The sequence below is a fragment of the Triticum aestivum genome, chromosome 7B, assembly GCF_018294505.1.
Source record: "Triticum aestivum cultivar Chinese Spring chromosome 7B, IWGSC CS RefSeq v2.1, whole genome shotgun sequence".
Taxonomy (NCBI): Eukaryota; Viridiplantae; Streptophyta; class Magnoliopsida; order Poales; family Poaceae; genus Triticum; species Triticum aestivum.
This window is the reverse complement of record NC_057813.1, coordinates 73,839,040-73,911,128: the sequence shown is the minus strand read 5'-3', so window position 1 is coordinate 73,911,128 and position 72,089 is coordinate 73,839,040. Positions and strand designations below refer to the sequence as shown.

Below are 72,089 nucleotides of genomic sequence, written 5' to 3'. Positions count from 1 at the left end.
GCTATTTCTACAAAAAAAAACTACCGGTTTTCTTAATTTTTCAAAATGCTACCATAGTTTTGGTTCGCTGTTTCAAGAAACCCTAGTGACAAAGTGCTTAAGTTTTAATCATGATTCAGCCATAGCGTCGCTCGTCTTGTCCAGCCATAGCGCCAAACTTCTCGGGGGTGGTTAGGCGCTGGCTAGTTCTCCATCTTTGAATCGCGGCGGAAGGAAGCCTCAGAAAGATCAGTTGCGATTTGGACGTCGTCGAGGCATCATCGAAGTTTGGACGATGTCAAGGTGATTTTGGACGATCTCAACACATGGGTAGCATCGCCTTGATTTCAGCTTAATAGTGATAGCAATATAAATTGCGGCAGTAAAATAAAGACCGTTGTAATAATTTAGGATGAATATTCATTGGACGGCTAAAGTTAAATTATCCAATTTTAAGGAAATCCCAGCTTTTTACCTGTATGCTGCTATTTCTTTTTTTACATTAATTAACTCATTCAACATCTTTCATATGGATTACCCCATTTACCATAAAATTAACCAGTCTTCACCCACCATTTATACAGATGTATAGAATATCTATATTTGCTCCCATGGAGTGAGCCCAAAAAATCCAAACCGAATCTTGAGGTGTGAAGACAGGACATCTTCAAGCTCCTCATTGCTGAATAGTAATCGGGGCGTTGGTTTACCGGTTGCCGCATGCTGGCCTGCGTGCCATGGCGTGGAAAGTAGCTTAGTCCAGTGTGCGTACACACGCCGCCTGCTTGGCAAATCCCGCACGTGTGCTCAGCTCAGGTGCCGCGCCAACCACTCACGTACCAGCTGCCGCAAAAATATACTCCTGCTACTCTCTACGTAGTGGATACACTATTTTATGTGGCAAGTTGGCTGTCGCGCGAACCAACGCCGTAGCAACGGCCAGTGCGTGCGTGACGTTGACCGCTCGCCATGTTTGACTCACCATCTCGCCACTGCCTGCGACTTCTTCACTTCTTCTCATGTCCTCATCACCACGCCGCTTTCCCCAACCCACTTCCGATCACTATATATGCCAGCCCGGCTGGCGCCATCCTCATCCTCAGCCAAGTCCAATCCAAACCAACGAGCCCTTCCTTCTTCTACCCACCTGCGTGATCAGCAGTCAACAATCATCCAGCTTCCAGCGCTCGATCGATCAGCAGCACCGCAGCAGCTAGCCATGGTTGCCGCCGCCATGCAAGCCCTCTTTGACCAGACCGACCTCTCCCTCTCCCTGTCCCTGGCTCCCACCGCCGCGCCGGCGCTCAACAAGGACGACTACCTCGCCATCTGCCTTGCCGCGCTCGCCGCCACCGGCAAGGGTGGGCAGCAGCAGCAGGATCAGGCGAGCGCGTGGCGCCCGGCCCCCGCGCCGGCGCAGGAGCTGCGCTTCAGCTGCGCGGTCTGCGGGAAGGCGTTCGCGTCGTACCAGGCGCTCGGCGGGCACAAGTCCAGCCACCGCAAGCCGCCGCCCACCGGAGAGCGGTGCGTCGTGGTGGCGCAGGCGTCCGCGGGCGCTGGGTCGGAGGCGAGCGCGGCGGCGTCCTCGGGCGGGAGCAGCGGCGGCCCGCACCAGTGCACCGTCTGCGGGCGGGGCTTCGCTACCGGGCAGGCGCTCGGAGGGCACAAGCGCTGCCACTACTGGGACGGCACCTCCGTGTCTATGTCCATGTCCGTGTCCGTGTCGGCGTCGTCCTCCATGCTGAGGAACTTCGACCTGAACCTGCTGCCGATGCCGGAGAACGCCGGGTTGAAGAGGTGGGCCGAGGAGGAGGAGGTGCAGAGCCCTCTGCCCGCCAAGAAGCTGAGGCTTCTGCTGTAAATAAAAGGAGAGATGGCCAATGCTCAACCGTCCCTTGATTGATTCGTTCATTTGTTGAATTCGATTAGGTATCACCATGATTTGTTGATTTGCTGTACTGTATTTATAAGGACACAAAGAAATGGAAACTATGGGCTTAATTAGTTCCTCTCCACGTTAACCTAGCATCAGACATTCACATTACTCGACCTAGCTATGGTAGCTTGAATTAGACAATTAATTAGCTAGCGCAGCCTGAATCGAACACCCTTCCCCCAGTCTGTAGATGTTGGGTTCGGATCGGAACTTCGGATTAGAGGTTCTTCTTCGTTGCTAATTTTGGAACGGAGGGAGTAGGTGCCGATTTTTAAGGCCTTTTTTCACAATCGCATCCGAAGTTCCGAACCGACTTGAAATCGACCTTCCTCGTCGATTACGACTTAGACTGGATGTTCCCCTCTATAAATCCATCTCCGCCACCAGACCAACGTCACTTCAGAATCCAATCTTCCTATTGAGCCGATCAGGATCAGCTTTGGGCGGCAGGTTCGGGTAGGGGTGACGAGGATATAGACCTGGGGAGGGTCATATGCCCGGCCTATACGTCCTACCCAAAGTCACTACCCCAGAAGATAAAAAGACCAAGAGTCAACAGAAGAACACCAGTCGTGTATGTCGAGTGCAATCTACTCGACGATCACATCACTCGACGGTCACCCCCTACCGTCACTCAACCATATGGGAAGTCACTTGACTATATCAAAGATCAGGAGTCGGAAGAGCACGCAACAGCCGGACATTCACTTCTTAGTCTTTATGAGCATTAAGAGTACTTAAGACTGGCGTTACCAGTAACGCCCATTACTTTATGTACATTAAGCCCCTTGTAATTGAGGCGGGTTGGGGTCTTGGCGCACTCTATATAAGCCGCCCCCCTCCTCTGGGACAAGGGTTCGCACCCCCTGTAATTCAACACACACAATCCAATCGACCGCCTCTGGGCACCGAGACGTAGGGCTATTACTTCCTCCGAGAAGGGCCTGAACTCGTAAACCTCGTGTGTACATCTTCATCATAGCTAAGATCTTGCCTCTCCATACCTACCCCCTTTTTACTGTCAGTCTTAGGACCACGACAGTTGGCGCCCACCGTGGGGCAGGTGTCTTAGCGACTTGTTGGTGAAGTTGCAAGTTTTACCGATCATCGTCATCATGGTTTCCGGCGGCGGATTGGCTGAGGGCCGCGAGATCCATCTCGGCGCGCTCGTTTTCGTCGCCGACGACTCCGCGAAGCTTCAAGAAACTCCCCTGGACACTGAGGGGCTCCCCGTCCGAGGGGCGACGCACTTCCGCGCGTGCGTTCGTGGCGTCCTTCTCTGGCAGCCGTCGACTCAGTATCAGTCGGCTCCGATGGTGTTTTCCCTCCCCGCAGTTTGCCGCCGCAAGCGATCCGGTCGATCGCGGCTTCAGCGGTGGGTGAAACACGTGGTGGCTCGACGTTCGACCACCCATCAAGTCGCGACAATTGAGCCCGACGAAACTCTCCACGGCCTGTTCGATCTGTCAACTGGCTCCGCGGAGACCGCATCCGAGTGCGATAGCAGCGATCCTGTGGCCGAAGTCTTGATGGTCGATGGGCCTCACAGCCCACCCGGTTTCCGCCGCGAGGGCGGCGGAGACGGAGGCGGCGATCCGTCGCACATCCATGAGGAATACCGACCCGAACCCCTCTCTTCGCAACAGAGGGAAGAACTTCGTTGCCGCAACATGGATGCTCTCCACACGCCCATTTTTGGAGAAACTCCCGAGGCTCGGGCCTTGGAGGAGGTGCACTTGGCTAATCTGGCTGAGCGCACTCGACTGGATAACCTTCAGTGGGCTCTCGACGAGCGCGCTCAGGAGCGGATCCATGAGTCCAGTCGATGACAGCTTTTTCTGCCTCCACCTAAGGTATACCGCACTCCGATTCATAATCTCACGGCTGCAGCCCGAATAGCAGAGTCGATCCAACCTTCCCAGTCGGAAGCTGGCAGAGGGTTGATGCAGATCCGGGCCTTGCTCAGGGCAGCAGGAGAGCAGAATACAACAGTATCCCAGTCGCGGAATAGGATTCACAACAGATCCGTTGCGGCAGACACGGTTCAGTCGGCTCACAGCCCAAGATCGCCTCCACGGCGTGAAGGCCGTGGGCAGTATGATCATCCACTCGACCGTGACAATCGCCGTTGAGGGCCCATGCCTCGCCAGAGGAGTGCGTCGTATGTGCCTCGGCGGAACGATGACAGGCGCCGTCATAGTGGTGAGCGCAGAGCTTCAGTCGACCCAAGGGAACCGGGCTTTGACGCGAGGTCTATCCTCGTTCAAGGCCTGGTCGACCGGAACAGGGCACACAGAGAAGACCCAGGCAGAGATTGTCCAAGTGGCAGCCAAGTGCATGTTTCTGGTCCCGAGTGTTTTAGCAGAGCCATCAGGGCAGCAGTGATTCCTCCCAACTTTAGGTTGGCGTCCGGAGTTAGTAAGTTCACCGGCGAATCTAAGCTGGAAACTTGGCTTGAAGATTACCGAGTGGCTGTACAGATTGGCGGTGGAAACGACGAGGTTGCGTTGAAACATCTCCCTCTGATGTTGGAAGGGTCGGCCCGAGCGTGGTTGACTCAGTTGGCTCCAAGCAGTATATACAGTTGGGATGAGCTGGCTCGAGTGTTCGTCAGAACTTTCGAAGGCACGTGCAAACGACCAGTGGGGTTGACCGAGTTGCAACATTGTGTTCAAAAGCCGGGTGAGACCTTGAGGGATTTTATCCAGAGGTGGTCCATGTTGCATCACACCGTCGAGAATGTTTCGGAGCATCAGGCAGTGTGCGCTTTCAAGGAAGGCGTCAAATACAGTGAGTTGGTCTTGAAATTCGGTCGGACTGGAGATATGACCCTGACTCGGACGATGGAGATAGCCACCCGGTACGCTAACGGAGAAGAGGAAGATCGACTCCGTAACGGGAAGAGCAAACCAGTCGGCCAAGAGGCCGGTGGAGGAAATTCCAGTCGGAAACCGAAGCGTAAGGCCGAACGAGCGGCACCTGGAGAGATTGCGGCAGTGAATCAAGGAAATTTCAAGGGAAAACCTAAGGGGCCCTGGCCCCCTAAGAAGGTGAAGGATCAAGCAAGGAATGACGTGCTGGATTTGTCGTGTCACATCCACACGAAGAAAGATGAAGAAGGTAATCTGATTTACCCGAAACATACAACTCGACAGTATCGACTCCTGATCCAGCAGTTCCGAGAGAAATAACCAAATGAGAAGGAGAAAGGGTCAGACAAAGATGAAGACGAAGAGGAAGACGATGGTTATCCCAAAGTCAATTCCACTCTGATGATTTTTGCTGACGTTGAAAGCAAGAGTCGATTGAAGGTCATTAACAGAGAAGTGAATATGGTCGCTCCTGCGGCGACGACCACTTACCTGAGGTGGTCTCAGACAGCCATCACGTTCGACTAGTCTGACCATCCTGCTCGTGTGGCCACCCCCGGGAGGCAAGCACTGGTGGTCGACCTCGTAGTTGGGGGCACTCGACTGACCAAGGTGCTGATGGACGATGGCAGTGGTCTGAACATCCTTTATGCTGAAACCTTGAAGGGAATGGGCATTCCGATGTCCAAGCTTAGCGAGAGCAACATGAGTTTTCACGGTGTTATCCCAGGAAAGAAAGCCAAATCACTCGGCCAGATCGCTCTCGACGTGGTTTTCGGTGATTCCAAGCATTACGTAAGGGGAAGTTGACATTTGAGGTCGTGGATTTTCAGAGTGCCTATCATGTCATCTTGGGTGGGCCAGCCTACGCCCGTTTTATGGTTCGACCATGTTATGTGTATCTCAAATTGAAAATGCCTGGCCCCAAAGGTGTGATCACAATTACAGGCAATCGGCAGAAGGCAGAGGAATACTTCCAGAAAGGTTCCAAAATCGCCGATGCTTAGATGGCAGCGGTTGAATTGCAAGGAGTTAATTGCGCAGAAGTACCACAATTGGAGCATTGGAAGCAGATTGGTACCAAGATTGGTAATTTTTACGTGTCAGTACCAAGATACGGGCGAGCCGTTGCAAATCAGACTAAAAGTGCGTTTTATACGTATTGACGGTGTATCTGACCGGCAGGGTCCACCCGTCAGGTGTCGACGTGGCATGTTTTTTGCAGAAAACCCCCTTACGTTGTATGTAATCACAAAAATGCCCAATTTTTTTGCGGGAAAAAGGCTCATTGAGAGGCATTTTTTTTGTTCGCAATTTTCCACCATCGAATCTGGACAGATTTGAAATTTTCCGCCACTCGAACAAATAAATAAAACCCCCTTACGTTGTATGTAATCACAAAAATGCCCAATTTTTTTGCGGGAAAAAGGCTCCATGAGAGGCATTTTTTTTTTGTTCTCAATTTTCCACCACCGAATCTGGACAGATTTGAAATTTTCCGCCACTCGAACAAATAAATAAAAGAAACAAAAAATCAGGTGATGCAGGAATCGAACCTGCGACCTGCAGTGCACGGACGCCACGCGCTAACCACCACGCCACAGGGCAGCTCGAGTTTGAACACAGGCGTTTCCTTTCTTATACCATGTCTGAAGCGCTGGGCCGGCCCACCGAGGCCTGCATTTTTTTTTCGATTCGCACTTCACTGCCGCTTGTGTTGGGCTCGTTCGCTGCCCCTATTCGTTTCATTTCTCTTATGCTTTTAGAATGCGCGGTGAACATTTTTTTAATATATGCTGAACACTTTTTTTGGTTATAGTGAACATTTTTCAATGCACGACGAACCTTTCTTTAGAAACGGTGAACATTTTCTTAATATAATAAACTTTGGTAATATCCGTTGAACATATTTGAAATGCAAATTGAACATTTTTGTACTATAGGTTGTTCAATTTTCTTACAATAAGGAACATTTTACTTAATTTGTGGTAACCTTTTTTGTAATTTATGGTGACATTTTATTAATACACGGTGAGTTTCAAGATTGTTATGGCGAATATTTCCTTAATACATGGTGAAATTTTTGTATTTCACAAAATGTTCAGTATGTATTAAAACTTATTGTGTAAAGTCAATTTGCATTTCCAGAATCACTTGATTATTTTAATAAAAGTTGAAAAGTTTTAATACATTTCTAAAATTTATTATGATTACACAATTATTTTTAATACATGTTCTGCGCCATGTTTCTAAAATTTAATGCATTTAAAATTATATGTTCAACTTTTAACGCATTGATTGCAAGAATGATTAAGAAACCGGGGCAAAAAGTTCTTGAAACTCATCGTGTATCAAGAAAATGTTCACCATAAATTACAAAAAGTTCACCGCGCATTATGTAAAATGTTCATCATATCTTAAGAAAAACTTCAAGATATATTACAAAAATCTTCGATTTGCATTTAAAATATGTTCAACATTTATTATAATGGAGAAAATGTTAATCATTTGTAAAGAAAAAGTTGACAACCTGTATTAAAAAAATTGTGTAATCTAATAAATTTTAGAAATGCATTAAAACTGTTCAACTTTTATAAGAAATGCATTAAAACTTTTATAACAAATTTAGAAAATGTTCACCATAAATTACAAAAAGTTCACCGCGCATTTTAAAAGCATAAGAGAAATGAAACGAATAGTAACCGGGGTAACGAACGAGCCCAACACAAGCGGCAGTGAAGTGCGAATCGAAAAAAAAAATGCAGGCCTCGGTGGGCCGGCCCAGCGCTTCAAACATGGTATAAGAAAGTGAAAGCCTGTGCATAAACGCGAGCTGTGCTGTGGCGTGGTGGTTAGCGCGTGGCGCCCGTGCACTGCAGGTTACAGGTTCGATTCCTGCCTCGCCTGATTTTCTATTTATTTTATTTATTTGTTCAAGTGGCGGAAAATTTCAAATCAGTCCAGATTCAGTGGTGGAAAATTGCGAACAAAAAAGAATGTCTCATGGAGCCTTTTTCCCCGCAAAAAAATTAGGCATTTTTGTGATTACATACAACGTAAGGGGGTTTTCTGCAAAAAATATGCCACGTCGGCACCTGACGGGCAGGCCCTGCCGGTCAGATACACCGTCAATACGTATAAAACGCACTTTTAGTCTGATTTGCAACGGCTCGCCCCTATGTTGGTACTGACACGTAAAAATTACCAATCTTGGTACCAATCTGCTTTCAATGCCCCAATTGTGGTACTTCTGTGCAATTAACTCAATTGCAAGAGTATCAGAAGAGTGCAGATCCGAGCGATTTGCTGCGAGCCAAGAAGCCCGCTACAGATTCTGCATTTCAGTCGACTAGCAAAACGAAGCCGATCCACATTCACCCGACCGATCCCAATGCCGCACCGACTCATATTTCAACAACACTCGACAGCAAATAGGAAGAAGCGCTCATCCAGTTCCTCCATGAGAACTAGGACATCTTTGCATGGAAACCATCTGATATGCCAGGTGTATCAAGGGGACTGGTTGAGCACCGTTTGCGTGTCGACCCCAAGATAAAACCCATCAAAGAGCACCTTCGGTGGTCCGCCGTGCAGAAGAGAAAAGCAATTGGTGAAGAAGTCCATCCTCAGTCGAATGGGCAGGCTGAGCGAGCGAATGAATTGATTCTCAAAGGACTGAAGCCCCGATTAATGCGTGACCTCAAGCACGCGGCAGGAGCTTGGGGCGACGAGCTCCCATCAGTGCTTTGGGGGCTGAGGACAACCCCCAATCGGTCGACTAGACAAACTCCATTCTTTTTAGTCTACGGAGCCAAAGCTGTTTTACCGAGTGATTTGCTCCACAACGCTCCCCGAGTTGAACTCTTCTCAGAAGAGGAAGCAGAGCAAGCTCGACAAGATGCAGTCGACCTCCTGGAGGAAGAAAGAGAGATGGGCTTGATCGAGTCGACCATTTATCAGCAAGAATTGCGTCGATTCCATGCCAGGAACGTAAGAGGTCGTGCATTCCAGGAAGGGGACTTGGTCCTCTGAGTGGATCAGCAGAAGCCACACAAGCTCGCCCCCGCTTGGGAGGGCCCTTTCGTCGTCACCAAGGTACTCCACAACGGAGCGTACCGTCTCTTCAACGTCGAGCACAACAAAGATGAACCACACGCCTGGAATGCGGAATTGCTCTGCCTTTTTACTCTTAAGTATTTAGCCTGATGAGATGTAATAAGAAGTACCTCTTAGTTTGATTATCAAAAGACATAATTTTACAGTCTTCCGAGTGATTGTTGTTTATTTCTTTTGTATTTGTTGCCTTAGTTGCGAATCTATCTCGCCTAGGATTGAAGTTATAAAAATCCTACCGAGTGGTGAGTCTGCCTCTCACTCGGGGACTTAGCTGTAGCCCAGTGCTCGCCTAAGTTTGAGAAATCCTACCGAGTGGTGAGTCTGCCTCTCACTCGAGGGCTTAGCTGCAGCCCAGTGCTCGCCTAAGTTTGAGAAATCCTACCGAGTGGTGAGTCTGCCTCTCACTCGGGGGCTTAGCTGCAGCCTAGTGCTCGCCTAAGTTTGAAAATCCTACCGAGTGGTGAGTCTGCCTCTCACTCGGGGGCTTAGCTACAGCCCAGTGCTCGCCTAAGTTTGAGAAATCCTACCGAGTGGTGAGTCTGCCTCTCACTCGGGGGCTTAGCTGCGGCCCAGTGCTCGCCTAAGTTTGAGAAATCCTACCGAGTGGTGAGTCTGCCTCTCACTCGGGGCTTAGCTGCAGCCCAGTGCTCGCCTAAGTTTGAAAAATCCTACCGAGTGGTGAGTCTGCCTCTCACTCGGGGGCTTAGCTGCAGTCCAGTACTCGCCTAAGTAATAAAAAGTCCTCCCTAACGGCATCCCCCCGGAGGTTGCGCCGTCAAGAAGAAGGACGAGATTATGGTGAGCAGCACTCACCTAAGTTCGAAAAATCCTACCGAATGGTGAGTGACCCTCCCACTCGGGGGCTTAGCCGCAGCCCAGTGCTCGCCTAAGTTTGAAAAATCCTACCGAGTGGTGAGCAACCCTCCCACTCGGGGGCTTAGTTGCAGCCCAGCGCTCGCCTAAGTATTGAAAAATCCTATCGAGTGGTGAGCGACCCTCCCACTCGGATGCTTAGCTGCAGCCCAGCGCTCGCCTAAGTTCGAAAAATCTTACCGAGTGGTGGGTGAGGCTGCGGGTTGCCCACGCCCCTCCCCCCGGGGGTTGCACCGTCAAGAAGAAGGACGAGATTGTGTGCACCCAACGATTGGCCCCTCGCTGATGACAGGAACGTCAAGACCATTGCTGAGTACCTCGCTGATGAGCTGATCAATACTACCAAGGGCTCATCAACAGGTCGACTGCTGACCCTTCTTCAGCACCTGCATTAAACGATGAGAAACCGACCCAAGTGAAGAACAGACTTCACTCGAAGGCAAACCCAACATATTCAAAGATAAACCCAGAGTTTCCTGACCGCAGATTAAAAGTACTCGGGCATCGGGCCCGAAGGAGTTTTAATGGTTACAAAATTACTCGGCATCCCGAAGCAAATAAAGGTGAAGCATAAAGTTTTGTCAATCACTCGGCGGGAGAAGGACTGGCCGGGTCACAGAAGCTGTCAGGTCAATGCTGTCGGCAATGCGAGTGGCTGCCTCGAGGAAGGTGTCCATGAAGTCCTGGAAAGAATGCTTCTTAGTATTCGCCACCTTGAGGGCCACCAGCTTCTCGTCTTTAGCCTCCTTGCAGTGCACGCGAATAAGGGCGAGGCGACGTCGGTGCCACAACAGGCAGAAGACTTCTTCCACTCTTGCACTCAGTCAGGAATTTGGTTGAGTCGAGTCATTAGCGACTCGAGACTTTGAGGGAGTTCTGCCTGAGGCCAGAGTTCGGCGTCCACTCGGGCCATCGCGACCTTCAGCCAAGCCAGATAGTCGACTGCACTGTCCAAGCGTGATTCCAGTCGAAGCAAGTTCATCGCAACTTCGTCTGTCATGGGACAGTTGATGGGGTCGAGACCTGTCTCGACCCGTCCAGTTTCAGCTTCAAAGTCCTGACAGAGTTCTGTTCCATCACAACAAACAATAAGTCGACAGTATTGCAAATCTCAGTCGACGATAGTTATCTAACTGAGCAGTCATACCTTCAAGCTTCAAGACAAGCTTTGCCGCGAGTTGTTCCAAATGGGACTCTAGTTTGCCCGTCTTGGCCCTGAGACTGTCGACTTCAGTGGTCAGGTTCTCCTTGTCCTTTCTCAGTTGCTTGACCTCCCGATTGGCGTCCGAGATGGCAGTCTTCAGCTTCGCGTTCTCCTTCTCTAATTTGCCGACTGAAGCCAGCTTCTGGTCTGCAAGCTTCGTCTTCTCGCGTGCTTCCTTCTGAGTGGCTGCCAGATCTAGGTCCTTCTGCTCCAAAGCCTCCTTCATCCTCTCTAAAGAAACAACACTCTTCAGACAAGACTGAACTTGGCGGTTTTCACTACGCACATCTTCTTATGTGAAGTCACTCGACTCTAAGAGATTGAATGAAAAACAGTGGAAAGTCTACTAAGCAGATGGTCGAATGGTTACCTCCCATGATAGCCGTCTCTTCCTGGGCAGTCTTCAGATTCTTCTTGGTAAGTTCAAGGTCGAGTTCGACACTGATATGCTTCTTCCTTAACTCCGAAAGATGAGCTCCAAGAACAAGACCTCTACAGTCAGCAAAAGTGACATGTCAGTCGACACAAATAAACCGCACCGACGGGGAAAGGCTACTCTAAGACTACTGTCTAATCAAATATCCAACAAGTAATCTCGGGGACTACACCTAGTGGGTGCATTTAGCGTGCCCCCACTGGTTCGGATCAATACTCAGCAGGGTCTGCCCAGCGTGAGTTCAAAAAAAAGAGATACATTCTAAGACCTCAGTCGACTGCCAGCAGTCGACCGTGGTCTCGGGGACTACACCAAGTGGTGCACTTAGCGCGCCCCCACTGGTTCGGATCAATACTCAGCAGGGTCTGCCCAGCGTGAGTTCAGACAGTCTACTAAGATTCTACTCAAGTTGAGTAGAATGGAAATTTTCAAAGCTATAAGCAAAGAAACACCCCAGTGGGTGATCAGATACAAGATAACATTCGAAAGTTCAGTCGGAGTCTTGCTGACCTGAACATTGGCCTGAAGGGCAGTACTGGCGTTGTAAGCCACTTGGCTGGCCTCATGCACCACCTTCACATGCTCCATGACAAGGTTCACTTGGCGCAGAGCTTCCCTAGCGGCACTCGGCGAATCATCCGGAGTCTGATACGCAGCAAAAAGTGATGGCTGCAAAGCATCCGAGGTAGTCGCTGGGTCGGAGGCGTGGAGCTGCACTGGAGCAGTAGGAGTCGGTGCGGTCGAGCCCGCCAGACGATCAGTCATCAGCGGGCTGGTGAATGTGACGCTGGTCCGAATAGGCTCTCTAGAGCGTTCGACCACCGCCTCGAGCGTCGGCATCGACTGAGGAATCTGAACCTCAAGCCTCCTCTTGCCAGCACTCCCACTCCTCCTCTTCCTCTCCTATAGAGGCACTTCTTCTTCGTCATCAGGGAGCACAACAACTTCTTGCGGAACTGCAGAAAAGGATAAAATGTTAGAAACTCTATCTATTGACAGTCTACACGACTCAACGAAGCTTGGCTGATCAGACTTACCGACTCGTGAGGTGGCTTCTTCGTCTCCTGGTGCCTTGTCGATGTCGAGGTCAATAGCAGCGAAGGTGGGGCTGGAATGACACATGAGTTAGTGGGTCAGCACAAGAAACAGGGACGTCCATCTTGATCCGTGGCAGTGTCTTCCGAGCCTTGGGGGGAGCGACCTTAGGCTGCTTGGCCACCTTCTCCGTTGGCTCCGGAGTCGACGTCCGAGTGCGCTTCTGAGTAGTGGCACTCGGAGCCACACTTTTCCCACGCCCGCTAGACAGATCATGCTACTGCTTGGATCGACGTTCAGGACGGGGCGGTGAGTCGACCTCTTCCTCATCGTCTGACTCCTTGCTCTCCTCCTCTTCTTCCGGGGACTCCCACTCACCACTCTCCTCGGCACTAGCCTCTCCCTCCTGGTCCTGTGCCAAAGCCTGTTCGCTGTTGGGCATTGAATGCATCTCAGTAAATACCTGCAGAATAAATCAGTCGAGTCAGAGTCAGTCGACATCAAGTACAGTCAGAGCGTGACCAGGAAGCAGTCGGAAAAAAATATACCTTGTTAGGTGGGTTCCCGTCGCTGAAGGGGACGACTCGCCTGGATCCTCTGGGGTTGTCCTGGTTGCCTGTGATACTCCTCAGCCACAAGGCTACAGTTTCAGACAGCACTTCTTCTAGATGGACCCGAGCGGTGTCGTCCGGTCCGGAATACAGCCACATCGGGTGATCACGGGCCTGGAGAGGCTGAATGCGTCGACTGAGGAACACCTCCAGTAGATCCAGACCCGTAACGCCCTCATTGATGAGCTGAACCACCCTATCCACCAACATCCTCGTCTCCATGGTCTCATCAGCGATCACTTTAAGTGGAGTAGGGGTCTGAACACGGTCAAACGAGAAGTGGGGAAGACCAGTCGACTGACCTGGAGCTGCGACGTCCTGGCAATAGAACCAGGTCGACTGCCAGCCTCTAACGGAGTCAGGGAGAGTCATGGCAGGAAAGGCACTCCTATTCCTCTTTTGGGTACCTAAGCACCCACACATCTGGATGACATGGGTTTTCGAGTCACTCGACTTTGCCTTTTTTACGGACTGCGAACGAATGGTGAAGATGTGTTTGAAGAGACCCCAGTGCGGTCGACATCCTAAGAAGTTCTCGCACATCGATACAAACGCAGCTAAATACGTGATGGTGTTGGGAGAGAAATGGTGGAGTTGAGCACCGAAAAAGTTCAGGAACCCCCGGAAGAAAGGATGCGGAGGAAGCGAAAAGCCGCGGTCGACGTGGGTGGCTAGCAGAACGCACTCACCCGGTTGAGGCTGGGGACTCATCTCCCCCTCCGGCAGCCTTGCTGCTCCCTTGGCGATTAACCCAGACTCCGCCAGCTCGTCCAGATCTGCATGCCGAATCGAAGACCGGATCCAATCGCCCTGGATCTAGCCCGGCGGTAGCCTCGCGCGCGACGATGACCCGCGTTGCTGCTTCTTGCCCTTCGCCGCCCCCGTTGCCTTCTTAGCGCGCTCCAACGCCTCCGTTTTGTCCTTCACCATGGCGTGGGAGCAGTAGCTGTCGGTGTCAAAACCGGCGGATCTCGGGTAGGGGGTCCCAAGCAGTGTGTCTTAGGATCAATGGTAACATGAACACGGGATTTTACCCAGCTTCGGGCTCTCTTGATGAGATAATACCCTACATGCTGCTTGATTGACTATAATGAATATAGATGTTACAAGAGTTGATCTACCTCGAGATCATATGTTGTGGTCTAAACCCTAGAGGTATGATGAGTAATGTCATAATAATGATCCTCTATCGACTAGCCTAGCCTCGGTTTATATAATGTACCAGAGGCCTAGGATAACAAGAGTCCTAGCCGAATACGCCATTAGGGGAGGAGTCCTTGTCTTGATCACCAAGTCTTGTGAAATCTTCCTTGTATGCGGCAACTGTCCGAACTGGCCCATGAGTATATGGCCATGGGGGTCCTCGGTCCAATCTAACTGATCGGGGGACGACGTGGTGAGTACCCCCTAGTCCAGGACACCGTCAGTAGCCCCCTGAACCAGTCTTCAAGTTGGGGACGCTCCTTGATTCTTCCAAACTGTTCTTCATCTTCGGTCGTCGGTCTTGAAAACTGGTTCAACAAATCTTCTCATCTTCGATCTTGAGGATCGCAAAGTAAATCCGAAGAGTTTATATGTCGGGTATCCGAGGAGCCCCTTTAAGTTTCCGGCCTTTATCAATGCCTTATTATCATTATGCCGCACTTCAGGTTTGAAGTTATTCCCGGGCAGCAGCGTCCTCTTGCGTCCGAGCTCCAACGCCGGATTGCATTCGAGGTATCTTTTGCAGCCAAGCACCAACGCCGAACTGCTTCCGAGCTCCAACGCCAGAATATATCCAAGCTCTAATGCCGGACTGTGTCCAAGCTCCAACGCCGGACTGTATCCGAGCTCCAACACCGGACTATATCCGAGATGTCATAGATCATCTGGGTTCAAAAAGTTGAAGGAGTTTAGCGGAGCTTAATGCCGGAAATGCCCTCTATGGAGCCAGCCACTGGAGCCCGAGCTTAATGTCGGACTGCTTCCGAGGTGGTGCACCACCCCTGACTGCGGGCTGATTTTTTGATTGGTGCAATTTATTCTCTGCTGAGATATATAGCCAGTAGCCCTCAAGGTATGTGTGTCGGTCTAAAACCCGAGATGCACCTGAAGGAAAACATGAAACCGCTGATCCTAGTTGCCCCTGAGACTCAGGTCGATGTGCGAAATCAGCCTGAGGATCAATTCCTAGCTCGGCATCATACATAGGAATAGAAACGTGGTGTGCAAAGTCTTCGAGACTCAGGTTGGGTGCGGCCGACCATCCTGAGGATAATAATCTCCTCGAAAACTATACTGCACTTTAAATTTTCTGCATTGGATTGTCAATGCAGTAGCCCCCGAGACACTGGTCGGGTGGCGACACTAGATCAGGGGATCGATGTACCCCTTTAATATTTGTAAATAATAAGCACGAAGCCCAGTAGCCCCCGAGCCTTAATGTGGGCACGGGTGGCCGAATTAAGGATTGATATCCAAAGTAAAATCACAAATTATGTGTAATGATTCTATGTATCCAAGTACTCTACATCACTAATGCTCGGATCAGCATTGTACAGAACTTTGTTGACCGGCCATCGGCTTCAACCTCCTCGGCCAGTAGCCGGGGAGTATTTGTCCCACTTTATGAAGCCTTTATGAGGGCAAAGATTTGTGGCAAACAAGGCAATCCGGCCATGCGGTTTTATAAACAAAGGTACGCAGAGAGACATGTTATATTATTGTTTAACATAAGAAACATCGTCCAAAGAAAATAGTCCCACTATCGGTTCCTTTCTTTGGGTTGTCATGCTAAGCATGATCATGAAACCTCAGCTCCGATCAATGTGGGAGGAAAATACTGAGGATTTTAGTTCAGGAAAAGCTTCCAAACTCTGTGGTCTAGATGAACCCAAATTTTCACTTCCGTTGTGACCGTTCATAATATGAAAGTGGCCCATCGTCGGCTTCTACCCCCTTGTAGATGCTACGCAAGGTGTTTCCGAAATAACAAAACAACCCTTAGCCGACGTCTCGGTGCCCGAAGGCGGTTGTGTTGGTGGAAACAAGGCAATCAGATATGCGGGCTTTACGACTTTCACTTAGTCATAGGAGCTTAAAGTTGGGAGGCCAGCAAGTAGCCCCCCGCTTAGTGTTCAGCGACAACCTAGGTCAAGCCGTAAACACTTCGGCCAATGCTATGAACGGCCCGTCATTTAATATAGCCATCGGATCACTGACCGGTTTATGCTTAATTATGACAGTCAGTTTTCGGCTTTTTCCACCAAGGTGCTTAACCATGCGAGCTGGAAGCACAATCGCAGTGGTTCTCCTTTTGCACACCTAACCGAACAAAGCGGAATGTAGGAGGCAAGCACAGGAGCCGGGCAACCAAACTATCCACCGAAGACACAATTTGAAACCGATGCATATATAGCAATATCCGAGATTTTTTGCCGAATCTCTAAAGGTGTCCGGCGTTGCACTGCGAGACTTATGCGGAAAACACACAAATAGTTGAAAAGTGCCATAGGATTGGAAAACTAACACAAAAACGTCAGTAAAAACTCGACGTCCAAACTAGATTAATTGTTCGGTGCCAATCAGAAAATTGGTCTTAGAGAAAAAAATGTGCTTTTGTCGTGCTTTAACATGACACATCCTATCTCAAGACTTCAAGTGGGTCAGCCTACGACTTCAACCTCCTATCCCTAAGGTGGATGAGAGGGAAATCGGGCTATTGACCACACACTTGCATCGAAAAAAGGAGTGATAGAAAAAAACTTTGCAACGACTAGGAAGAAGAACACTTATTATAAAACAGCTCATAAATTTAAGAGCCCCAAAGTGACATGGGTAAAAAGAATTTTATGTATAATGATTGTATGTACCGAAGTACTTATATCATATATGTGTTCACCCGAACTTTATACGTGTGTTAACCGACCATCGGCTTCTCCCTCTTCGGTCGAGGACCGAAAAGTGTTATGTACTCCACCTATCAAGAGTATCGACGGTGTTTCCGATAACTAGGCAATCAGGCCATAAGGCTGTAACAGACAAAGCGCGCTCAGGGAACTAATGCTATATTACTAACAAAGTGTAAGAAGCATCTTCGAAGGAAATAGTATCCCCACCGATACCTTTCTTCGGTGCTCATTGTCATTATGAGACTTGTGCCATAGATTTTTTGTACTCATGAGTTCCGATGTGTGCCGACCATTGTTGAAAACAGTAAGAGCGCTAGCTTTCGGCTTCACCCAGTCTGAGGTCCGGCTCGGATGAACCGATCGTGACAATCGCAGAGGTGCTCCCTTTACTCCCTAGCCGAACAATCGGGAACGTAGGGGTAAGCACAGGAGCCAGGCAACCCAGCTTGCAAGTCGCTTAAGTCAACATGGTGCATATTGTGGCGTAATACACGAACAAGGAACGAAGCCATACAAGTATAATCATATGCAAGAGGAAAAGCTCCATCAAGGGAGCCCCCAAGTAAACGGGGTATTTGAATATGTGTGTCACAAACAAAGTTTGGACAGGGAAGTTTTTCACAAGCAACTTTTTGCCAAAAAAGTATAATGCTTGTTCAAACCGAACAAAATTTAATACTGAAAGTTTTTGGGCATGAAAGCAACTTAGCTGGTTGATATGTTCGGCATTGATGACGTGGTCCGAGCTTGATGTGGGACAGGGTTCCAGCCCCCAGGTTGTTCCCAAGGCGGCCGAGCAGAGAGTCCAGCACTCCGAGAAGATGAAGCCCCTAGTCCAGCCGCGGTAATGGAGCTCGGCGCGCCAAGGCGACAACACGGCTCAGTTTGAGTCAATTGGCTGCACAGATAAAATAGTGCAAACCAAAAGAAATGACAAATAAAGATAATAATGTGAAAAAAATTCTTCTACTTGTTTAATACAAGTGAAGTAAATAATGAAAGAGATATGACCTGAGCGTCGAGGTCAGTGTTGATGCAGGGCGTCGGCGTGACGCAATGAAGGCATGACAAAGCCCGAATTCACAGGTCGGTCCGAGTTCCGGATACGGCGTTCGCCGAACTAGCACCGAAACTGATTGAACCACCTCGCAACCGTCATTAATGCGGCCACCATTTGATAAACCTGTGTATAGATGATGGAACAAAGCAGAGTAATAATTCTTTGGGAAAAATAAACCCGAACAAGCAAAAATCGCTAGGATTAATAGCACCTGGTTTATTTGTTGTAGTGGTTCGAAGAAAGGTTACTCCCAAAATTGGGACTCGATCCTCACACCCATTACCTGATGGGTGATGAAGCGATGGCACGACGATCCTGGCAAAGGTTGGCTCGCCCCGGCGAAGCCCGTGGTCCAGCTAATGTGATGAAGCTGGTCGGCTGGTGACGCCGAAGTCTCTGAAGTAAGTTGATGAAGAGATGGCGAAGTACTCGGTCTAGCCGAGGTGATGGAGCAAGTCGATAAGGAGACGTTGCAGATGCCGTGTCAGCCGGGGTGTTGAAGTAGTTCGGCGTGATGGACATCGGCTTGAAGAAGCAACAGTGCGGCTATGCCGAGGCAGGTCGTAACTTGTGATGCGGTCAATGTTGGCTTGATGAAGTGACCGTGCGACGATGCCGATGTGCCCGCTCCGTGTAATCTGTGGGGCGGAGATGTTGGTGACGATTTATCCTCCGCGATGCCGAACTATTGTTCGGCTGGCCGAGATGATGACCCGAAGAAGTTGAGCTCGGCTCAACAAAGCGACAACATGTCTAACGCAGGTCGGCCGCCGTGAAGTGATGTTGTTGAGCTGGTTTAACACCGGCGCGATGGTGAAGTTCGTATTGTAAGAATACTTTTAATACTAGTGGGATGTGTTTGAGAATAAAACACAATACCCCATATGAAAAACGTCCTTAAAACAGGATGTCCGAAATCCCATTCGCAAAGAAGAAGAACTTGGGTCGGATTCTTTCTTGCGCAGAAAACAGATCCGAAAAGTGATGCACTAATCGGAAGGTTCCCGGAGTTTGGACGGTCGGATCGAGCTGAATTTTTGGCAGGTGGTAGATATGGGAACTCCACAGCCGATCAACGGTTGGGTCTTCCAAAGGACGTCCGAGCTAGATGCTGGACACCCCGCTCCAAACTCGTCCGGATTCTCGTCCAGATTCAACAGGGCTCCGGTATATCGGAGATTGCCGGAGATTCCTCCATCGGAACTCGATGAAATTTTTGCAGGGTTGTTCTAGACTTAATTCCGCATAATTCCGCCGAAACAATCGTTTAGGCAACACTCGAGGAGGCGGTGGCGGCGGATACAAGTTTGCTGTCCAGAAAAACATCACAGTCGCCTGAGGGCAATGTTGAAGTTGAGCCCCCGAGCTCCATGGATGACTCCTCCATGATCTTGATAGAGATCGGAGTTGATGTTGATGGAGGCCCTCATCCGAACATGACGATCGGAGGTAGGGAGCAGTCCTCGGTCAAGCCCAGGTGACCAGTCGAGCTGGTGACGAAGAAGCCGACGTCGCAGTTGACCTGCAGTCGAGCCATTGATCCTGTTGCCGATCACACAGCGGAACTCTCAATGAAAGCACCAATGTCGGTGTCAAAACCGGCGGATCTCGGGTAGGGGGTCCCAAGCAGTGTGTCTTAGGATCAATGGTAACATGAACATTGGATTTTACCCAGCTTCGGGCTCTCTTGATGAGATAATACCCTACATGCTGCTTGATTGACTATAATGAATATAGGGGTTACAAGAGTTGGTCTACCTTGAGATCATATGTTGTGGTCTAAACCATAGAGGTATGATGAGTAATGTCATAATAATGATCCTCTATCGACTAGCCTAGCCTCGGTTTATATAATGTACCAGAGGCCTAGGATAACAAGAGTCCTAGCCGAATACGCCGGTGGGGGAGGAGTCCTTGTCTTGATCACCAAGTCTTGTGAAATCTTCCTTGTATGTGGCAACTGTCTAAACTGGCCCATGAGTATACGGCCATGGGGGTCCTCGGCCCAATCTAACTGATCAGGGGACGGCGTGGTGAGTACCCCCTAGTCTAGGACACCATCAGTGGCGTCGAGAGCGGAGGCGCTGGGAGCGGTGGAGGAATAAAGGAGAAACAAGGAGGAACAGGCATGCACAGTGCAAGCGCCTCGGTCCCGTCACCTTATAAAGGGCCACTTCTGAGTGACTGACACGTGCACCCAGGCAATCCCATCAAATCCTCCAACAGTTGCGCGCAGCGTACGTGGCGAAAAGGTAGCACAGTAATCGAGGCATTGCTACTTATCCGAGCCGCCTGTTTTGGCACTCTTCGGCCTGCGCGCTTATCCGAAAATTCGTATCCCGCGAAATCTGGGATGCGCCGCAGACAATCATGCCCAAGATCTCGCGGCCTAACACAACACTCGACGCTTGATGTCACCAGTTCTGTCGACGGCTTATTGAATGGATCAAGGCGACTGAGTCAACACCAAAATACCGACGCAGGCGTTTAGATTTGCAGAAAGCACTCGTGAATGCCCGAAGCTTGGAGCAGGTTCAACTTCAATCTACTTTCCACTCGCACCTTAATCCATTCGGGGGCTACTGACGATGATATAGACCTGGGGTAGGGTCATATGCCCGACCTATACGTCCTACCCAAGTACACTACCCCAGAAGATAAAAAGACCAAGAGTCAACAGAAGAACACCAGTCGAGTACGTCGAGTGCAATCCACTCGACAATAAAATCACTCGACGGTCACCCCCTACCGTCACTCAACGATATGGGGAGTCACTCGACTATAGAAAAGATCAGGAGTCGGAAGAGCATGCAATGGCCGGACATTCACTCCTAAGTCTTTATGAGCATTAAGAGTACTTAAGACTGGCGTTACCAGTAACGCCCCTTACTTTATGTACATTAAGCCCCTTGTAATGGAGGCGGGCTAGGGTCTTGGCGCACTCTATATAAGCCGCCACCCTCCTCTAGGACAAGGGTTCGCACCCCCTGTAATTCAACACACACAATCCAATCGACCGCCTCCGGGCACCGAGACGTAGGGCTATTACTTCCTCCGAGAAGGGCCTGAACTCGTAAACCTCGTGTGTACACCTTCATCATAGCTAAGATCTTGCCTCTCCATACCTACCCCCCTTTCTACTGTTAGTCTTAGGACCACGACAAGGGGTCCTCCTCCATGTTGTCAAAACTGCGGCCGCGGGATTGGGACTGCGATTGCGATTGCGCAACACGTAGCAGGCCACAGCGGAAGCAACACCTTTATTTTGGTGCTGGATGACTCGACGAGCGGCTACAACATGTACAAGCTTGACGCCGATGACATCTCGGACGACTCAGGAAGAGGAGGAGAGCGTGAGCTTCCCGAGCCCGCTGCCGTCCAGATGAACTCGCCGGTGTGCGCCCCATGGACTTCGCCGCTCTGGGCGCCGGCATCTTCGCCACACCTGATCCATGTTATTACCACTCCGGCGACCGCAATTATGCTCCCCCAACCATCGTCTACAACACGAGGACCGCTGCCATGGCTGCAGTCCGGCCCCTTCCATATGGGGTCCCTGCCTTGAGGACCACCATGGCTGCCTGTGGAAAGCTATACGCCTTAACAAATCAGGTGCTCAGCTTGCAGGCCCTGTTGTGGGCTCCCATCGACGGTAGATGGAACGATCAAGAGAGGGATTGGATATGGAACACCGTGCCATCACCGCCCCTGTGCACCGGGATGGATGTCGTCGCCTACGCTTTGCACCTGGACGGACGCACCATCTTCATGTCCACCGCCTCCGTTACCCATTGCTTGTGTTAGACTTAGAGATATATTTGTTTGTAATCTCAACTACTTATCTCTTCCTCTCCCTTGTAACCTACTATCTCTTATCCGACCGAATCCAAGCGATTGGTAGAAGACTTGTAAACCACGGCAGGGGTGATTCCTGCCCTCGATCAATAAAACCCCGTGGCTCCTCTACAGAGGAGTAGGAAGGCTTCCACAAAATACATCTTACATGGTATACAGAGCCACGCGTCTTCCTATCGTCTAGCGAACCAGAAACCCTAACACCCTTCCATCGCCATGGCTATGAGCTCAAGCGCCGTCGGCCTCAACCTAGGTGCTCCACCAACAGAGAAGCTCGCAAGGGGGAACTACCTCCTATGGAAGGCGCAGGTCATGCCGGCACTGCGAGGCACGCAAGTGACCGGCCTCCTAGACGGCAGCGACGCCGCACCGCCAAAGACCACAGAAGTCACCAAGGCGGACAAAACCATGGCCATAGAGCCCAATCCTCTGTATGGTCCGTGGTTGTCGAAGGATCAGCAGGTTCTGAGCTACCTGCTGAACTCTCTCACTCAGGAAATCCTGGCGCAAGTCATCGGTAAGGACAATATCTTTGATCTCTGGACTCTCTTACCACTTTATTCGCCGTGCAGTCACAATCCCGCATAACCAATCTACGGATGGCCATCTCCAACACCAAGAAAGGAAACATGTCAAGCAACGCTTTCATCGCCAAGATGAAAAGCCTCGAGGACGAGCTAGCTGCGGTTGGGCGTCCTGTAACCGATCTGGAGATGATGGACTACATTCTTGCTGGCCTTGATCGGGACTATGATCCCATCATGGCAGCAGTCGGCGCCATCAAGAACTCCATCATCGTCGACAACCTCTTCGCATAGATCGCTGTGTTTGATCAGCTGATGGAGATGTTGGGCGATGGTCCAGCAGGATTCCGCTCCTCTGCCAACACCGTCTACAGAGAGCGCGGGCAGTCCCGCGGCAGGGGAGGCCGTGGCCGAAGCAATATAGGAGGACGTGGTCGAGGAAACCGCTCCTCTCCTTCCCCGAGTCGTGGGGGTGGCGGTGGCCGTCATCAGCAACGGTATCGCCCTCAACCACAACAATAGCAACAGCAAGAAGGCGACTACCCTGAATGCCAAATCTGCTACAAGTTCCATGCTGGTGGAGATAGAGCCTGTTGGCATCGGTATGATGATGATCATGAAGAGAAGAAAGCAGCCAACCTCGTCACCAACAATTATGGCATCGACACCAACTGGTATGCTGACTCCGGCGCCACTGAGCATATCACGGGGGAGCTCGACAAGCTGACGATGCGGGAAAGGTACCACGGCGGTGATCAGATACACACGGCAAGTGGAACTGGTATGGACATTACTCATGTTGGAAATTCAATTGTCAAAACCCCCGTTAAAGATCTACATCTTAACAATGTCTTACATGTTCCACATGCCTCCAAAAATCTTGTTTCTGTTCATCGTTTTGCCCTTGACAACAATGTTCTCATAATATTTTATCCTCACTCTTTTGTGATCAAGGACTTGGCAACGAGGAGGGTCATCCTTAGAGGAAAGTGTGAGGGAGGCCTATATCCACTCATATCATCTTCATCTCCATCATGGTCAAATAAACAAGCATGGAGTGTCACCAAACCTTCCTCGGCAAGGTGGCATAGTCGTCTGGGTCATCCCTCTTCAGTTATAGTTCAACATGTCCTTAGCAAGAATAATCTCCCTTATGAGTCTAGCGTTGAGTCGATTTGTGATGCTTGCCAGCAAGCGAAGAGTCACCAATTACCTTATCCTATATCAACAAGTGTTTCTACAGCTCCTTTGCAGCTTATTCTCTCAGATGTATGGGGACCAGCTCCCACATCAGTTGGTAGATTCTCATACTATGTTAGCTTCATTGATGATTATATCAAGTTCACCTGGATCTATTTGTTAAAGAAACGATCTGATGTTTTCCAAATTTTTACCAACTTCCAAAATCTTGTTGAACGCCAACTAGACTCAAAAATTCTTGCCATGCAAACCGACTGGGGTGGTGAGTATGAGAAGCTAAATTCTTTTTTTTCAAAAAATTGGAATCTCTCACCATGTCTCTTGTCCCCATGCTCATCAGCAAAACGGGTCGACTAAACGTAAACATCATCATGTTGTTGAGGTAGGATTAGCACTCCTAGCCAATGCTTCCATGCCCCTAAAATTCTAGGATGAAGCTTTCCTCACCGCCACATATCTCATAAATATTCGACCCAGTAAAGTCATCAAATTCGAAAGTCCCATCACACGTTTGTTTGGAACCAAACCAGACTTCAAATCTCTATGAGTCTTTGGTTGTGCATGTTGGCCGAACCTAAGACCGTACAACACACGCAAACTTGCGTTTCGTTCAAAAAAAGTGTGTTTTGGGGCGATAGCCCTATGCACAAAGGAGTCAAGTGCCTAGATGTTCCCACAGGCCGAGTTTATATATCTCGAGACGTAGTGTTTGATGAATCAGTTATCCCTTTTGAATCTCTCCATCCCAATGTCGACGCTCTTCTTCGTCAAGAGATTCTACTTCTTCCATCTACACTTCGAGCTTTTGATCACGGGGGAAACAATTGCACAAACCAACATGATGATAATATTCCTGCTGGAACCAGTTCGTGTCTTCCGTGTGTGCATGTACCTGAAGAAAACAGAGTTCAAAATGATCAGAATGCTCAAAATCTCATCCAAAATGAGGCCATATTTCATGTAGAAGAAGAAGATGAAGCTGGCGTAGCGTTCGAGGATGATCTGGCGGCGCCTGCCACCCCTGCTCGTCAATCTCCCTCGGATTACGCGCGAATATCCTCGTCGGATCACGAACCGGTCGGCCTGGAGAGCCAGGCGTGAGCGAGCCATCCCGCAGCCGCCACGTCCTCACGCGGAGGACCCCCCTCAAGCGGCCCGCGCATGCAGCCAATCACTGCGAGGCGTGGCGAGCACATGCAGCCGGAAGGCCCACCCGGCGCAGTTGGCGCGGGATCAACTGCGGCAATAGGTGGTGCAGCTGTGGAAGAACAGACCACACCTGTCACCGCTGGATCTGGTGCGGCAACGCCTGCCTCTTCTCCAGGATCCCCTGCAACTAGCGAATTTGTGCGCCCGCGTGTACAACAGCAACCAACCACATCCAGAGTCACAACTCGACTACAAAAAGGTATCAAAAATCCAAAAATAAGAACTGATGGCACTATATCGTATTGTATGTTGTGCATTTTAGGAGAGCCAACAAAACTAGATGATGCATTTGGAGATCAAAAGTGGAAAAAGGCTATGGATGAGGAGTATATGTCCCTGATGAAAAACAAGACATGGCATTTGGTACCATATCAGAAAGGTAAAAACATCATTGATTGTAAATGGGTGTATAGGATCAAGAAAAAGGCAGATGGCTCCATTGATAGGTATAAAGCACGTCTTGTTGCTAAAGGCTTTAAGCAGCGTTATGGTATTGATTATGAGGATACATTTAGTCCTGTGGTAAAAGCTGCAACCATAAGACTTGTGCTAGCTATTGCTGTGTCTAGGGGATGGAGCTTGAGACAGCTAGACGTAAAGAACGTGTTTTTGCATGGTGTTCTGGAAGAGGAGGTCTACATGAGGCAACCACCAGGTTATGAAAGCAAGCAAAAACCACATTATGTATGCAAGCTTGATAAATCTCTATATGGCTTGAAACAAGCACCTAGAGCATGGTATTCCAGGTTAAGTATGCAGTTGAAACACCTTGGCTTTATTGCATCAAAAGCTAACACATTTCTCTTCATATGCAATAAGGCAAATACTATCATCTTTGTGCTCATATATGTTGATGATATTATAGTTGCAAGCTCTTCTCAGAATGCTATTGATGCTCTCTTACATGATCTAAGCTCAGAATTTGCTTTAAAGGATCTTGGTGATTTGAGTTTCTTTCTAGGCATTGAAGTTAAGAAAGCTCAGGATGGTATAGTGTTGAAACAGGAAAAATATGCCACTGAACTCTTGGCTCGGATGGGAATGAAGGATTGCAAGCCTTCACCCACACCATTATCTTCATCAGAACAATTGTCATCTTATGAAGGGGAACCACTTAATGAAAAGGAAAGTACTAGATACAGGAGTGTTGTTGGAGCCTTGCAATACTTAACCTTGAGATGACCATATATCTCATTTTCTGTTAACAAAGTATGTCAATACCTACATGCTCCTACTTCTGCTCATTGGACAGCTGTCAAAAGGATCATACGGTATATTAAGCATACTGTAGGTTTGGGGATATATTTCAAACGTTCCAATTCTACACTTGTTAGTGCTTTTTCTAATGCAGATTGGGCAGGCTGCAGTGATGATAGAAAATCCACAGGAGGGTTTGTTGTTTTCTTTGGTTCTAACCTCATTTCATGGAGTGCCAGGAAACAAGCAACAGTGTCAAGGTCAAGTACTGAAGCCGAGTATAAATCATTGGCAAATGCTACTGCAGAGATTATTTTTGTTGAGTCTTTGCTTGAAGAATTGGGTGTAAAGCGACATCATGCTTCATGTCTATGGTGTGATAACTTGGGTGCTACTTATTTAAGTGTCAATCCTGTTTTTCATGCCAGAACCAAGCACATCGAAATAGACTTTCACTTTGTACGAGAAAGAGTTGCAGAGAAGAAGTTGGAGATACATTTTATTCCTTCCAAAGATCAAGTAGCTGATGGGTTCACCAAAGCTCTACCGTACAAGCCGTTTGAAGCATTCAAGAACAATCTTAATCTAGGATAGGTAGTTCAGATTAAGGGAGGGTGTTAGACTTGGAGATATATTTGATTGTAATCTCAACTACTTATCTCTTCCTCTCCCTTGTAACCTCCTATCTCTTATCCTACCGAATCCAAGTGATCGGTAGAAGACTTGTAAACCACGGCAGGGGTGATTCCTGCCCTCGATCAATAAAACCCCGCGGCTCCTCTACGGAGGAGTAGGAACACTTCCAGAAAATACATCTTACAGCTTGGACACCAGCAATGGCTCGTGGAAGGAGCTCGGGGATTGGGTTCTGCCTTTCAAAGGCCAGACATACTTCGACGCCTACTTGGATGTGTGGGTTGGGAACTTGGGATCTATCACAAGGAGGAAGGATACGTCTGCTGCTGCCCAGTCGCCTCTCGCAGCACTACCGCCGTCCGGCCGCCGGATTGCAGGATGCTCAAGGAGAAGTTGTTCCACCACAATAATGAGGAGATGTGGTGACCGGCGGTCGGTACCTGAAGACCACCCTTAGAGCATCTCCACTGGCCTCCCAAAGAGGCCTCCCAGGGCGCCTTTTTTTAGCACCGGCGGCAAAAAATCGGCCCAGTCGCCCCCCCCCCCCCCGGGTCCTTGTTTACCGTTGGTTTGGGCGAAATAATAGCCGGCGAACTCGAGCCGAACCCAGTTCCCTGGGGGGGCACCTGGGGGCGCCGACCAAAGTGAAAAGGTATGTGGGCCCGCTCTGTCGGCGATAGATAGGCCTTTTCCCGCCGTTTCCCGCTTCCCTCCATTTCCTCATTGCTTCCCCCTTCTGCCCCGCCACTCCCATCATTCTTCTCCCACTACCCGCCATCCGGCCGGCATTGCCGCCGAAGAAGTATTCGGCCACTCGCTCCGCCGCAACTGCCGATTCCACCCAGCCGAAACAGAGGAAGCCGAGGGCGCCGCAGGCAAAACCACCGGGCATGTCCAACACCGAGTGGAGGGCGGAGGTTCAGCGCCGGGAGGCTGTCACCACCAACCGGCGGAACAGGCTCAACGCCAAGAAGGCCAGGGACACGGCGGCGGTGGTGGAGCAGGCAGAGGCGTCTCGCGTGGGGATGATGAATCCGCCCGGCCATGCCCCGCAAGCTATGTGGAGAGCCAACAGAGCGTCCCGTCGCTGTTAAACTTCTCGGCGCCGCCCTGGGGGTACGCACCCTCGCCTGGCTACTCCGACGGCGACGTGCGTGATGGATTCAACTCCAACATCACGTTCCCACATGGCGCGTCGCCGCGTGCCCACCCTCCGATCTGAACCCCAACCAGCGCACTCCCTCGCCCGCGTTCGCCGGCCTCCACGCCCAGTACAACTACTCGCCACCGGCGTACTCAGCCTCGCTGACGCCGCCTTTGCGCCGGGGAGCCCAAACCTTCTCACAAGCCTCGGCGCCACATTTTGGCAACCCCAGCGCGACCGAGGCCAACCTGGACAAGATCATCACGAGCGGCTCGATCGCCGCCGTCTCCTACCCCGGGTTCCATGCGCTAGACGACACAATGGATACCGCCGTCGACATGGACGAGGAGCTCGATGATGCTGAGGAGGAGGATGAGGAGAAGGAGGAGGAGATGGAGCCAGCACCAGCGCAGGCGAGGAAAGGGGGAAAGAAGAAGCAGGAGGGCAATGCCAGGACAGGCGAGCCGCGCGTCAAGTGGACGTCCAAAGAAGACGAGTGACTCGCCGAAACATGGAAGACCACATCGAACCGATCACCGGCGTGAACCAAAACGTCGGTGCGTACTGGAGACAGATCAAGTTGGTGTTCGATGAGCGCAAGCTGGTCGACCCCTACTTCGCCACCATCCACATGCAGCGCGGCGAAAAGCCATGGCAAACCATTGGGCGGTCATCCAGGCGGCCTGCAAAAAATGGCATGGGATCATTGAGGAGATCGCGGCTCGCCTAGAAAGCGGCTCGCCTAGAAAGCGGCGCCAACGTCGAGGGTTAGGTATATCCAGCCGCAGGCTCACTTCTTTCGCCGTGCACGTCGTCGACACTTGTTCTTTCGCTACGCAGATGGTCCGGATGTTCAACATGTACCGCCAGGACAGCAACGACCAAGAGTTCAAGTTCCTTCACGTGTTTTCCTGGATCAAGTCATGCGAGAAGTGGAGGGATGTCCGGCTCACCCTCGCCAAGGCCAAGGAGACCTACAAGCCAGACGCGCCCGCCTCGTACGGGGCGGATGGGCGCCCTGACAGCAACAAAAGAGCCCAGACAGCGAGGAACGCAACACCAGCTACCGAACAGCTTCAATCATCGATCGAGCAGTGCATCACCGACACCAAGAGCAGGGCCGCAAGGAGGAAGGAGAAATCCGACGCTCGGTGGTCAGCGTTGATGACGACTAGCGCCATCAAACTCGACCTACTCCGGAAAAACATCGCAGCGAAGAAGAGGAACATCGACCTGGCATTCTTGATGGGGCGGACATGTCGACGATGGACGAGCAGGTCAAGGCGTAGTACTTGTCGGAGCGCGGCCTCATCTTGAACCATATGCCTTCGATCGACCGCCACACCTATGCCCATGCCGACCCCAACGCCGACACCCAGCCCAAGCGATGAAGCCACACCGACACGAAGCGCAGAAGCCATGCCGACACCGACCAGCCCGAGCACCGAAGCCACACCGACGCCGAGCACGCTGGCGGCGGCCAGTCCCACGCTAGAGGAGCCCGTCGTCTGATGCATTCCTTTGTCTACATGTCCTTTCTTTTGAACGTCGAACTTTCGTGTATGTTTGATCGCCGAACTGTGGCATGGTGATCGCTGGACTGTGGCAGATCGTTGATGATCTCCAAACTTGTGGCCTTTTTTTGGCAGTGGGAAGACAAGTTTGAATTTATGTGCATCTTGAGGCCGAAACCTAGGGTGCGGCTGGTAACTGAATCGCCCCCAGGGCGAAAAAACCGTCAGTGCATAGGCCAAAACGCATTCGCCGAGTGCGCTGGGGGGGGGATGAGTGGAGAAGCTCTTAGAGCAACTCCAACGGGGCGACCCATTTCATCCGTTGCCGTCCGTTTGGGTCGGCGCGGACACAAAAGGAAGCCCAACGCGCCAACCCAAACGGACGCGCGTCCGCTTTTCGTTCGCGGGTGACCCATTCCTGGCCCATTTTTGAGCCGGATTTGCGTCGACGCGGACACGAGACGGATGCGCGCGCGCCTACTCCTCTCCCTGGGCCCGCCGGTCGGTGGCAGCTAGCATCATTTCCCCCCATTTTCCCCAAAACCCTCCCGCCCGCATGCGCTCCTGCCCCACACCCGCCATGGACGACGACCTCGACCTTGATGCCGCCGCTGGGCTCGCCTCCCTCGCCCCGTCCGGCATGAAGACCACCCCCTCCGGCAAAGGCAATCCTCGTGCCCCGCACAAGACCGCCACCGCGACCAAGCCAAAGAAGGCGCTGATGCCCAAACAGCGGGCGGCGGAGTCGGCCAAGAGGAAGGGTCGGAGGCACGCCGCAGACACGAGGGGTGAAGCCGTCTCGGCTTCCACGTCGCCGCCACCACGCAGTAGGAGGTCCCCAACTCCCGCGTCGCGGCGGCAACGAGGGAGGCGCTCTATATGCTAGGGTTAAACCCTGGCCAGCACAGCCTCATCAACGTCGCCGTGGCCACCGCGGTCAGCACCGGCTCATCCGCGTCCCCTCGGATGGTGCTGCCCGACTCGCCCTACGCGTCAGCTTGCACCCCGGTGCCCAGCTTCCATGTGTACCCGCAGGCCTCCCGCCTCTCCGGGAGTGCTCGCCCGACATGAGCGTGGTGGCGCCTTCCACGCCCGCGCCCGTGCCCATTGACCTCAATGCCACACTGGTAGTCGGTGGCTCGTCATCCGGAGGCGCAAGGAAACGCATGCCACAGATGCCGGCCAACATGGTACCAGACGCCCGCAACCTGTTCGACAAAATGTCGGCCGCTGGTGACAAGGACTACATGCAGAACCTCATCTTTGAGGGCGGTGCGCCGGCCGCTGGCTACGACCCCGACGAGACACAAATCCAGGACGACCACGGGGCGTTCACGCCGGGCGCTGGCTATGATCCCGATCAGTCGGCCTTCATGCGTGATCAGGTCGGCATGGAACTGGACGGCTTCCCAATTGACCACGAGTTTTCGAACGAATACGGGCAAGAGGAAGAGGACGAGTGTTACATCAAAGTGGAGCCTTTGTTTGAGGACGAGCTCGCCAACCAAGCCGTCGGGCCGAAGCCGAGAAAGCGCACGAAGGTATACACGGCGGCCGAGGACAAGCTTCTTTGCGAGTGTTGGAGAGACATTGGACAAGACCCCAAGACCGGCGCTGAACAAAAGCATTCGACTTGTTGGATTCATGTCCACCGAGAGTTTCATGAGCTTAAGAAGTTTCCTCCTTACCAAATTGTGATCACGCGTCGGTGGGTGTCCATTTCGAAGCAATGGAGAGTGATCTAACAAGAGTGCAACAAGTTTTGTCCCACTCTTGAGAGCGTCAAGGCCCGCCCCATGAGTGGCATCGGCATGCAAGACAAGGTATGGCAGAAAACCGTCCTCTTTTGTGTCATCAAGTTCATGCTTGCGTGTTCATTTGCATAACATTTGTGTCAACATGCTTGCATGAAAACATTTGTAGGCATTTCAAGCTTTGGAGGCATTCAAGGTCCAACACAACGGCAAGTGCTTCAACCTCTCCCATTGCTTTAGGGTCATAAAAGACGAGGAGATGTTCAAGGCGCAATATGCCGCCCTTAAGTCGCGCGGGAGGAAGGAAGCTATGGAGGAGGTTGGGGATGGTGAGCCGGCTCGGCCACGGGGGAAGACCAACTCCAAGGAGGACAAGCGGGATGCGGCATCGAACGCCTTGATCGCAAGCGTGGAGGGCATGATGAACAAGAAGGACTCAAGAGAGGAGGAGCGCCACCGTTTCAAAGATGAGCAAATGAACGCCTCCATGGAGATCCAAATAAGGAGGCTAGAGATGGACGTGAAGAAGCAAGCCAAGATGCTTGAGTTGGAGGCGGAGAAGCAAGCCAAGATGCTCGAGATCGAGGCCGCCAACGCCAAGACCAAGGCCAAAGAAGTGGCACTCGCGACCATGATGACCGGGGTGGATATCATGAAGGTGTATCTCAACACCGTGTCGCCAAGGAAGAGGCCGTGGTTCGAGAAAATTCAGGCTGACATGCTCAAGTTCACCGATGAGTGATCTTGTGGCCGCGAGCGTCTTCTTTTTTGTATGCCGGCTTGCGTGCTGGCATGACCACGGGGCCGCGATGGCGTGGTCGAACTCAAGTCCCACCCCTTTTTGTGTGCTAGCATGTGTGCCGGCCGCTGACGAGTGCGCCATCATGAACTGTGTGGTGATATTTTTTGAAGCTGGCAATTTATGCCAGCGCTGGCATGGTGTCAACATGAGACATGGCTGCTGGCATGATCTATGGCCACAGGCCTTTTTTTAAAATTGAGTGCGGACATGAAAATGGGTCGGCGCGTTGGGCGCGCTACCGATCCAAATGCAAAACAGGGCGGACGCCAGGCGGGCGGCCGAACCAAACAGACATAAAGCGGATAAATGTGCCGACCCGGCCCATTGGAGTTGCTCTTACCTACATGGGCAAAGGCAGGCTTTGCCTCGTCGAGAACATCTTGCGCCGCAAGAATGCTCTCGACAGCATGCTCCATGTCACCTTGTTTAGCCTCTGAGCTTGACCGCGTGGGAGAGCTCCGGACCAAGGATCGGCCCTGCACTAGGTCCTACTAGCTATGCCCGCGCGGCGGCACGCCGCGCCCTGTTGATTCATTGCTGTGAAATTGGTTCGACATTGCTAATGAAATTTGTGATGTTGTGTGAGGTGTTGCTGAGTTGAGATACCTTTTTTTCAATCCGATGTGATTCAATATAGAAGATATGTTTGTGAAATTGTACAGTCATAATAAGGCAAGTAATGATGCGCTGTTAGTAAATTTCCTTAATATTTTCAATTGTAAATACCTCTTCCCACATAGCATTTGTGTGATATACTCCTCTATTATAGTTTACACTGAAAAGAAACAAAGAAGTTAAACAAATGTTCAATAGAAACTACTGTCAAATCTAAAGTTAATTCATTGAGAAGAGTATGAGGAGATGTTATATAGATGCTACTTATTTCGTTGACAGGAGCATGATGAGATGTTACATGCTAACTGATTTCTCTGTTCGCTTGTTTGGAGCAGTGTGGCTGATTTTATCCCTAAAACTCCCAGCTCTCCATAACAGAACAAAGCTGCAAGTTTCAGATCACATCATTAAATATCTTGAAGAATTAAACGACAAAAAAAATGCTATTTCATTTTACAGCAAAATAAAGGAACACGTAGCTAGATGCATCAACACTATAAAAGTATAAATGGACAAACTGAACTAAAGACTACTTTGTGATCCTTCGAAATTCATTCACAACCGAAACCATGAAATAAAGCAATTCAAGGATCTTACAGAAGATAGTGGAAGCACGACAGGGGAAGGGATTTTGATCGTTGTAAGCTGACCAATGATAACCCAGAAAAAATAAGATCGTAAGATATTTGCACAAAATAATTAGAAGAAATCACTTACGTTACATGAGTTCTGATATGAATCCATATCAGTTTTTCACTCAACTGTCCGTCATGCAAAAATGGCCACCCTTATTTAACATGGCACCACAAAGGTACTCTATGTATAAATGGAATGAGTTATATATTTGGCAGGTACACGATTACAGGATCTACCATCAGTGTATCGAGATTCTGCCCCATTATACTAAAGAATGATTTTACTGAACAATAGCACTTGCAGGAAAAGATCAAGGTGTACTTTGGTTGAATATGAAAGCGTGGAATTACATTATAGTACCAAAGAACGATTTTACTGAACAACAACACTTTCAGCAAAAGACCAGGCTGTACTTTGGTTGGATATTAAAGTGTGGAATTAAGTTTGTGTACTATTTTCTGCTCAACTCTTACGGTTTCCAGTACTTAATCAGAAATGTACTATACCCATCTAATTGAATGCTTACTTGACACTAAGAAAACTGAAAAGCGTCCCATTCTATTCAAAATGCCCTGCTTTTGATCAGAAATGCATTAGACCCAGCTTTCAAGCAACTTGACTGAATATCTGAATCTTTACTTAACACTGAAAATTAAAGACCATCTCACTATTCAAAATGCCTAGTTTTTAGAGTAACCTCTTAGCAGCCATGATCTTGCAACACTTATTAATTTTTATTTAAAAAAATTGGAAAATAGATAAACATAACTTTGACGAATGTTCCTGAAAAATGATACCTTTATTCGACAGTGAGGCCAGCACAGAAAGAGTTCCACAAGCTTTAGCTTTAGCGCCAAATGATTCAACTGATGCTCCTGCAAGCTTCTGAATTCACAAAGATTGTGCCGCCCAAAAGTGAGGGAGAGAGAGATTGCTCATACAAAGTAAGCATCAGGAAAGAACACAAGTATATAGCAACATAATTTCCGGACTGAGCTGATTATTTTTGCCTGCAACCGTTCAGACATTACGCCGAACACTTGGCCTGCGTCGGAGCAGTCGTCGCGCAGGGCGGTCAGCTGCGCCCAGAACGATGCTTAGCCCATGGCGAGCTCCTCCACATTGAGCACTTGAGCTCCACCTGCAGGGAAAGCAGTAAGCCACAAGAAGAAGTGTCTACGACTGGCGGGGCGGGAGTCGCGGGTCTGACCATGGTCGCTGCTGCGCCTGTTGTCTGGCATGTGGACATCCATCGACTGCAACGGAGGCAGTGAAGATAGTAGGAGGAAGGAGGCTAGGGGCACATACATGAGACACCGGTGGAGGATGCAGGGCGCCGGCGGCCGCACTGTCGCGTCCCGTGCCGAGCCGCCATTCTCCACATCAGAAGAGGGATAGGAGAGGTTGGAAACATCCCCGCTGCCAGTACTGCCCGTTGCTACATGTTGCATCCACACCGCACGTCGCCACTCATGGTCACCGCGCGCACGCGCAACCCGCCATCGCATTGTGAGCTTGGCCTAGACGCGATCACACGAGAGCTGTGCCGATGCCCACCGCCAGCGGTAGAACTGCGAGCCACCTACACCTCCGCCGCGCGCTGCGTGAACCACTGCATGGCCTCGTGCTCACTGCTGCAGTGCCAACACCGGGCGGAGCAGGAGGACGACGACCAACGACAGCTCCACGCAGCCAAGGAGGCCGACCCGGATGCCGCGGCCCATTACGACAGCAGGAATAATGAACCATGAAGCTAGTATAAACAAGAAGAAAGAAACGAACCAAAGAAAGTAGGCGAAGTACAGGAAGAAAGAACACCTATATATAGTGTACAAAGGGATGGAGAGTATGAAACAAAATCAAACACAAAGTATTATTGGCCAGTCACGTACTCAGGCACCGCGTTCCGTCTCGGCTGCATGCACCTTGTCGTCTTGTCGTTGGATCCAAGTGCCAATCCCCTGATCATGATCACCGCTTCGGGCAGTTGCAATTGGCCAAGCGGCGTGTTCCCATTCATCCGCATGCATGCAGTAGCTGATTTAACCACGTACCTTTTCGCCTTGCATCTGAACGTATGTGCGCAGCGCTGACCACCGATTTGCTCTCATTTCTTAATCACTGTACATGGTTCCTCTGGCATGCAAACACATACATATATTTTCTGTGACACAACCTGGCCTACTGCATGCTAGAACGGCGTAAAAAGGGAAAGCAAAATTGAGAACTAACACAACACGTCAAGCACATACATCTTGAACAGCTAGAGCCACACGGTGAAGGAGCAAGCAAGTTCAAAAATTTTACAAAACAAACTACGGCCACACATGAGTTTCTACCCCGCCACATCCCAATTTAATACACGTGCCCTCATGCCGTTAGTCTATGGGTTGCTTTCACCCAAGTGGTGAAACCTCAACGCAAAAACTTCCCCGGATATAGAGGCTTGGGTATGCAGTGTCCAAGAACACCATGTTGTTCTGTCATGCAGCATTCTGGATGTAATTAGGACCAAAGAGCGTGTCCGACAGATCCCAAAATGGCTCCTCTTTGTATGCATATTGATCACACCCTCCTCCTGTTTTTCTGCAACTGCGCCCGTGCCTGGCCCATTTAATCCTGGCCGGGCCGGACTGGCCCATCTGGCCAGGTTTGAGCGCAGCGCCTCTCTAGCCCTGGCACAGCCGGCCGGTCGCATTGTCCGCCACCACCCCCGTCCCTTGGAAACATGCACTTATTGACTGCCATCTGGCCAAATGTGTCTGGGCCATGGTAGCTGAAGATTAGTTCAGCACATGGTGACCATCAAGACTGATGATACTCGACTTTGGTTAGTGGAACTACAGGAATCAGCGAATGAAGAACAGTTGATCAAAGCAATAGCAAGTCTCTGGTCTATATGGTGGGTTCGGAGGAAAGCTATACACGAGCAGCAGTACTAGTCGCCACACTTGACGGTGTGCTTTATTAACAAATAGTATATCTCGGATCTTGAGCTCGTACCAATGAGGCACAGGTCAGTAAACCGGTCGAGCCAGGAGCCTTCTAGGCAGCGGACGAACAGGTGGACTGCACCTTCAGCAGGCTGGGCAAAGGACTCTGAAAGTGGTGCAATCGGGGTGGTTTGCCGTGATTATACTGGTCTTTTTCTGGCTGCTTAAGCGGTGGTGATGCAAGATCTAATTACCCAGAGACGTTAGAAGCAATGGCTTGCAGTGAAGGCTGTCCTTGGCGCTCAATTTGAATCTTCAGAGAGTTCAGATTGCTACAGATTGTGCTAAACACACTGAAGAACCATATTCCGGCCCAAGCAAAGTGATCGTGGATGAGATCAAGACGAAGGTTGCAGATGTCTCCATCTTCATATGAGATCTGTGTGAATGTAATCGCGAAGCACATATACTCGCAAAAGCTGCTACTACACATTAGATTTTGGTCGCCATCTTTGGTTACTAGTACACCGGACATCATTTGTATCCCTATGACTATCGGTTTTGAATAAAGCAGCTTTTAGCCCTAAAAAACGTCCCTAACTAGAGTGCGCCACGGAGATGGTTGCCGAGTTGGATTTTTCGTCTCAACCGATTCAAATCGGTCTTCCTCATCGATCACCAAAGGTACTAAGCCGATCTTCCTTATCAATTAAGACTTGGATTCCCACAGCTCCCTCTACATAAATCTCCCACCACAAATTAACCAGATCTTCATATTCCAGGTTAGAGATCCTTGGATTGGATTAGCGGCGATGGGCAGCAGGCTCGAGAAGACTCGCTCCTCTTCCTCGTCTAAACGGCGGCGTCGGCGGAGTTATGATTGCGCGGAGAGTAGCCGGAAACGGCGGCGGCGGAGTTCTGATTGCGCTGCAGGGCACGGCGCAAGCAGCACCTTTATTTGGCGCTGGACGACTGGGAGGAGGGCTATCACATATACAAGCTCGACGCCGATGAGATCTACTCAGGAGGATTGCACGAGCTTCCCGAGCCCACCGCCGCCCGGATATACTCGTCGGTGCATGGCCCCAAGGATTTCGCTGCTCTGGGCACCAACATCTTTGTCACCCTCAACCTTCGTTACTACTTCGAAGACGACGATGACGCTCCCGCTCCCCCAACCATCGTCTACAACACCAAGACCGAAGCCCTCCGCGTGGGCCCGCCTCTTCCGTCTGGGATCCCTGCCTTTTGGGCCGCCATGGCCGCTGGTGAAAAGCTATATGCCTTAACAACTGAGGTGCTCAGCTTGCAGGCCTTGTCGTGGGCTCCCAGGCCAGCAGCCATCCATGGAACCTACGGGGTGATGAGATGGACTGGTCATGGAACAGCGAGCCATCACTGCCGCCGTGCAGTGGGTTGGATGTCGTCGCCTACGCGCTGCACCCGGACGGACGCACCATCTTCATGTCCACTGCCTCTGTCACCCATTCCTTCGACACTGGCAATGGCCTTTGGAAGGAGCTTGGGGACTGGGTGTTGCCGTTCAGAGGACAAGCCTACTTCGACGGCAGCCTGGATGCATGGGTCGGGATTCATCACAAGGGCGAAGGGCACGTTTGCTGCTGCCCGGTCGCCTCCCGCAGCGCCGCCGCCGAGCGGCCGCCGGACTGCAGGATGCTCAAGGAGAAGCTGTTCCGCCGCAACAATGAGGAGCCGTGGATGGGTGGCGGCCGGCACATGGATGTCACTCTCACCTAAATGGGCTGCAACAGATTTTGCCTCGTCGAGAACATCTTGCGGCACGAGAAGCCGGTCGACAGCATGCTCCATCTCACCTTGTTTGGCCTCGAGTATGATCGCGAGGGAGAGCTCCGGACTAAAGCTCGGCCCTGCACCAGGTCCTATCCGGTGTCCAAGAACACCATGCTGTTCTCTCATGCAGCATTCTGGATGTAACTACTTCCTCTGTTCCTAAATATTTGTCTTTTTGATGTTTCAAATAGACTACCACATACGGATGTATATAGACATATTTTAGATTGTAGATTCACTCATTTTGCTCCGTATCTAGTCATTTGTTGAAATCTCTAGAAAGACAAATATTTAGGAACAGAGGGAGTACTAATTAGGACCTAACACAGCTGGTTCCTCCTGTAGTATGCATATTGATCGCATCATATTCATACCCTCCTTCAAAACTCCTCTTTGTTTTTTATCAAAGCAGCATTTTACATGTTCTAGATGCCATCATCACTCAAAATGCAGTTACAGAAGAAGGGTGTGGTCTCACATGCATAAAAGAGGGAGAGGAACCAGCTGTTTGCTATTGATGTCAGTTCTCTTTCTCATGCATTTTATTCTTTTTCATGTTGCATGTACCGGCCGGTGCTTCTATGGAAACCACAATGGTGTAATTTATCAGCCTTTTTATGTGGATTAATCTTCAGTTCGTTCAAGTTTAGTTTGATGTCTCGACTAGTGACTTTTTGTTTGTGTAGTGGTGTTCGTTTCATCAGCAACTCATTTTCGCTTCCCTGATTTATTAATTTTATTTAGTTGAATATATAAATTCTAGTGTCAAAAATTTTGGCTGCTATTTCACCAAAGCCAAGTTGGGCTTTAAAATGAATGGAAAACATAATCTTGCGAAAATTAAAATTGTGGGCTTGGGAAAATGATTTGACCAGACAACAGTATGGTTCCTCTTGTATGCCCATCGTCTCATAATTGGTGTTCTGGATGTAGTAGTTAGACCTAATAGCATCTTTAACAGATCTCAATATGGTTCCTCTTGTATGCATATTGACCAGACCACACCCTCCTTCTGTAGCTGTATATTTTGTTCCTCTTGTAATTAGATGTTCTATATTTCATTACTCAAAATGCAGTTATAGAAGGAGGATATGATACACATTTGGGATGCTGGACAACACTACGTCCGTGCTCAACGCCGCCGCCACGCCAGGAACTGCCCTCGCCCCTGGTGTCCGCGCCGTCCTCGCCACAGTGGCTGCCATCTCGAGGACACCTCGGCCCATCCCAAATAGCAAACCATCACAAATGAGCAGCGTGCTTAAATATAAGATGGCAGGAACAAAAATCACTTTAATTGCTTTGTGCATGTTTATCTCTTGTTAGCATTCCAAATTTCTTATCTGCAAACACCACTGAAATCGTGGAGTCCAATTTCATTCTTGACGAGAAATTAGTTGAGTTGTAGATTTCAGTGGCACAACGACTACTCTCAGTAAATTAGTGGCACGACTCCACAAAGTCCAAAGAATGCATGCATAGACAAAATTTAAAGCAGTATGGTTCTTATTAGCAGGCCAAAACCTGGCAATAGAGAAATAATTTGATCCAAATTAAATGGAGAAAAAACATCTGAGACATGGGTCCAGATTTGCTTAGCCACCACACAATCGAAGAAAAGATAATCAATGGTCTCATTATCAGAGCAATACACACATTCATGAGGTTTCTCAATGGGAGAATATCAGGTGAGACCATCGCTTGGGTGCTACCATGATACCAGTTTGAAAATTTTAATTTTACATGTGTCAAAAAAATTCAAAAAAAATTGTGAATGTTCATCACATATTTTTCTACAACCTCTAGAAAATTCAGATCAAAATCCGAATGCACAAAAAGAAACAAAAAAGAGAAATCCAACGTGAATAGTGGCAATAAAGACAAAAGGGTGAATAGTGTAAAAAAACAACACTATTCACATCTGGATTTCTCTTTTTTGTTTCTCTTTGTGCATTTCAGATTTTGATCTGAACTTTTTAGAGGTTGTAGAAACATGTGTGATGAACATTCACAATTTTTTTTGACACATGTAAAATTAAAAAATTTAAACTGGTATCATGGTAGCACCCAAGTGATGGTATCACCTGATATTCTCTCGTTTCTCAATGCCTCTTTTAGCTAGGTTATCTTTAGTCATTTTTTTGTTTTTTTTGTTTTTTTTGTGAGTTAGTCATTTATTTGTTGTGAGAAAGCAGCAAAAGGAAGACCTGGACTCTATGTAATCTCATACGGCATACCCGACTGGTTGTGATCGTATTTTCTTAAATTTGTACTACGGTTTGGTACTCGGTGACTTAAAGTTAACCTATGTTGAACGGGTGTGCGCATCATTGTATCGGGGTCAATGTTCATCACAATCCACTCGATCAGTTCATACGGACAGTGAATGGTGCAATCCTCATGAGATCACCAAAGCCGATGCCATCTATGACGCGCCTCTTTGGTGGATTGAGCTTGGTTTTTGCAACACGCAAACGTTGCACAAATAATATATCTGACTCCATTTCTTCTTCCTTTGAAATGCTGCGTAAAGAAAAAAAGAAACATGGAACATCATTAAACCACAGATAAAAAACAACCCACATTCGAGACACAAAAAATGGAATATTTATCTTGTGTGTGTGTGTGTGTGTGTGCATAAATCAAAGCAACAATTGCACAAGCCAACAAGGAAAAAAATAGCATGTGCATAAAAATGGATATCCCATTAGCTAAACACGTATGGAAACATAGCAAGCATGATGTCGCCATAAAAAAAGCAGGGGGTCAGCTGTTTCTACACTGCAATCGTCTCCATAAAAAACAGGGGGCCAACAGGTATACCACACACCCGCAAAAAAAAAAAAAAACAGGTATACCACACGACACTCTGATTACTACACATACTATCGCAACAAAAAAAATACAACAATCCCACTGATCACATGCAGAGCCCTCTTCTGCTTAGTGATACTACAATCAGTCACCAACAAAACCCCAAAAACATCCATGCTACTCAGAAATCAACATAATCACAAAATACATGCCTATGAACACTAAAAAAGGGGGGCCTAGGGTTTTGCCAGTAAACTACTCAAACTAGACCATCCCCTGTCTCTAATCTAAAATAGCAACACGAAAATGAAGCAACAAAACTAGGGGGGTGGGAGGCTGTGCATGTTGTCGGCCGCCGCTACAGGGGGGCTGGGCGCTGCTCTAGGGCATCGCCGGCGCACGCGCCGTCCCTCAACTACACACTCCGATCTCTAATCCGCCGAAAAACAACGGAAAGTAGAGATCCTAGGGGTTCGCCGGCGACGAGTGGATGCGAGGATAAGCAAACGTACCTGACGTCGGCCGCCGCTACAGGGGGGCCGCGCTGATCCAGCGCGTCGCCGGCGCCCCCCGCTGTCCCTCCACCGCTGAATCCCCCGTCGCCGCCACGGCCATCTCTCATAATCGCCCCCAAATGCTCCGTGTGTGCTCTGCTGCGGGCCGCTGCGTGATCTGGCTGGACACAGACAGAACGAGCTTCCAGCAAACACCTGGACGTGGGACCCACTTGCAGCACGTGTGTAATGAAAAAAAAACAAATCGTGCCTCTGTCCACCGTGCGATCGTCTGGCAATCGGACGGTTGCCGACGCGGTCGCTCGCGCGAGTGTGAACAGCCGGCTGAAAACGATCAGTTTTCCTAATGAAAATCACGGTTCTCCTGCGCCTCTTAAAAAAAAAGATAGATAAGAGAATTTTCGATTTTGTTACTTGGTGGGCAGTGGTTTAGCGTGAATTTATTTCAGAATTTTCGGCGGTACGCGTTGACTGGAAGAAGATGTTCTTATTGACTACGAAGCGTCCAATGTGACTTCATAAAATCTTGAGATTGACAAAGTCACCACAGACGCCACGTAGTCGACGGGAATGCCTCCTCCTATTGAACGCATATCACCAAAATTCTGAAATAAATCCAGCATAATGCGAGCAATAGGACTTGAACTATGGCATGCAGGGGATACGACTGACTTCCTAACCACTCGTTGGTTCGCAAAAATCTGAATGCCTTGGACCGTACTCTACAGTTTTCTCTGGCAAGTGACAGCTTAACTAGCCCCCTTCCCATGTCCGGTCCCGATCGAGCTTATAAACACCGGCGGTACGGCTCGACTGAAACGACGCCTTGGTATGGTGAGAGGAGAGTGAATGGTCATTGCACCCTCCAGTGTGGACCTGTGCCGTGACACTGGTACTTCTCACAATCTAAAGTGCAGATCTTAAGCAGCAGGAGCACGTACAGTGCCTTCCTGAAGTGCAGATCACAGGTACAGCGCCCCTTCATTGAACTCAAGCAAGATAAGTAAAGGGTGTGTGCTTTAGCAGATGCAGTAAGGGAAGCCCCTTGTGCTTCTTTGATCCAGAGCGGGTGAACGGCACCGAAAGCGAGATGTGCAGTACTGCCACAGTGCCACTTGGGTCGCCGTCTCTCTCTCTCTCTCTGACAGCCAGACTGTGAGGCGAGATCGATCCTTGGCCGGGCAGGTCGAATTGAGTGCGCGCGCACGCCGACGAGGCAGGATGCGGCGCAGGTTTGCTCGCCGGCTCACCTACCTACGTTGCTCGTACTCCTCGAGGCTGGCGTGTCGCTGTCCGTGGCCCGTGGCTCCCCAGTCTCCGCTCCGGTTACGGAGAAACCGAGGAACAGCAATGCTGGTTCAGGCGTTCTTGGTTGTAATTCCTATAGATCTCAGCGGAGAAATTTTGCACGTGTGTTTGTGTCCAAGTTTCAGCTGGGGAAGTACAGTTTACGCAGTTTTATACGGCAGATTATGAATAAGCTCGTCTTCTTCTGGCCTTCTCGGCGACTAAAAATTCGCTCACCAGGCATAGGGGCAATGCAGCTGGGTTTTCCTTTATTGGTGCACCCATAAACTCTTTTTTCCTACTTATTACATAGCACCAACGGATTTCCGGAAATAGCCATGCCATCACAACAGGTCAATACCATCACCTACAGCTACAGCTACACCTACACAAGTACTCCCGCCGTTCGAAATTACTCGTCGAAGAAATGAATGTATCTAGATGTATTTTAGTCGTATATACATTCATTTTTGTGACAAGTAATTCCAAACGGAGGGAGTAGCTTATTTTTAACCTGTAAATTGTTACACGCACACAGTCATAACTTACTGCAAAGCCACGTTTAAAGCCCGTGTCGAAAAGATAAATACACTCAGTCGGCACAAATGCATAGGGTGGGTATACACATATATAGTACGAGTGATTCCCACACGACTATGGTTTCCCGGACTCCCGTCGATGGCGCCGCCGATCTGCCTAGTCTCCTGCGACCATAGGGCCATGAAGACGCGGTGATTCCGGCCCTTGCCGACGGGAGGACTCCTGCTCCAATTTAAGTATTTTTTTAGTTTGTTTAGGATTTTGTGTCCTATTCGGGAAGGCGAAGGTGTGCGGTGGGCTTTGTGTAGATGGAATAAGGTTTTCCCTGCCTAGGCCCCGTCTCGGCGATGCACTGGTTCGCTGAAAGACGTGTGGAGGTGTATTTTCGGCAGATCTCATGGGATTTGATCGGTGTTAATCTTTGGTGCACCTGCTTGGTTCTGCTTTTCGTTCGCCTGCATTCATGTGTCTACAAGTTGGATCCTTTTCTCTACGCTTCTCTTCATAAGTGATGGTTGTTGTTCTTGTACACTAGTCCTTTGGGTCTTAGCACGACGAGTTCTCGACAGTCTAATACAATAAGGTTTGCCCGACTTCAACAAGGGAGGAGCGATGAAGGCACGCCTTCAAATCGCTCCATTACTTGCAGATCGTCACCCCACCAGCACAGCAGACCCGCCACCGTCCTCCTCCCATCATTGTCATCGACGAAGACGGAGAAGAGGAAGAGGCGGAAGAGCTGCCAGATCCAAGGCAGGTCATGCAAATCAAACGGCGCTCTGCACGCTAAACGATCAAGTGCTAAGCTAACGAAATGGGTCAAGTCAATCACATCATTCTCCTAATGATGTGATCCCATTAATCAAATGACAACACATGTCTATGGTTAGGAAACATAACCATCTTTGATTAATGAGCTAGCCAAGTAGAGGCATACTAGTGACATTAAGTTTGTCTATGTATTCACACATGTATCATGTTTCTGGTTAATACAATTATAGCATGAATAATAAACATTTATCATGATATGAGGAAATAAATAATAACTTTATTATTGCCTTTAGGGCATATTTCCTTCAGTCTCCCACTTGCACTAGAGTCAATAATCTAGATTACACGGTAATGATTCTAACACCCATGGAGTCTTGGTGCTGATCATGTTTTGCTCGTGGAAGAGGCTTAGTCAACGGGTCTGCAACATTCAGATTCGTATGTATCTTGCAAATTTCTATGTCTCCCACCCGGACTTGGTCCCGGATGAAATTGAAGCGTCTCTTGATATACTTGGTCCTCTTGTGAAATCTGGATACCTTTGCCAAGGCAATTGCACCAGTATTGTCACAGAAGATCTTCATTGGTCCCGATGCACTAGGTATGACACCTAGATCGGAAATGAACTCCTTCATCCAGACTCCTTCATTTGCTGCTTCCGAAGCAGCTATATACTCCGCTTCGCATGTAGATCCTGCCACGACGCTTTGTTTAAAACTGCACCAACTTACAGCTCCACCGTTTAATAAAAACACGTATCCGGTTTGTGATTTAGAATCTTCCGGATCAGTGTCAAAGCTTGCATTAACGTAACAATTTACAACTAGCTCTTTGTCACCTCCATAAACGAGAAACATATCCTTAATCCTTTTCAGGTATTTCAGGATATTCTTGACCGTTGTCCAGTGATCCACTCCTGGATTACTTTGGTACCTACCTGCCAAGCTTATTGCTAAGCATACGTCAGGTCTGGTACACAGCATTGCATACATGATAGAGCCTATGGCTGAAGCATAGGGAACATCTTTCATTTTCTCTCTATCTTCTGTTGTGGTCGGACATTGAGTTTGACTCAACTTCACACCTTGTAATACAAGCAAGAACCCTTTCTTTGCCTGATCCATTTTGAACCTTTTCAAAACTTTATCAAGGTATGTGGTTTGTGAAAATCCAATTAAGCGTCTTGATCTATCTCTATAGATCTTGATGCCCAATATGTAAGCAGCTTCACCGAGGTCTTTCATCGAAAAACTTTTATTCAAGTATCCCTTTATGCTATTCAGAAATTCTATATCATTTCCAATTAACAATATGTCATCTACATATAATATCAGAAATGCTACAGAGCTCCCACTCACTTTCTTGTAAATACAGGCTTCTCCAAAAGTCTGTATAAAACATATGCTTTGATCACACTATCAAAGCGTTTATCCAACTCCGAGATGCTTGCACCAGTCCATAAATGGAATGCTAGAGCTTGCACACTTTGTTAGCACCTTTTGGATCGACAAAACCTTCCGGTTGCATCATATACAACTCTTCTTCTAGAAATCCATTCAGGAATGCAGTTTTGACATCCATTTGCCAAATTTCATAATCATAAAATGCGGCAATTGCTAACATGATTCAGACAGACTTAAGCATCGCTACGGGTGAGAAAGTCTCATCGTAGTCAACTCCTTGAACTTGTCAAAAACCTTTTGCAACAAGTCGAGCTTTGTAGACAGTTACATTACCATCAGCGTCAGTCTTCTTCTTGAAGATCCATTTATTTTCGATGGCTTGCCGATCATCGGGCAAGTCAACCAAAGTCCATACTTTGTTCTCATGCATGGATCCCATCTCAGATTTCATGGCCTCAAGCCATTTTGCGGAATCTGGGCTCATCATCGCTTCCTCATAGTTTGTAGGTTCACCATGGTCAAGTAACATGACTTCCAGAATAGGATTACCGTACCATTCTGGTGCGGATCTTACTCTGGTAGACCTACGAGGTTCAGTAGTAACTCGATCTGAAGTTTCATGATCAATATCATTTGCTTCCTCACTGATTGGTGTAGTTGTCACAGGAACCGGTTCTTGTGATGAACTACTTTCCAATAAGGGAGCAGGTACAGTTACCTCATCAAGTTCTACTTTCCTCCCACTCACTTCTTTCGAGAGAAACTCCTTCTCTAGAAAGGATCCGAATTTAGCAACGAAAATCTTGCCCTCAGATCTGTGATAGAAGGTGTACCCAATAGTCTCTTTTGGGTATCCTATGAAGACACATTTTTCCGATTTGGGTTCGATCTTATCTAGTTGAAGTTTCTTCACATAAGCATCGCAGCCCCAAACTTTAAGAAACGACAACTTTGGTTTCTTGCCAAACCACAGTTCATAAGGCGTCGTCTCAACGGATTTTGATGGTGCCCTATTTAACGTCCTTGCTTACGGTCAAAGATGATCTTGTCGAAGCCGAAGTGTTGTCCGAGTCGATGATTGGTGGCGATGATGATACCAAGTTGCGCCTAAGTAGCCGAAAACACCTTAGGACACAAGAGAAATCGCAACCGAACACTCAACAAACACGAGGAATGGTGCGGAAGAACACGAGGTGTGGTGGTGAAATAAAAATAAGAAAAACAGAAAATGGCCGAAAGTTTCTGGATGGCCCGTGCGCACGGGGTAAGTGAGGCCCGTGTGCACGGGGTCCCGTGTGCATGGGGTCCCGATGGCCTGTGTGCATGGGGTCTCCCGAGAGCGGATGAACTGCTGTGATTTCGTGGTGATTGCAAGTTTTTGGCCAAATTCCAGTGGGGGATGGGTGGGGATGATGGTGGAGGGGTAGATCCACTTGCCAAACACCAAATTCATGGATCGAATCAACCAAATCTCACAAGATCAACAAATTGCAAGAAAAAATTTTGGGGCTATTTTTGGTGGGGATTTTCGGATTAGGATGAAAAACAACAAAATCAAGCTAGAAAGTGGAAGGTAGGGACTCCAAGGTGTGAATCAACGTGGCTCATGATACCATATGATGTATGGTAGAACCCTAGGAAGGACCTTTTCACACTTGGAGGTGGGAAAAAGAGAGAAATCACAAGAACAACAAGAACACAAAGATGAACACAAAGAGGCAATCACTCCAACAATTCCCGATTACACATCCACTAGAGTAACAACACAAGATCCACAAGTCTCAAGCACAATCAAAGGAAAGATACAATGGCAAAGTTCATCCCAAATCCAAAGGAAGAGGGGTCTTGGTGGTAGTCTTCTCCAAATGGAGGTCTTGAAATCCTCAAGGATTCTTCCCTATGGGGTCTTGATCCTCAAAGAGGGAAGGTAATGGAGAAAAGCTCACCAAGATCTCATCTAATACTTTGCTAACCCTAAACATGGTCCTAGGTACGGAATATATAGCCTTGGGGTCGAAGGAGAAGAAGTGGAGCCGAAGATGCAATCTCAGCCGGCCATCCTGGGAGGCCCATGCGCACGGGGTAAGTTGGGCTCGTCCGCACGGGGGTCCCGTGGGCACGGTACAGGCCCGTGCGCATGGGGTGCTCTAGCGCCTGTTTCCTGTGTAGCCCGTGGGCATGGGGTCTCGGGGGCCCGTGCGCACGGGGTCACCTGGGACTTGCTGTTTTGCTGCTGTTGCACTCCGTCTTGATCCGAGTGGCCTTGGGGTGGTTCCCCTTCTTCTTGGGGATGCTTATGAGCTTCTTGGTGATGTTCCACTTCATACCTAAGGAGGCATAGCATATTTTGGTGAGGTAGTAGACATGTTCCATTTGTGTCCATATGCAAGTCTAGTAGGAAGGAGTTCACCTCGGTTTCCAAAGCACGTGCTCTAGCTCTTGTCATGGGTCCTTGTGGGGTTGGATGTGTCGATGTAGAGTCCATGGGGATGATGGAAGGATGCTCCGCATCATCTCCCCTCCCTTGGGAAAGATCCGACCTCGGATCAAAATCTTCATCACCATGGAAAAGTGAGAGGTCTTTGACGTTGAAGATGTCGCTCACTTTGTACTTGTCTCGTGGGAGTTCAACCTTGTAGGCGTTGTTGTTGTAGCGTGCTAGCACCTTGAATGGTCCATCGGCTCGAGGTAGTAGTTTGGACTTGCGTTCGTTGGGGAAGCGGTCCTTGCGAAGGTGTAGCCACACGGGATCACCTATGTTGAAGATCATTGGTTGTTTGTTGACGTTGAGCTTGGTCGCTAGTCGATGTACTTGGCGCTCGATGATGGTCCTTGTATCTTCATGCATCTTCTTGATGTAACTTGCTCATGCACTCGCATCCATGTTGGTGCGCTCTTGTAGAGGGAGAGGTAGAATGTCCAATGGGGACAATGGGTTGAAGCCGTAGACGACCTCGAAGGGGGACTTGCCGGTAGTCGAATGTCTTGCACGGTTGTTAGGCGTACTCGGCGATGGGTAGACACGCGTCCCACTCCTTGATGTTCTTCTTGATCAACACGCGAAGGAGAGTGGATAGTGTCCGGTTCGTCACCTCCGTTTGGCCGCCGGTTTGAGGATGGTATGCGGATGAGAACAAGAGCTTGATTCCGAGCTTGGCGCATAGAGTCTTCCAAAAGTAACTCAAGAACTTGACGTCAGTCGGAGACGATTGTATTTGGTACTCCATGGAGGCGCAAGATTTCCCTACAAAAGAGATTTGCAATATGTGAAGTATCGTCTATCTTGTTGCAAGGAATGAAATGTGCCATCTTAGAAAATCGGTCCATAACAACAAACACGGAATCCTTTCCATTTTGAGGTCTAGGCAAACCAAGTACGAAATCCATACTAATGTATTCCCATGGTTGATAAGGAATAGGAAGAGGCATGTAAAGACCATGAGATTGAGCTTTAGACTTAGCTTTGCGACATGTAGAGCATCGGGTGGTGAAGCGTGAGACATCGTGGAACATCTTTGGCCAAAAGTAGTTCTTGGAGAGCGTGGCGAAGGTCTTGTCGCGTCCAAAGTGTCCCATGAGTCCACCTCCATGAGCCTCTTGCAAAAGTAGCAAACGAATAGAAGACTCGGGAATGCATAGTTTGTTAGCTCTCATAAGATAACCATCCTTGATGTAATATTGTTCCCAAGATGTATGCGTCAAACATTTAGCGTAATGAGGTGCAAAAGATGGATCATTAGCATACAAGTCTTTTATGTGCTCAAAGCCAATAACATTCAACTCAAGTTTAGTGACAAGCGTGCATACGCGTGAAAGTGCATCGGCAACTACATTTTCCTTACCCTTAATGTACTTGATCACATATGGGAAAGATTCAATAAATTCACTCCATTTGGCATGACGCTTGTTCAACTTAGTTTGTCCTTTTAAGTATTTAAGTGTTTCATGATCGGTATGTATGACAAACTCATGAGGTCTAAGATAATGTTCCCAAACATGTAGGACACGCACTAAAGCATACAATTCTTTGTCATAGATGGGACAGTTAAGTTGAGCACCGGAGAGTTTTTCACTAAAATATGCAATTGCTTGTTTTTCTTGCATCAAAACTCCGCCAATTCCGGTACCACTTGCATCACAATGAACCTCAAAAGTTTTGTCAAAGTTGGGCAAAGCAAGAATCGGATCATGAGTAAGCAAAGATTTGAGCTCATCAAAAGCGGTTGATTGCAAAGATCCCCAAACAAAAGGAGCATTATTCTTACTCAAAGCATGCAAAGGGGCGGCAATAGTGCTAAAGTTTTTCACAAAGCGACGATAAAAACCCGCAAGACCAAGAAAACTTCGCACTTGTTGCAAATTGGTGGGTTGGGGCCAAGTTTTAATTGCTTCAATTTTAGTTGCATCAACATGGACACCCTTGGAAGAGACAACGAAACCCAAGAAAACCACTTTGTCAACACCAAATGTGCACTTTTTCATGTTGGCATAAAGACTTTCCTTGCGAAGTGTTTGCAAAACAAGCCTAACATGATCAAGATGCTCTTTCATGGTTTTGCTAAACACAAGAATATCATCGAAGTAAACCACAACAAAGACTCCAATGTAAGGTCGAAGTACATGATGCATGAGACGCACAAAAGTACCGGGAGCCTCCGATAGACCCATAGGCATGACTAACCATTCATATAAGCCAAATTTTGTTTTGAAAGCAGTTTTCCATTCATCACCTTCTTGTATGCGGATTTGATAATAGCCACTTTTAAGATCAATTTTTGAGAAAAAGTTGGCTCCACTAAGTTCATCAAGCATATCATCTAAGCGAGGAATGGGATGCCTATAGCAAACGGTGATAGCATTTATAGGTCTACAATCGGAACACAAGTAGAAACTTCCATCGGGCTTAGGCACAAGTATAACGGGAATGGCACAAGGGCTTAAGCTTTCACGTACATGACCGTTGTCGATTAGTTGTTGTACTTGCCGTTGAATCTCCTTGGTTTCTTTGGTATTGACACGGTATGGAGCTTTGTTTGGAAGTGGTGCTCCGGGGATGAGGTCGATTCGATGCTCAATGCCTCGTAGAGGAGGTAGACCCGGAGGTAGCTCGTTGGGGAAAACATCTTGAAATTCCTGCAAAAGAGATTGAAACACCAAAGGTAGCTCGTGAGTGGTGTTAGCTTTTGGTTCTCCATCCTTGCACACAAGGACAAAGTGCATCACACTCGATGGGTTCTCACACACTTCTCTCATCTCACTTTTTGTGGCGAATAGTATGAGGTTTTTCTCTCTAGGCGAAGAGGCGCTCAAGTTTGGCTTGTTGCTCTCACTCATGTTTCGGTGGCTCACTTTCTCACTCTTCTCTCTATGGTGGGTGGCTTGCTTGTCGGCTATCACTTGCCTAGGAGACATAGGTCGTAGTACATATTCCTTTCCTTTCATCTTGAAGCTATAGTGATTGGTACGCCCATTGTGGATGACACCCACTACAAGAAATATGTCAACTTGTGACCTTCTGTCAGTGACCCTGGAAGAATTGGTCATAGATCTATGACCATTTCAGACCAATTGGTCAAAAGCTGTTCGGGGGGCTCCAAACCCTAAACCATTGCGACCATTTTTGGCAGAAAGGTCGTAAGTTCCTTACACGAAATGGTCATAAAGCAAACAGCGCTAGTCCGCTGCCTTATTTCTAGTTGTTAACGACCAATATAGATGGTCATAGCCTTGTAAATTGTGGTGGGTTGCGATGACTAGGCGCCATCTCATCAGTTTTGCCTATGTGTCATGTCCATGTGGCAGTTTTTGCCCTAGGTTGTGAAGCAACCTATATTTCTGTCATGGCCAAAATTCCCAAACAAATCTCATAAATTCTTTGGGTCATATCTTCGTCAAATATGTAAAAACCTTCCTTTCCTAGTTCAAAAATAATTCAAAAATATTCATTTTCCTATTCTGTTCAGAACAACAGTTTGTGAAGGAAGTACCACTTTGGCATGTCCAAATAGCATCCATTTTCTATAGTGCTTTCCTATGCCCAAATAACCATCCTCCACCAAATGCCAGCTCAATCCATTCATTATTTTGAGCCGAGCTTCAACATTCGTAGTTATGTCCAGTGTGGTAGTTTGCAAAGCAAGTACCACCTAGGCTCCTCCTTTTGATCTGAAAATTTGTGAAAACGGTCTTCTTAGTAACTGATCATCCTCAGCCAAAACTCACGCCCATTAGCAGTGTACATTTCCCGTACCGCTAATCAAACACTTGGCTGCTAATTCATGTTTGAGCATCGATTGGTCTCCTCGTGAGAATCTTATATTGTAATTTTCTTCCTAGCACCAACCTGGGGAGTGCCCAACCCACTAGACATGCCTAGTCCGTCCAGAACACATGGCAACGCCACGGTCACGCGGTGACCACGCGGCGGGCATGCGAGTTTACGCGCTCTAGAGTTGGGGCCCTCGGCCACCGCCCAAACCTCGACGTATCGCCACCAAACCATGTATTTATGATTAAATAGGTCCTTATGTAACTAGAAATGATTTTTGGAAAAAATAAATAGCAAACTATGAGGCAGCTGCAGTTCAAATTTGACCTGCTTCCAACTAAATCGGCAGAAATTTGTCTTTTTCACGAGAGGTGGATCAAAAAATTTTACACCAGACCATTTTGTCAATTGTGCATTAAATATGGCCTAGTATTTTATAAAAATGATTTGGTCCAATTTTGCAACAATTATTTGGTAGTTCCTTCACAAAAAAACCTCCTTTCGGGCACTCGAAAAATGGAAAATGGTTTTTTCGTCCAACGAAAATGAAAACTTCCTTAGGCAACATTGTTTGCCATTCCAATATGCACCCTTGTGCACAATATGAGATCATTTGAACAAACTATGCCATGAATGTGGCCATAAGATTGATCATTTGGCTTGAAAGCCATGAATCTTCACACTTGATAGCTCATTTCTGAGAACACTTTTTTAAAATAATTACCGTATTACAATTTTATTATTTTTCCTGGAAACTTGTTCACATATAATGACACAATGCGAAGGTTTTCCATTTTTTTGATTTTTTTTGAATTTTTTATGCCCGTTTCAAAATGCGGTCAAAACGGCGGGAATGACCGTTCCTAGCTAGTGGTTGAATCTTGGAATTTTTTGGTGTTTCTCTGATTAAATAGATACTTATGTATCTAGAAATGATTTTTGGAAAAAATAAATAGCAAACTATGAGGCAGCTGCAGTTCAAATTTGACCCGCTTCCAACTTAATCGGCGGGAATTTGTCTTTTTCACGAGAGGTGGATCAAAAATTTTTACACCCAACAATTTTGTCAATTGTGCATTAAATATGGCCTAGTATTTTATAAAAATGATTTGGTCCAATTTTGCAACAATTATTTGGTAGTTCCTTCACAAAAAAACCTCCTTTCGGGCACTCCAAAAATGGAAAATGGTTTTTTCGTCCAACGAAAATGAAAACTTCCTTAGGCAACATTGTTTGCCATTCCAATATGCACCCTTGTGCACAATATGAGATCATTTGAACAAACTATGCCATGAATGTGGCCATAAGATTGATCATTTGGCTTGAAAGCCATGAATCTTCACACTTGATAGCTCATTTCTGAGAACACTTTTTTAAAATAATTACCGTATTACAATTTTATTATTTTTCCTGGAAACTTGTTCACATATAATGACACAATGCGAAGGTTTTCCAATTTTTTGATTTTTTTTTAATTTTTTATGCCCATTTCAAAATGCGGTCAAAACGACGGGAATGACCGTTCCTAGCTAGTGGTTGAATCTTGGAATTTTTTTGGTGTTTCTCTGATTAAATAGATACTTATGTACCTAGAAATGATTTTTGAAAAAAATAAATAGCAAACTATGAGGCAGCTGCAGTTCAAATTTGACCCGCTTCCACCTGAATCGTCAGAAATTTTTCTTTTTCACCAGAGGTGGATCAAAACTTTTTACACCCAACCATTTGGTCAATTGTGCATTAAATATGGCCTAGTATTTTATAAAATTTATTTGGTCCAATTTTGCAACAATTATTTGGTAGGTCCTTCACAATAAAACCTCATTTCAGGCACTCGAAAAATGGAAAATGGTTTTTTCGTCCAAAGAAAATGAAAACTTCCTTAGGCAACATTGTTTGCCATTCCAATATGCACCCTTGTGCACAATATGATATCATTTGTACAAACTATGCCATGAATGTGGCCATAAGATTGGTCATTTGGCTTGAAAGCCATTGATCTCCACACATGATAGCTCATTTCTGAGAACACTTTTTTTAAAATAATTACCATATTACAATTTTATTATTTTTCTTGGAAACTTGTTCACATATAATGACACCATGCGAAGGTTTTCCAATTTTTTGATTTTTTTTGAATTTTTTATGCCCGTTTCAAAATGCGGTCAAAACGGCGGGAATGACCGTTCCTAGCTAGTGGTTGAATCTTGGAATTTTTTGGTGTTTCTATGATTAAATAGATACTTATGTACCTAGAAATGATTTTTGTAAAAAATAAATAGCAAACTATGAGGCAGCTGCAGTTCAAATTTGACCCGCTTCCAACTGAATCGTCAGAAATTTGTCTTTTTCACCAGAGGTGGATTAAAACTTTTAACACCCAACCATTTGGTCAATTGTGCATTAAATATGGCCTAGTATTTTAGAAAATTTATTTGGTCCAATTTTGCAACAATTATTTGGTAGGTCCTTCACAATAAAACCTCATTTCAGGCACTCGAAAAATGGAAAATGGTTTTTTCGTCCAAAGAAAATGAAAACTTCCTTAGGCAACATTGTTTGACATTCCAATATGCACCCTTGTGCACAATATGATATCATTTGTACAAACTATGCCATGAATGTGGCCATAAGATTGGTCATTTGGCTTGAAAGCCATTGATCTCCACACATGATAGCTCGTTTCTGAGAACAATTTTTTAAAATAATTACCGTATTACAAGTTTGTTATTTTTCCTGGGAACTTGGCCACATATGATGACACAATGCGAAGGTTTCCCAATTTTTTGATTTTTTTGAATTTTTTATGCCCGTTTCAAAATGCGGTCAAAACGGCGGGAATGACCGTTCCTAGCTAGTGGTTGAATCTTGGAATTTTTTTGGTGTTTCTCTGATTAAATATGTCCTTATGTACCTATAAATGATTTTTGGAAAAAATAAATAGCAAACTATGAGGCAGCTGCAGTTCAAATTTGACCCGCTTCCAGCTGAATCGGCGGAAATTTGTCTTTTTCACGAGAGGTGGATTAAAACTTTTTACACCCAACCATTTGGTCAATTGTGCATTAAATATGGCCTAGTATTTTAGAAAAATGATTTGGTCCAATTTTGCAACAATTATTTGGGAGGTCCTTCACAAAAAAACCTCCTTTCGGGCACTCGAAAAATGGAAAATGATTTTTTCGTCCAAAAGAAATGAAAACTTCCTTAGGCAACATTGTTTTCCATTCTACTATGCACCCTTGTGCACAATATGAGAACATTGTTTTTTGAATTTCTTTCAAAATGTTGTCAAAACGGCGGGTATGACTACGTGTCTTCGGTCACCGCGAAGGTGACGACGACGAACTCCGCACTCGCGACCACCACCTCGATGCCCTGCTCTTCTACGTGCCGAGGTCCTTGCTGGCGGCTTTGCCGGATAAAAATCCAGAGCTTCTTTATTCAGTATTGCCGCCTCCGCCCCTGAAGTCGAGACATCGAATGATCCAAAAACCTAAGCTACTAGGACCCTAAAACCTAAGCTACTAGGACCCTAAAACCTAAAGCTAAAATGATCCACACGCGCGGGATCCGACGACCCTCCTCACCGCTGACGACCAAGAAGTCACCGGCGGAGGGGAACCGCCGAAAGACGGCGCAAAAAGAGTCAGTTCTCTTAGCCAAAGAGATGTGCACTTTATTTTCAGCCGGTTACGACCTACTTAAATGGTCATGGACGTCGCGCACATGTACTCTGTTTTGATTGGTTCAGAGGCATGTCACGCGGATTATGGATCGAGCACCGTCCGATCCACCCGGATCCAACGGCAGCGCTCCCTCGTCACGTTTCTCACGCCACCTAGCCCAACAACCCACAGGCCACAGCCTGCACTCCTCCCCCGCAAACCCTAGCGCTCCCCGATCCCTCCCACCTCCCCTCCCCTCGCCGCCACCCACCCCTCCCCTCGCTCTCCTCCCTCCCCTCCCCTCCGGCAAGATCCAGCGCGCTCCAAGATCCCCATGCTCTGCTCCTCCCTCCCCTCCGGCAAGATCCAGCGCGCGGCCTCCCTCTCCTCGATCCAGATCGAGGCACCCCGCCGCCCCGCCTTCGTCTCCCTCCGTCTCCCACCCGATGGAGGCCGCGGTGGGGGAAGCGAGGGGTCTCGGCTTCCCCTCCCATCGCCGCACCACTCGTCCGCTAGCTCCCCACGCAGGCGGATTCGGATGGAGGCGGCCGTCGCCGGGCACGACGACTCCACCCGCCAGGTCGTCGCCGGGCACGCTCCAACAACCTCTTCCGCTTCAAGACGGACCGCTCCTCCGCACCCTTCTCCCCCTTCGCCGAGAAGCTGGACTGCGCCGGCGGCGCCGGCTCCCCCACCCCCAAGAAGGCGCCCCGCAAGGTCCCCAAGACGCCCCACAAGGTTCGATCCGCCCGCCCGCCCATTCCCGCAAACACCTCGCGCGCACCGAATTCTCCGATCTCCGATCTACTACTAACTGGTGTGTGGTCGTCGCCGGCGTGCAGGTGCTGGACGCGCCGTCCCTGCAGGACGACTTCTACCTGAACCTCGTCGACTGGTCCTCGCAGAACATGCTCGCCGTCGGCCTCGGCACCTGCGTCTACCTCTGGTCCGCATCCAGCTGCAAGGTGCATTTCTTTCTTTCTTTCTTGCATCTTCTTGTTGCATCCATGGATCACGCTCAGGTCAGATTGCTAATGGCACCGTTGTCCAGGTTACCAAGCTGTGCGATCTGGGGCCGAGGGACAGCGTCTGCGCCGTGCACTGGACGCGCGAGGGCTCCTACCTCGCCGTCGACACCAACCTTTTAAATACTATACATTTCAGTAGTGCTATATGAGTGTTGTGGATGATTCCTTTCCATGTCATATTGGTCTGACTTCCCGTTGGATAACCAACTCGGTCTCCTGCCGTGCTCGCTGCTGCTATTTAGATTGAGAGAGAGGGGTGCTGATTAGTGTAGTTTGTGATTGAGAGAATGCTTGCTGCTGCTATTTGTGCTTACTGATTGATTATACAGTGATTGACATGCTGCTATTTCTACTTGTTGATGTTATTGTTGCCATCCGATGCATATTGTTGTCCGTAGCTGCATTGCTGCTGAAACATGATGCTGCGATTGCCAATTTTTTTTGTCTTAATGCCCATCTGTTGTTATTTGCTTGGGGTGTTTTTCATTAAAATACAAACAGTGGCTGTTCTGAAATTCAAGCTATTGAAGAATGATGATAAAATACTATTTTAAACAGTGGGCTGTGGCTTAGTGTAATTGATGTACTAGTGCACTGCTTGGCGTAAAATTATAGCAGTACACTTAGATATGCAATGAAATGCTTCTAGTATCTTACACATGTATATTTGACATGAATGTGTATTGCTTGGCTTAAAGTTGCAGCAACCATGTTTTCTGAATAACTATAGTTGCTTTCAAAATCTGCTGTGTAAATTTAGCTGCTCTGCTGTGTAAATTGAAAGTGAAGAAACCTGATAAGTTAAACCCAGGTGCATGATTGTATACCTAATCTGATATGCTTTTAAACTGTACCTGGGTACTAAACCCAAGTTAAGTATACCCGAGTATTCTCACGCGTGCGCATAATATGCTGGATAGATAGCTCATGGTTTGTTCCTGTACCGTTCTTGCTAAATGGGTAGCTCATGGTTCCGTGTAGCAGAATATGTTTAAATTTTCTGGGGTACCCTTTTTTACTCTGAATAAGCAACAGAAGTGCTCAACATCCATCATGCATAACCCTGAACATTTATGGTCTATGTTGATATGTCTTGCTGTGTACGTATAGTGCCTGTACATGCATGGTTGTGTTTCGTAGGTGTAGGGTAACTTTTACTGCACAAGTTAACTTGAGACTGGTTAAATTTTTTTGAAAGATGTGATGTCTTGCAGTGTCTGTGACAAGAGGGGAGGACTGCTTTGCAATCTCAACGTACCCTGTTCATCAGAGACAACATCTCTGTGGGCGCCTCCGTGCGCTCTTTGGGCAGCTCAGAGCCATGCTGTCAGAGCTCTTCACCAACTAGACCATCTACACCAACAAGGTGGGTGCATCTCCAACCAATTCTGCAGCGGTAGCAGCACCAGCACTACTTCGTTTTGAAAATCAGTCGAGTTTCTGACACTGTCAACATGGCTGGAATGCGTGCAGGCGGCGGTGCTGGTGACGCTGCTGTTCGTGATCGCGGTCAACCTGGCGATCGGCATCCTGCCGCACATGATGCGCCCGACGCCATGGAGTACCTCACGGCGTGCTCGCCTCCCCCAGCATCCCGATCTCAACGAGCCTAGCGGCCGCCGTCCTTGTCCTGCTCGAGGAGCAGGAGGAGGAGGGGCGCATCTAGCCAGCCACAAAGGGCCTGCTCTGTACCACCACATCATCGGCCTCCTGCAGCATCGAGTTCAATATGTCAGGTGACCCTTCCTATCCCGTCTGATATGATGGTCAATAGTTGCTTGTAGATGAATGATGAAGTGTTGCTGTGAATGTGAATGAGTAGCCACAAGTCTGTTTGCATCATTGCCATAGCTAGTGAATGAGCAGCCACAAGTCTATTTGCGTCACTGCCATAGTTACCTGAATACAAATGAGCAGCCACAAGTCTGTCTGTACTGTCACATTGCCATCAATAGCTACCAATCACTGTAGATAAATAGAATTTCCCCAAAACTATGTGGGAAATTTGGTTAACCTTGTTGAATCAGATATCATTCTGACACCTGATTAGCATATCACTTGTCTATGTTCAGTTAAGAGTATTCAGTTTAGATGCAGATTTAGTCAACACTTTGGATCAACATTCAGTTTAGATGCAGATACAGTCAACACTAGGTATCAATACATGTTTGCTGTCAATTCTTGCTTATAAGTTATTGGATCCCTCATTGGCTACTGTTTGATGTTCTGTACAGATTCTTATTCTTATATGTTCATTCTTGTTTTTTGCACAGGTGAAGTGCAAATCCAAGTTCGAAGCTGTGAAGCATATCAACAAAGACTAGCATATTATGTGTTGTAAATGTAGGCAGTAGTAGGCTTATCTGGGCTGTAGTATACTGTAATGTTTGTAATAGACTAATGTCGTGTTGTTTTGGACGAATTTCATTTGCTATTTGGATTGTTTGAAATAATGATTGTGTATTGAATACCTGTCAAATGGAACCTGACAAGGGGGTCCAAGTTATAATAGTTGTTTGACAGATTTTGAAATTTTTGATGTGTGAGATCAATTTTGTGATAAGCATGACAAGTGGGACCAATCTAATTGGTGGGACCACTGGCAAAAAAAGGACGAAAATAAAATATCAATAGACTGTAAAAGGCTGCATCTTAGAAAAAAAGGCCGAATTAATGGCCCAAGCCCATGTAGCTAGCAAAAATTAACAAGAAAAAATACAGTAAAAAGGCCGAATTGTTGGGCTAGGCCCATGTAGAAAACCGAATTGGACCGGGCTGAATCTTGTGCCACATCAGCTTGCCACACTGGATGCCTACGTGGCTTGGGGAGGTTGCTAGTGACCAAAACGCCACAGTAGGAATATTTTGGTCGTAAACGTCTTCGACCATTCCAGAAGAAAGGTCGCTATAGTCAGTTTGTGACGGCTAGCTTTTGACCTTCTGTTTTTGGTCACAAAAAGGTCGCAAATGGAAATTTGTGACCTTTCAGTGACCAATAGTGGTGGTCACAAGTTGACATATTTCTTGTAGTGACCACGGTCGAATTGCCATGGTCGACCAAGAAGGAGGTGGCAAACGGTCATTGGGACCACATCACACTCCAAAGTGTCTTCATATGCACCAATTTTGAAGGATACTTGGACCGTATGCTCAACTCGTATAGTGCCGGAGTCACTTAGCCATTGGACCTTGTAAGGGTGCGGGTGCTTCCTCTTGACCAATTGAAGCTTGGAGCATAGTTAGTCACTTGCCAAGTTGTGGCAACTACCTCCATCGATGATGACCTTGACGGACCTTCCATTGATGCCGGCCTTGGTGTGGAAGATATGGCATCGTTGGTCTTCTTATTGTTGATGTTGAAGTGTCAAGACCTTGGAGACAACAAGAGCGGGGCTCTATCTTCATCACAAAAGACTTGATCATCTTCATCCTCGTTCGCGCGCCGGTGCATGGCCACTTGCTCAATAGCTTCTATTTCATCTTCACTCATTGAGTCGTAGGTGCCATCGTCGTTGAGGATCATGGTGCGCTTGTTTGTGCATTCATAGGACTTGTGGCCTCGGCCACCGCATGTGAAACACTTGAAGGAGCTTGTCTTGATGGTCTCATCGGTCGGAGTAGAAGAAGAAGCACGTGGCTTGAAGTTGCTTGTAGAAGGAGGAAGACGACTTGAACTTGACGAAGGCTTCTTGTATGTTGTCTTGTCGTCGTTGCTTGGAGAAGGCTTGGTTGAAGTAGATTTTGGAGGAGTTGTTGAAGCTTGAATGTTGGAGAAGCCGTATGTCTTGGATGAGTACTTGGCGTACTTGAAGTCATCTTGCACTTGACGTTCCGCCTTGGTCGCTTGATGCACTAGCTCGATGAGGTTGGAGTAGGGTTGGAAGTCGGCGATCTTCTTGATGGGATGATTGAGTCCATAAAAGAATCTTGCCATTGTTTGCTCATCATCTTCCTTGACATTGGCTCGAATCATGGCTATCTCCATTTCCTTGTAGTATTCTTCAACACTCTTTGTTCCTTGCTTGAGGAGTTGTAACTTCTTGAAGAGATCACGGTTGTAGTAGGTGGGCACAAATCGTGCTCGCATGACATCCTTCATTTGATCCCAAGTGGTGATTGGAGGGTCACCTCTTGCTTCTCGGCGCTCAAGGACTTGTTCCCACCATATGAGCACATAGTCTTGGAACTCAAGTGATGCCATTGCGATCTTCTTCTCTTCCTCATAGTTGTGCAAACGAAAGATTTTGTCGACCTTCAATGCCCATGAGAGGTATTCTTCCGGATCACTGCTTCCAATGAACTTGGGCATCGTGAAATTGAGCTTTCCGTAGCGTTGCTCTTCATCTTGATAGCGGTTGCGATATCGCTCTTGCCTTGGAAAGTTCTCGAATGCTCATTCCTCATGATGTCGCTCTTGGCGTGGAGGAGGGTCTTGAAACACTTGTTCCACTTGGTGTCGCTCTTGGTGTGGAGGAAATCCATGATCAACTTGCTCTTGTTGAACTTGAGGTTGAGGTGGAGCTTGACGAGCTTGTGGAGGAGCTTGAGAAACTTGACGGTGCACACGTGGTTGGTAGTTCCTCTCTTGTATTTCTTCTAGGAGGGCTTCCTCTTGATTGCGCCGTTCGTGATTGCGGTTGGCGATGGCTCGACTTGATTCTTGAAGGGCACGTTCTGCCTCAAGAGCTTGTGCTTCACGTTGTAGTTGTCGAAGACGTTGGGCCTCGGCGTCTTGCTCCTCTTGGTGTAGACGCGCTCGTTCTTCTTCTTCTTGACGACGAAGATGTTGTCGTTCTTGAGATTGAGTAAAGGCGACTTGGTTTGCTTGAGGACGAGGAACTTGCTCATCGACTTGCTCTTGTGAATGCTTGACGTGTAGCGGGTTTCGAGATGCATGGCGGTCTTGACGCGCGGCTCGTCGAAGAATGGTCGATGACGGTGTACTTGAGCCGGAGAAGGTGTCGTCGGAGTGTCGACTTGAATGGCTCCGTCTTGAGTAGGAAGAAGTTGAAGGAGGGCGGTTGACCAACAAAGCTCAGATCTCGTCCATTCTTGCATCGTTCTCTTGCTTGTGTGCGTCGAGCTTGTTGTCGAAGTAGTCTCGTGTACGTTGCTCGGAGAGTCGCAAGTCGGTGGCGAGGTTGTCGATGCAGTCGTTTGTTGCTTGTTGCTCTTGATGGAGCGCTCGATGTGCACCAAAGAGGTGGCTCTTGGTGACGAAGGATGACATGTCGTCGTCTTGCTCGATGAAGAGTGGGTCGGTAGAGGAGCTTGGCCTATCCATCATAAGAAAGTGGTGGTGAGCAGGAAAATGAGAGAACAAAACCAAAGTTACCTTTTCCAAAGATTGTGGATGTAACAAGTACGATCCCACGTGATGTTACAACAGGGGAATTGGTACCGGGAATTGTTTCTCACACCTACAAGTAAATGGTCTATGGAGGAGCTTGGTTAGGAAAGGCACAAATAATTCAAGCAAATGTTAGTCAAGATGTTGAAAAAGTTGAGAAGATTCACAAATGGCAAATAAGACAAATAGATCAACCTCCCAAGATAACACGAGGAACACACACACGGAAGATAAATGGGATCCGCACAACCAAGGGGTGAGCTCGAAGATATTGAAACACGGGAAAAGCTCTTGTCGTACGGATACTAGAGAGACGCTAGCTCGATTGCACTAATGGGCTAGATATGCTAGTGCACCAACCTAATAGAGAATCCACTCGTCTTACTATCCCAAGTATGCTTATGTATGTGGTGACCAAGATGATGCACGTATGCGAAGGCTCGATACTATTGCTTATAAGCTCTTTGCTTCTCTTCTCTTTTGCTTAAAAGCTTTTTTTTCAACTATGCCGTGATGCTTGATATGCGAGCCACACAACGAGGTAACAAGTAGTAGATGCACGGGATGGACGAAACACTAAATGGTGCACTAAGACGTGGCCCGGCAATACTCAACAAGCTAGTCTCGATGGGTAAGCTATGCAAAATGGCTCAAAGCTATCAAGTTAATGGCAAGGGAGTGCAAAGTGTCGTCGAGGTTACCGTCCTTGCTTACGGTCGAAGATGATCTTGTCGAAGCCGAAGTGTTGTCCGAGTCGATGATTGGTGGCGATGATGATACCAAGTTGCGCCTAAGTAGCCGAAAACACCTTAGGACACAAGAGAAATCGCAACCGGTCACTCAACAAACACGAGGAATGGTGCGGAAGAACACGAGGTGTGGTGGTGAAACAAAAATAAGAAAAACAGAAAATGGCCGAAAGTTTCTGGATGGCAATGAGGACGTAATTCTTCTTTGCAGCAATGAGGATAATCCTCAAGTTACGGACCCAGTCCATGTAATTGCTACCATCATCTTTCAACTTAGCTTTCTCAAGGAACGCATTAAAATTCAACGGAACAACAGCACGAGCCATCTATCTACAACAAATATAGACAAGCAAAATACTATCAGGTACTAAGTTCATGATAAATTTAAGTTCAATTAATCATATTACTAAAGAACTCCCACTTAGACAGACATCTCTCTAGTCATCTAAGTGATCACGTGATCCAAATCAACTAAACCATGTCCGATCATCACGTGGGATGGAGTAGTTTCAATGGTGAACATCACTATGTTGATCATATCTACTATATGATTCACGTGCGACCTTTCGGTCTCCGTGTTCCGAGGCCATATCTGTATATGCTAGGCTCGTCAAGTTTAACCTGAGTATTCCGCGTGTGCAACTGTTTTGCACCCGTTGTATTTGAACGTAGAGCCTATCACACCCGATCATCACGTGGTGTCTCAGCATGAAGAACTTTCGCAACGGTGCATACTTAGGGAGAACACTTCTTGATAATTAGTGAGAGATCATCTTAAAATGCTACCGTCAATCAAAGCAAGATAATATGCATAAAGGATAAACATCACATGCAATCAATATAAGTGATATGATATGGCCATCATCATCTTGTGCTTGTGATCTCCATCTCCGAAGCACCATCGTGATCACCATCGTCACCGGCGCGACACCTTGATCTCCATCGTAGCATCGTTGTCGTTACGCCATCTATTGCTTCTATGACTATCGCTACCGCTTAGTGATAAAGTAAAGCAATTACAGGGCGTTTGCATTTCATACAATAAAGCGACAACCATATGGCTCCTGCCAGTTGTCGATAACTCGGTTACAAAACATGATCATCTCATACAATAAAATATAGCATCACGTCTTGACCATATCACATCACAACATGCCCTGCAAAAACAAGTTAGAGGTCCTCTACTTTGTTGTTGCAAATTTTACGTGGCTGCTACGGGCTGAGCAAGAACCGTTCTTACCTACAGATCAAAACCACAACGATAGTTCGTCAAGTTAGTGTTGTTTTAACCTTCGCAAGGACCGGGTGTAGCCACACTTGGTTCAATTAAAGTGAGAGAGACAGACACCCACCAGTCACCTTTAAGCAACGAGTGCTCATAACGGTGAAACCAGTCTCGCGTAAGCGTACGCGTAATGTCGGTCTGGGCCGCTTCATCTCACAATACCACTGAACCAAAGTATGACATGCTGGTAAGCAGTATGACTTGCATCGCCCACAACTCACTTGTGCTCTACTCATGCCTATGACATCTACGCATAAAACCTGGCTCGGATGCCACTGTAGGGAAACGTAGTAATTTCAAAAAAATTCCTACGCACACGCAAGATCATGGTGATGCATAGCAACGAGAGGGGAGAGTGTTGTCCACGTACCCTCGTAGACCGAAAGCGGAAGCGTTAGAACAATGCGGTTGATGTAGTCGTACGTCTTCACGATCCGACCGATCCAAGTACCGAACGTACGACACCTCCTAGTTCAGCACACGTTCAGCTCGATGACGATCCCCGGACTCCGATCCAGCAGGGTGTCGGGGAAGAGTTCCGTCAGCACGACGGCATGGTGACGGGGATGATGTTCTACCGACGCAGGGCTTCGCCTAAGCACTGCTACGATATGACCGAGGTGGAATATGGTGGAGGGGGGCACCGCACACGGCTAAGGAACGATCACGAAGATCAACTTGTGTGTCATGGGGTGCCCCCCTGCCCCCGTATATAAAGGAGGGAGGGGAAGGTGCGGCCGGCCCCTAGGGGTGCGCCTGGAGGAGTCCTACTCCCACTGGGAGTAGGACTCCCCCCTCTTGCCTTGTTGGAGAAGGAAGGGAGAAGGAGGAAAGAGGAAAGGCCCCCCCTTCCTTGTCCTATTCGGACTAGGGGGAGGGGGCGCGCGGCCTGCCCTGGCCGGCCCTCCTTTTCTCCCTTAGGGCCTATGTAGGCCCATTAACCCCCGGGGGGGTTCCTGTAACCCCCCAATACTCCGGTAAAATCCCGATTTCACCCGGAACGATTCCGATATCCAAATATAGGCTTCCAATATATCAATCTTTATGTCTCGACCATTTCGAGACTCCTCGTCATGTCCGTGATCATATCCGAGACTCCGAACAACCTTCGGTACATCAAAAACTATAAACTCATAATATAACTGTCATCGTAATGTTAAGCGTGCGGACCCTACGGGTTCGAGAACTATGTAGACATGAACTAGAACTGTTTCCGGTCAATAACCAATAGCGGAACCTAGACGCTCATATTGGCTCCTACATATTCTACAAAGATCTTTATCGGTCAAACCGCATAAGAACATACGTTGTTCCCTTTGTCATCGGTATGTTACTTGCCTGAGATTCGATCGTCGGTATCTCAATACCTAGTTCAATCTCGTTACTGGCAAGTCTCTTTACTCGTTACGTAATGCATCATTCTGTAACCAACTCATTAGTTACATTGCTTGCAAGGCTTATAGTGATGTGCATTACCGAGAGGGCCCAGAGATACCTCTCCGACAATCGGAGTGACAAAACCTAATCTCGAAATACGCCAACTCAACATGTACCTTTGGAGACACCTATAGAGCTCCTTTATAATCACCCAGTTACGTTGTGACGTTTGGTAGCACACAAAGTGTTCCTCCGGTAAACGGGAGTTGCATAATCTCATAGTTATAGGAACGTGTATAAGTCATGAAGAAAGCAATAGCAACATACTAAACGATCAAGTGCTAAGCTAACGGAATGGGTCAAGTCAATCACATCATTCTCCTAATGATGTGATCCCGTTAATCAAATGACAACACATTTCTATGGTTAGGAAACATAACCATCTTTGATTAATGAGCTAGTCAAGTAGAGGCATACTAGTGACATTAAGTTTGTCTATGTATTCACACATGTATCATGTTTCCAGTTAATACAATTATAGCATGAATAATAAACATTTATCATGATATGAGGAAATAAATAATAACTTTATTATTGCCTCTAGGGCATATTTCCTTCACGCTTCACACGTAGATCCCGCCACGACGCTTTGTTTAGAACTGCACCAACTGGCAGCTCCACCGTTCAATATAAAAACATATCCGGTTTGCGATTTAGAATCGTCCAGATCAGTGTCAAAGCTTGCATCGACGTAACCATTTACGACTAGCTCTTTGTCACCTCCATAAACGAGAAACATATCCTTAGTCCTTTTCAGGTATTTCAGGATGTTCTTGACTGCTGTCCAGTGATCCACTCCTGGATTACTTTGGTACCTCCCTGGTAAACTAATAGCAAGGCACACATCAGGTCTGGTACACAGTATTGCATACATGATAGAGCCTATGGCTGAAGCATTGGGAACATCTCTCATTTTCTCTCTATCTTCTGTAGTGGTCGGACATTGAGTTTGACTCAACTTCACACCTTGTATCACACGCAAGAACCCTTTCTTTGCTTGATCCATTTTGAACTTTTTCAAAACTTTATCAAGGTATGTACTTTGTGAAAGTCCAATTAAGCGTCTTGATCTATCTCTATAGATCTTGATGCCCAATATATAAGTAGCTTCACCGAGGTCTTTCATTGAAAAACTTTTATTCAAGTATCCTTTTATGCTATCCAGAAATTCTATATCATTTCCAATCAACAATATGTCGTCCACATATAATATTAGAAATGCTACAGAGCTCCCACTCACTTTCATGTAAATACAGGCTTCTCCAAAAAGTCTGTATAAAACCATATGCTTTGATCACACTATCAAAGCATTTATTCCAACTCCGAGAGGCTTGCACCAGTCCATAAATGGATCGTTGGAGCTTGCACACTTTGTTAGCACCTTTTGGATCGACAAAACGTTATGGTTGCATCATATACAACTCTTCTTCCAGAAATCCATTCAGGAATGCAGTTTTGACATCCATTTGCCAAATTTCATAATCATAAAATGCGGCAATTGCTAGCATGATTAGGACAGACTTAAGCATCGCTACGGGTGAGAAAGTCTCATCATAGTCAACTCCTTGAACTTGTCGAAAACCTTTCGCAACAAGTCGAGCTTTGCAGATAGTAACATTACCATCAGTGTCAGTCTTCTTCTTGAAGATCCATTTATTCTCGATGGTTTGCTGATCATCGGGCAAGTCAACCAAAGTCCATACTTTGTTCTCATACATGGATCCCATCTCAGATTTCATGGCCTCAAGCCATTTTGCGGAATCTAGGCTCATCATCGCTTCCTCATAGTTCGTAGGTTTGCCATGGTCAAGTAATATGACCTCCAGAATAGGATTACCGTACCACTCTGGTGCGGATCTTACTCTGGTTGACCTACGAGGTTCGGTAGTAACTTGATCCGAAGTTTCATGATCAATATCATTAGCTTCCTCACTAATTAGTGTAGACGTCACGGGAACCGGTTTCTGTGATGAACTACTTTCCAATAAGGGAGCAGGTACAGTTACCTCATCAAGTTCTACTTTCCTCCCATTCACTTCTTTCGAGAGAAACTCTGTCTCTAGAAAGGATCCACTTTTAGCAATGAATGTCTTGCCTTCAGATCTGTGATAGAAGGTGTACCCAACAGTTTCCTCTGGGTATCCTATGAAGAGACATTTCTCCGATTTGGGTTCGAGCTTATCAGGTTGAAGTTTTTTCACATAAGCATCACAGCCCCAAACTTTAAGAAACGACAACTTTGGTTTCTTGCCAAACCATAGTTCATAAGGCATCGTCTCAACGGATTTTGATGGTGCCCTATTTAACGTAAATGCAGTCGTCTCTAAAGCATAACCCCAAAACGATAGCGGTAAATCAGTAAGAGACATCATAGATCGCACCATATCTAGTAAAGTACAATTACGATGTTCGGACACACCATTACGTTGTGGTGTTCCGGGTGGCGTGAGTTGCGAAACTATTCCGCATTGTTTCAAATGTAGACCAAACTCGTAACTGAAATATTCTCCTCCATGATCAGATTGTAGAAACTTTATTTTCTTGTTACGATGATTTTCAACTTCACTATGAAATTCTTTGAACTTTTCAAATGTTTCAGACTTATGTTTCATTAAGTAGATATACCCATATCTGCTCAAATCATCTGTGAAGGTGAGAAAATAATGACACCCACCGCGACCCTCAATATTCATCTGACCACATACATCAGTATGTATGATTTCCAACAAATCTGTTGCTCGCTCCATTGTTCCGGAGAACGGCGTTTTAGTCATCTTGCCCATAAGGCATGGTTCGCAAGTACCAAGTGATTCATAATCAAGTGATTCCAAAAGTCCATCAATATGGAGTTTCTTCATGTGCTTTACACCAATATGACCTAAACGGCAGTGCCACAAATAAGTTGCACTATCATTATCAACTCTGCATCTTTTGGCTTCAACATTATGAATATGTGTATCACTACTATCGAGATTCAATAAAAATAGACCACTCTTCAAGGGTGCATGACCATAAAAGATATTGCTCATATAAATAGAACAACCATTATTCTCAGATTTAAATGAATAACCATTTCGCATTAAACAAGATCCAGATATAATGTTCATGCTCAACGCTGGCACCAAATAACAATTATTCAGGTCTAAAACTAATCCCGAAGGTAGATGTAGAGGTAGCGTGCCGACGGCGATCACATCGACTTTGGAACCATTTCCCACACTGAAAGAACATGCAGTGCCCCCATGTTTGGTTTTGGTAATTGATGACAATCTCTATGGACTAATGGTTGTCTTGAGTTGTATTTGAAGGATTTGTCTATAGGCTTTTCTTGAAGTCCATGTGTTGGTTTCAAGGAGTTTATGAGTTGACCAAGGTGATATTAAGGAATTATCCAAAGATTGGTCATGTAAGTGTTGAGCTTATTGCAAGCATGTCTTGAAGAAGAAGATTGTTTGATCATTAATGTTTACCTTCAAGACATCATCCAAATGAAGAGAGTTGGAAAGATTCAAGGTTGATCAAGACTAAGTCAAGAGTGGATCAAGTGATCCCATGGTATGGTAAGCATTGTCCATTGCACTCTGTGTACTAACCCATGGTCTATGTGAGAGTTGTATGTGGGGTTAGGTACGTGTCCATGGGCTTGCGTCAAGAGGAAGATATCATACAACCCATGGAAAGGATGACATCAAGTGGTGATCGTCATCAAGATTGCCATGTGCAAGTTCAAGTGGAGCATCACGAAGAGATCAAGTGCTTGATTCTTGCCATCCATTATGGTGTCAATGGACTTGTGAAGATGTGCCGAAGAGTGTCTCACCCATAGTGGACTATGGGGGAGCAATCATCTAGTCTTCATCAAGCCAACGCAATCAAGAAAGGTGGTCCATCTTGAGGGAGTCAAGATCGTCATCATCTAGCTTAAGTGGACCATGTGCAAGGCAAAGGTTTGCCCTTGATAGGTTTTCTATTTTACCGGTCTCGTGGTGGTAGTAGGGAGACCGGGTTATATGATCGTTTTCCGTACTATCAAGAGGGGCTCTCAAGTTGGTAGCTTGATCGTATCGTTAGTAGAGAGCTCAAACCATTGCATCCTTGCATCATGTTTCTTGGTTCTTGTTGGGTTATCTTTGTGAGTATTAGAGCTTATGGTCATCTTGATGACAAGCTTGAGTTCATCGAAAACGGAGTTCGCATGCGTCTTCTATGATGTTTTCGGTGTTGGAGGTTTTACCGGTGTTGGAGGTTTTACCAGTCTTATCCGGTGAAGGGTTCTCACCATTTTCTTACGGGAATTTTCTCATTTTCTTATTCTTGATATTTCTATCAAGATTGTGTTAACCCATATCGTTAGCTTTCCAACAAACTTGGTTTCGTTGAATTCGGAGTCCGTTTGCAAAAGTTGTGGCTGTTTTGGTAAAGGCTGCAGCGGTAATACCGTGACTAGAGCGGATGTAATTTTTTACTACCGCTCCAGAGCAGTACTACCGCGGCTCCTGAGCGGTAGTACCGCCCCAGAGCAGTACTACCGCGGCTCCTAAGCGGTAGTACCGCTCTGGACCAAAATCTCGTGTTTTTCTCCTCTTGTTTTGCTCAGCGGAAGTAGGCACAGAAGTATTTTTTAGTACCGCTCGCAAGCAGTAGTACCGCTACCATTTGCGGTAGTACCGTGAGGTCGAGCGGTAGTACCGTGAGGACGAGCGGTACTACCGCTCCGACGGTTCTTCTAGCCTTTTTGCCTCCTCGCTGTTGTGTTTCGAAGTGGTACTACCGCCCTAGCGGTAGTACCGCTCCTTGGAGCGGTAGTACCGCTCTGTGCGGGCTGTGAGCATAACAGTTGGATTTTTCCCCACCTAAAAGGGGGTCTTCTTCCCCATTGAACCTTATCCTTTGAGCTCGTGTTCTTCCCCCATTGTTGACCTTCTTCGAGCTTGCTAACTCTCAATCCCTCCATGGATTCTTGCTAGTTTTTGAGGGAAAAGAGAGAGGAGATCTAGATCCACATTTCCACCAATCACTTTCTCCTCTATGTGAGGGGAACCCCTTGGATCTAGTTCTTGGAGTTCTTGGTGTTCTCCTTCTTGTTCTTCCTCTCATTTTCCTCCCTAGCATTAGTTGCTTCGGTGGGATTTGAGAGAGAAGGACTTGGGCACTCCGTGTGCCCTTGCCATTGCCTTTGGTGCATCGGTTTGAGTTCTCCATGGTGATACGTGGAAGTTACAAGTTGAGAAGCTTATTACTCTTGGGTGCTTGGTGCCCTTGAGCTTGTTCCTCTTGGGTGCTTGGGCGCCCTAGACGGTTGGTGGTGTTCGGAGCTCAATCATTGTGGTGTAAAGCTCCGAGCAAGCGTCGGGGTCTCCAATTAGGTTGTGGAGATTGCCCCGAGCAATTTGATGGGTACCGGTGACCGCCCCCAAGGGTTGCCAAAGTGTACGGGTTCGGTGACCGCCCCCAAGGGTCGCCATTTGTACGGGTTCGGTGACCGCCCTCAAGGGTCCCTTAGTGGAATCATGGCATCTTGCATTGTGCGAGGGCGTGAGGATATTACGATGGCCCTAGTGGCTTCTTGGGGAGCATTGTGCCTCCACACCGCTCCAAATGGAGATTAGCATCCGCAAGGGTGTGAACTTCGGGATACATCATCATCTCCACGTGCCTCGGTTATCTCTTACCCGAGCCCCTTTACTTATGCACTTTACTTTGTGATAGCCATATTGTTCTTTGTCATGTATCTTGCTATCACATAGTTGCTTATCTTGCTTAGCATAAGTTGTTGGTGCACATAGGTGAGCCTAGTTGTTGTAGGTTTTGTGCTTGACAAATTAACCGCTAGGTTTATTCCGCATTTGTTCAAGCCTAAAACGTAATTATTTTGAAGCGCCTATTCACCCCCCCCTCTAGGCGACATCCACGATCTTTCAATTGGTATCAGAGCCTCGTCTCTCTTTGTTGGGCTTAACCGCCTAGAGAGTAAAGATGTCGACTAGAGGATTAGGATTCTCTGACACTCTTAGTTTCGATGGCACAAATTTTGATGTTTGGGTAATTCGCATGCTTAATCTCTTTAGGGTCATGGACCCAAATTTAGAGCGAATTGTAGATATGGGTTTTTCTCCTCCAAAGGATCCCCAAAGATTATCTTTAGAGGATGAGAAAAACTCTTATCTCAATGCTCAAGCCTCTAATGTGCTTTTCGATGCTTTGAGCAATGTAGTTATATTTCAACTCATGCCGTTCCGGGATGCTCATGAGTTATGGACAAAGCTTCAAGATAAATATGGTGTGTCCAAGATTTGTGGGGATGGTTGTTCTCCCTCCACCCCCGGTCATATAGTCTTCTCAACTTCTTCTACTTCACCTACATGTGGTTTGCCACAAGGTAATGATATGGTGAGTAGTGTTGGTCATTGCAATGATGATAGTATGCTTATTGTGGATGATCCTTCATCACTATATTATTGCAATGCTCCTTCTTTGGGCTTTAACACTTCGAGCACTCCAAATGTTTCACATGTTTGTGTTGATAGTCCTTGCATATCATGTAGAAATTGCTTGACTAAATATCATGATGATATGCTTGCTATGTTTTGTTGCCATGATAAAAATGCATCTATTTCCTCGAATTGTTGTGCTAACAATGTAGAGGAAACCGAACACTCCATGGAACAAGATGTGGTGTTTAATGGTGCCTGAAGGGATCCTACATCATCATCTATTGTGTTTTGCCTTATGGCTAAGGCGTCAAAGGTATCTCCTACTTTGTACTCCAATATGTCTCTTGATGATGATGTTGATGCTAATGATGATGAGGATAATGATGAAGAGAATGATAATGTTGCCTCCTTAAAAATTAAGGGGGAGATGGGTTTTAAAGCTCTTCATAAAAATAAAATTGCTCGTTCCAACTTCATGGAAATTATGTCCATTGCTATTGAGAGCAATAAATATATTGATGAGTTGGAATCTCGTCTTGAGGAGCATGAGGTCACCATTGATAAAATGGAAGGTCATGGGCGTGATTACGCTAATGAGATTGTGGACCTCTCTCAAGCTCTTGAACTTGAACAAACCACCAAGGAATCTCTTGAGGAGACTTTTGCTCTAGAATTGTCTAGAGTGAAGGAATCTACTGA

At 47.5% G+C, this 72,089-nt stretch overlaps 1 protein-coding gene and 2 pseudogenes across 1 annotated transcript; all 3 read left to right on the top strand.

Moving 5' to 3' along the window:
- The first annotated feature begins 1,089 nt into the window (after window positions 1–1,089).
- On the top strand, window positions 1,090–1,983 carry LOC123161320 (zinc finger protein 36-like). Its single transcript, XM_044579158.1, has one exon. The coding sequence runs from the start codon at window positions 1,199–1,201 to the stop codon at window positions 1,838–1,840; it is 642 nt and encodes a 213-aa protein (XP_044435093.1). The 5' UTR covers window positions 1,090–1,198; the 3' UTR covers window positions 1,841–1,983.
- Window positions 1,984–21,308: 19,325 nt separating this feature from the next.
- Window positions 21,309–35,605, top strand: LOC123157676 (uncharacterized; annotated as a pseudogene).
- Window positions 35,606–36,951: 1,346 nt separating this feature from the next.
- LOC123157675 (uncharacterized) lies at window positions 36,952–38,004 on the top strand (annotated as a pseudogene).
- Window positions 38,005–72,089: the final 34,085 nt, after the last annotated feature.

What these genes read in the sequence shown, in the direction of transcription:
- LOC123161320 (XM_044579158.1), top strand. Translation starts at nt 1,199, where the DNA reads ATGGTTGCCGCCGCCATGCAAGCCCTCTTTGACCAGACCGACCTCTCC.